General features: G+C 46.7%; 1 protein-coding gene across 1 annotated transcript; it reads right to left on the reverse strand.

Annotated features, from left to right (window-relative positions):
• Positions 1–10,381: 10,381 nt before the first annotated feature.
• Positions 10,382–47,049, reverse strand: LOC116371860 (centrosomal protein of 89 kDa-like; the record flags this gene model as incomplete). The annotated part of the gene is made up of 12 exons (XM_031820950.1): positions 46,803–47,049; positions 42,401–42,507; positions 39,276–39,431; positions 38,526–38,730; positions 36,027–36,099; positions 35,579–35,622; positions 25,467–25,530; positions 25,051–25,140; positions 23,573–23,773; positions 22,325–22,467; positions 14,899–14,949; positions 10,382–10,534 (listed from the first exon to the last, which is right to left on the reverse strand). Coding segments are annotated over exons 1-12 (1,329 nt in total), but the record flags the coding sequence as incomplete, so codon positions are not given.
• Positions 47,050–60,578: the final 13,529 nt, after the last annotated feature.

The raw sequence follows: 60,578 nt of genomic DNA on the forward strand, positions 1-60,578 counted from the left end.
GAACAGTTTAGTGGGACAAAGATGAGACCTATTTCAACCAGAGCCTGGGTAGACAAGGCATCGAACAGTTTAGTGTGACATAGTGAGCCTATTTCAACCAGAGCCTGGGTAGACCAGGCCTCAAACAATTTAATGTGACATAGCTGAGCTGATTTTAACCAGAGCCTGGGTAGACCAGGCCTCGAACAGTTTAGTGTGACAAAGCTGAGCCTATTTTCAACAAGAGCTGGGTAGACCAGGCCTCGAACAGTTTAGTGGTTATAGCTGAGCCAATTTCAACCAGAGCCTGGTAGACCAGGCCTCGAACAGTTTAGTGTGACATAGCTGAAGCCTATTTTCAACCAGAGCTGGGTAGACCATGGCCCTCGAAACAGTAGTGGGATACAGCCTGAGCCTATTTCAACCAGCGCCTGGGTAGAGCAGGCCTCGACCAGTTTTAGTGGTTATAGCTGAGCCAATTTACAACCAGAGCCTGTGGTAGGACCAGGCCTTCGAACCAGTTTAGTGTGACAAAGCTGAGTCCTCATTCAACCAGAGCCCGGGATAGACCGAGGCCTCTAATCAGTGTTAGTGGGATATAGCTGAGCCTATTTTAAACCAGAGCCTGGGTAGACCAAGGCCTCGAACCAGTTTAGTGGGACAAAGCTGAGCCTAATTTTCAACCAGAGCCCTGGGTAGACCAGGACTCTCTATCAGGTTAAGTGGGATATAGCTGAGCCTATTTAAACCAGAGCCTGGGTAGACCAGGCCTCGAACAGTTTAGTGGGATCGAAAGCTGAGCCTATTTCAACCAGAGCCTGGGTAGACCAGGCCTCGAACAGTTTAGTGTGACATAGCTGAGCCTATTTCAACCAGACCTGGGTAGACCATTCTCAAACAGTTTAGTGTGACAAGCCTGAGCCTATTTCAACCAGCGCCTGGTTAGACCAGGCTCAAACAGTTTAGTGGGACATAGCTGAGCCGATTTCAACCAGGACTGGGGAGACAGGCCTCTATCAGTTTAATGGGACAAAGCTGAGCCTATTTCAACCAGAGCTGGGTAGACCAGGCTCAAACATTTTAGTGGACAAAGCTGAGCCTATTTCAACAAGAGCCTGGGTAGACCAGGCCTCGAACAGTTTAGTGGGTTATAGCTGAGCCAATTTCAACAGAGCCTGTGTAGACCAGGCCGAACAGTAAAGTGGGACAAAACTGAGCCTATGTCAACCAGAGCCTGGGTAGACCAGGCCTCAAACAGTTTAGTGGGATATAGCTAAATTTCAACCAGAGCCTGGGTAGACCAGGCCTCGAACAGTTTAGTGGGACAAAGCTAAGCCTATTTCAACCAGAGCCTGGGTAGACCAGGCCTCGAACAGTTTAGTGGGACAAAGCTGAGCCTATTTCAACCAAAGCCTGGGTAGACCAGGCTCGAACAGTTTAGTGTGACAAAGCTGAGCCGATTTCAACCAGACCCTGGGGAGACCAGCCTCTATCAGTTTAGTGTGAAATAGCTAAGCCGATTTAAACAAGAGCCTGGGTAGACCAGGCCTCGAACAGTTTAGTGGGACAAAGCTGAGCCTATTTCACCAAAGCCTGGGTAGACCAGCCTCTATCAGTTTAGTGTGAAATAGCTAAGCCGATTTAAACCAGAGCCTGGGTAGACCAGGCCTCGAACAGTTTAGTGGGATATAGCTGAGCCTATTTCAACCAGAGCCTGGGTAGACCAGGCCTCTATCAGTTTAGTGTGAAATAGCTAAGCCGATTTAAACCAGAGCCTGGGTAGACCAGGCCTCGAACAGTTTAGTGGGATATAGCTGAGCCTATTTCAACCAGAGCCTGGGTAGACCAGGCCTCGAACAGTTTAGTGGGACAAAGCTGAGCCTATTTCAACCAAAGCCTGGGTAGACCAGGCCTCGAACAGTTTAGAGTGACAAGCTGAGCCGATTTCAACCAGACCCTGGGGAGACCAGGCCTCTATCAGTTTAGTGTGAAATAGCTAAGCCGATTTAGACCAGAGCCTGGGTAGACCAGGCCTCGAACAGTTTAGTGGGATATAGCTGAGCCTATTTCAACCAGAGCCTGGGTAGACCAGGCCTCGAACAGTTTAGTGGGTTATAGCTGAGGCCAATTTCAACCAGAGCCTGGGTAGACCAGGCCTCAAACAGTTTAGTGTGACAAAGCTGAGCCTATTTCAACAAGAGCCTGGGTAGACCAGGCCTCGAACAGTTTAGTGGGATATAGCTGAGCCTATTTCAACCAGAGCCTGGGTAGACCAGGCCTCGAACAGTTAGTGGGACAAAGCTGAGCCTATTTAAACCAGAGCCTGGGTAGACCAGGCCTCTCTCTATCAGTTAAGTGGGATATAGCTGAGCCTATTTCAACCAGAGCCTGGGTAGACCAGGCCTCGAACAGTTTTAGCGGTACAAAGCTGAGCCTAATTATACCAGAGCCTGGGTAGACCAGGCCTCGAACAGTTTAGTGGGACAAAGATGAGCCTATTTCAACCAGAGCCTGGGTAGACCAGGCCTCGAACAGTTTAGTGTGACATAGCTGAGCCTATTTCAACCAGACCCTGGGTAGACCATTCCTCAAACAGTTTAGTGTGACAAGCCTGAGCCTATTTCAACCAGCGCCTGGGTAGACCAGGCCTCGAACAGTTTAGTGGGACATAGCTGAGCCGATTTCAACCAGGACCTGGGTAGACCAGGACTCGAACAGTTTAGTGGGACAAAGCTGAGCCTATTTAAACCAGAGCCTGGGTAGACCAGGCCTCTCTCTATCAGTTTAGTGGGATATAGCTGAGCCTATTTCAACCAGAGCCTGGGTAGACCAGGCCTCGAACAGTTTAGCGGTACAAAGCTGAGCCTATTTATACCAGAGCCTGGGTAGACCAGGCCTCGAACAGTTAGTGGGACATAGCTGAGCCTATTTCAACCAGAGCCTGGGTAGACCAGGCCTCGAACAGTTTAGTGGGACAAAGCTGAGCCTATTTCAACCAGAGCCTGGGTAGACCAGGCCTCGAACAGTTTAGTGGGACAAGATAAGCCTATTTCAACCAGAGCCTGGGTAGACAAGGCATCGAACAGTTTAGTGTGACATAGCTGAGCCTATTTCAACAAGAGCCTGGGTAGACCAGGCCTCGATCAATTTAATGTGACATAGCTGAGCTGATTTTAACCAGAGCCTGGGTAGACCAGGCCTCGAACAGTTTAGTGTGACAAAGCTGAGCCTATTTCAACAAGAGCCTGGGTAGACCAGGCCTCGAACAGTTTAGTGGGTTATAGCTGAGCCAATTTCAACCAGAGCCTGTGTAGACCAGGCCTCGAACAGTTAAGTGGGACAAAACTGAGCCTATGTCAACCAGAGCCTGGGTAGACCAGGCCTCAAACAGTTTAGTGGGATATAGCTGAGCCAATTTCAACCAGAGCCTGGGTAGACCAGGCCTCGAACAGTTTAGTGTGACAAAGCTGAGCCGATTTCAACCAGACCCTGGGGAGACCAGGCCTCTATCAGTTTAGTGTGAAATAGCTAAGCCGATTTAAACCAGAGCCTGGGTAGACCACGCCTCGAACAGTTTAGTGGGATATAGCTGAGCCTATTTCAACCAGAGCCTGGGTAGACCAGGCCTCGAACAGTTTAGTGGGACAAAGCTGAGCCTATTTCAACCAAAGCCTGGGTAGACCAGGCCTCGAACAGTTTAGTGGGACAAAGCTGAGCCTATTTCAACCAGACCCTGGGTAGACCAGGCCTCTCTCTATCAGTTTAGTGGGATATAGCTGAGCCTATTTCAACCAGAGCCTGGGTAGACCAGGCCTCGAACAGTTTAGCGGTACAAAGCTGAGCCTATTTATACCAGAGCCTGGGTAGACCAGGCCTCGAACAGTTTAGTGGGACAAAGATGAGCCTATTTCAACCAGAGCCTGGGTAGACCAGGCCTCGAACAGTTTAGTGTGACATAGCTGAGCCTATTTCAACCAGACCCTGGGTAGACCATTCCTCAAACAGTTTAGTGTGACAAGCCTGAGCCTATTTCAACCAGCGCCTGGGTAGACCAGGCCTCGAACAGTTTAGTGGGACATAGCTGAGCCGATTTCAACCAGGACCTGGGTAGACCAGGCCTCGAACAGTTTAGTGGGACAAAGCTGAGCCTATTTCAACCAGAGCCTGGGTAGACAAGGCATCGAACAGTTTAGTGTGACATACCTGAGCCTATTTCAACCAGAGCCTGGGTAGACCAGGCCTCGAACAATTTAATGTGACATAGCTGAGCTGATTTTAACCAGAGCCTGGGTAGACCAGGCCTCGAACAGTTTAGTGGGACAAAGCTGAGCCTATTTCAACAAGAGCCTGGGTAGACCAGGCCTCGAACAGTTTAGTGGGTTATAGCTGAGCCAATTTCAACCAGAGCCTGTGTAGACCAGGCCTCGAACAGTTAAGTGGGACAAAACTGAGCCTATGTCAACCAGAGCCTGGGTAGACCAGGCCTCGAACAGTTTAGTGGGTTATAGCTGAGCCAATTTCAACCAGAGCCTGTGTAGACCAGGCCTCAAACAGTTTAGTGTGACAAAGCTGAGCCTATTTCAACAAGAGCCTGGGTAGACCAGGCCTCGAACAGTTTAGTGGGACAAAGCTGAGCCTATTTAAACCAGAGCCTGGGTAGACCAGGCCTCTCTCTATCAGTTTAGTGGGATATAGCTGAGCCTATTTCAACCAGACCCTGGGTAGACCAGGCCTCGAACAGTTTAGCGGTACAAAGCTGAGCCTATTTATACCAGAGCCTGGGTAGACCAGGCCTCGAACAGTTTAGTGGGACAAAGATGAGCCTATTTCAACCAGAGCCTGGGTAGACCAGGCCTCGAACAGTTTAGTGTGACATAGCTGAGCCTATTTCAACCAGACCCTGGGTAGACCATTCCTCAAACAGTTTAGTGTGACAAGCCTGAGCCTATTTCAACCAGCGCCTGGGGAGACAAGGCCTCTATCAGTTTAGTGTGACATAGCTAAGCCGATTTAAACCAGAGCCTGGGTAGACCAGGCCTCGAACAGTTTACTGGGACATAGCAGAGCCTATTTCAACCAGAGACTGGGGAGACCAGGCCTCGAACATTTTAGTGGGACAAAGCTGAGCCTATTTCAACAAGAGCCTGGGTAGACCAGGCCTCGAACAGTTTAGTGTGTTATAGCTGAGCCAATTTCAACCAGAGCCTGTGTAGACCAGGCCTCGAACAGTTAAGTGGGACAAAACTGAGCCTATGTCAACCAGAGCCTGGGTAGACCAGGCCTGGGACAATTTAATGTGACATAGCTGAGCCTATTTCAACCAGAGACTAGGGAGACCAGGCCTCGAACATTTTAGTGGGACAAAGCTGAGCCTATTTCAACAAGAGCCTGGGTAGACCAGGCCTCGAACAGTTTAGTGGGTTATAGCTGAGCCAATTTCAACCAGACCCTGGGGAGACAAGGCATCGAACAGTTTAGTGTGACATAGCTGAGCCTATTTCAACCAGAGCCTGGGTAGACCAGGCCTCAAACAGTTTAGTGGGACAAAGCTGAGCCTATTTCAACCAGAGCCTGGGTAGACCAGGCCTCGAACAGTTTAGTGTGACAAGCCTGAGCCTATTTAAACCAGAGCCTGGGTAGACCAGGCCTCTCTCTGTCAGTTTAGTGTGACATAGCTAAGCCTATTTCAACCAGAGCCTGGGTAGACCAGGCCTCGAACAGTTTAGTGTGTTATAGCTGAGCCAATTTCAACCAGAGCCTGTGTAGACCAGGCCTCGAACAGTTAAGTGGGACAAAACTGAGCCTATGTCAACCAGAGCCTGGGTAGACCAGGCCTGGGACAATTTAATGTGACATAGCTGAGCCTATTTCAACCAGAGACTGGGGAGACCAGGCCTCGAACATTTTAGTGGGACAAAGCTGAGCCTATTTCAACAAGAGCCTGGGTAGACCAGGCCTCGAACAGTTTAGTGGGTTATAGCTGAGCCAATTTCAACCAGACCCTGGGGAGACAAGGCATCGAACAGTTTAGTGTGACATAGCTGAGCCTATTTCAACCAGAGCCTGGGTAGACCAGGCCTCAAACAGTTTAGTGGGACAAAGCTGAGCCTATTTCAACCAGAGCCTGGGTAGACCAGGCCTCGAACAGTTTAGTGTGACAAGCCTGAGCCTATTTAAACCAGAGCCTGGGTAGACCAGGCCTCTCTCTGTCAGTTTAGTGTGACATAGCTGAGCCTATTTCAACCAGAGCCTGGGTAGACCAGGCCTCGAACAATTTAATGTGACATAGCTGAGCTGATTTTAACCAGAGCCTGGGTAGACCAGGCCTCAAACAGTTAAGTGGGATAAAACTGAGCCTATGTCAAACAGAGCCTGGGTAGACCAGGCCTCGAACAGTTTAGTGGGTTATAGCTGAGCCAATTTCAACCAGAGCCTGTGTAGACCAGGCCTCGAACAGTTTAGTGGGACAAAACTGAGCCTATGTCAACCAGAGCCTGGGGAGACCAGGCCTCTATCAGTTTAGTGTGAAATAGCTAAGACGATTTAAACCAGAGCCTGGGTAGACCAGGCCTCGAACAGTTAAGTGGGACAAAACTGAGCCTATGTAAACCAGAGCATGGGTAGACCATTCCTCAAACAGTTTAGTGTGACAAGCCTGAGCCTATTTAAACCAGAGCCTGGGTAGACCAGGCCTCTCTCTGTCAGTTTAGTGTGACATAGCTAAGCCGATTTGAACCAGAGCCTGGGTAGACCAGGCCTCGAACAGTTTAGTGTGACAAGCCTGAGCCTATTTAAACCAGAGCCTGGGTAGACCAGGCCTCTCTCTGTCAGTTTAGTGTGACATAGCTAAGCCGATTTAAACCAGAGCCTGGGTAGACCAGGCCTCGAACAGTTTAGTGGGACAAAGCTGAGCCTATTTCAACCAGAGCCTGGGTAGACCAGGCCTCGAACAGTTTAGTGGGACATAGCTGAGCCTATTTCAACCAGAGCCTGGGTAGACCAGGCCTCGAACAGTTTAGTGGGACAAAGCTGAGCCTATTTCAACCAAAGCCTGGGTAGACCAGGCCTCGAACAGTTTAGTGTGACAAAGCTGAGCCGATTTCAACCAGACCCTGGGGAGACCAGGCCTCGAACAGTTTAGTGTGACATAGCAGAGCCTTATTTCAACCAGAGACTGGGGAGGCCAGGCCTCGAACAGTTTAGTGGGACAAAGCTGAGCCTATTTCAACCAGAGCCTTGGTAGACCATTCCTCAAACAGTTTAGTGTGACAAAGCTGAGCCGATTTCAACCAGCGCCTGGGTAGACCAGGCCTCGAACAGTTTAGTGTGACATAGCAGAGCTTATTTCAACCAGAGACTGGGGAGGCCAGGCCTTGAACAGTTTAGTGGGACAAAGCTGAGCCTATTTCAACCAGCGCCTGGGTAGACCAGGCCTCGAACAGTTTAGTGGGACAAAGCTGAGCCTATTTCAACCAAAGTTTGGGTAGACCAGGCCTCGAACAGTTTAGTGTGACAAAGCTGAGCCGATTTCAACCAGACCATGGGGAGACCAGGCCTCTATCAGTTTAGTGTGACATAGCAGAGCCTTATTTCAACCAGAGCCTTGGTAGACCATTCCTCAAACAGTTTAGTGTGACAAAGCTGAGCCTATTTCAACCAGCGCCTGGGTAGACCAGGCCTCGAACAGTTTAGTGTGACATAGCAGAGCTTATTTCAACCAGAGACTGGGGAGGCCAGGCCTCGAACAGTTTAGTGGAACAAAGCTGAGCCTATTTCAACCAGAGCCTGGGTAAACCAGGCCTCGAACAGTTAAGTGGGACAAAACTGAGCCTATGTCAACCAGAGCATGGGTAGACCATTCCTCAAACAGTTTAGTGTGACAAGCCTGAGCCTATTTAAACCAGAGCCTGGGTAGACCAGGCCTCTCTCTATCAGTTTAGTGTGACATAGCTAAGCCGATTTAAACCAGAGCCTGGGTAGACCAGGCCTCGAACAGTTTAGTGGGACAAAGCTGAGCCTATTTCAACCAGAGCCTGGGTAGACCAGGCCTCGAACAGTTTAGTGGGACATAGCTGAGCCTATTTCAACCAGAGCCTGGGTAGACCAGGCCTCGAACAGTTTAGTGGGACAAAGCTGAGCCTATTTCAACCAAAGCCTGGGTAGACCAGGCCTCGAACAGTTTAGTGTGACAAAGCTGAGCCGATTTCAACCAGACCCTGGGGAGACCAGGCCTCTATCAGTTTAGTGTGACATAGCAGAGCCTTATTTCAACCAGAGACTGGGGAGGCCAGGCCTCGAACAGTTTAGTGGGACAAAGCTGAGCCTATTTCAACCAGAGCCTTGGTAGACCATTCCTCAAACAGTTTAGTGTGACAAAGCTGAGCCGATTTCAACCAGCGCCTGGGTAGACCAGGCCTCGAACAGTTTAGTGTGACATAGCAGAGCTTATTTCAACCAGAGACTGGGGAGGCCAGGCCTTGAACAGTTTAGTGGGACAAAGCTGAGCCTATTTCAACCAGCGCCTGGGTAGACCAGGCCTCGAACAGTTTAGTGGGACAAAGCTGAGCCTATTTCAACCAAAGTTTGGGTAGACCAGGCCTCGAACAGTTTAGTGTGACAAAGCTGAGCCGATTTCAACCAGACCATGGGGAGACCAGGCCTCTATCAGTTTAGTGTGACATAGCTAAGCCGATTTAAACCAGAGCCTGGGTAGACCAGGCCTCGAACAGTTTAGTGTGACATAGCAGAGCTTATTTCAACCAGAGACTGGGGAGGCCAGGCCTCGAACAGTTTAGTGGAACAAAGCTGAGCCTATTTCAACCAGAGCCTGGGTAAACCAGGCCTCGAACAGTTTAGTGGGATATACCTGAGCCGATTTCAACCAGAGCCTGGGTAGACCAGGCCTCGAACAGTTTAGTGGAACATAGCTGAGCTGATTTTAACCAGAGCCTGGGTAGACCAGGCCTCGAACAGTATAGTGGGATATAGCTGAGCCAATTTCAACCAGACCCTGGGGAGACCAGGCCTCTATCAGTTTAGTTTGACATAGCTAAGCCGATTTAAACCAGAGCCTGGGTAGACCAGGCCTCAAACAGTTTAGTGGGACAAAGCTGAGCCTATTTCAACCAGAGCCTGGGTAGACCAGGCCTCGAACAGTTTAGTGGGACAAAGATGAGCCTATTTCAACCAGAGCCTGGGTAGACAAGGCATCGAACAGTTTAGTGTGACATAGCTGAGCCTATTTCAACCAGAGCCTGGGTAGACCAGGCCTCAAACAGTTTAGTGGGATATAGCTGAGCTGATTTTAACCAGAGCCTGGGTAGACCAGGCCTCGAACAGTTTAGTGGGTTATAGCTGAGCCAATTTCAACCAGACCCTGGGTAGACCAGGCCTCGAACAGTTTAGCGGGACAAAGCTGAGCCTATTTCAACCAGAGCCTGGGTAGACCAGGCCTCTATCAGTTTAGTGTGACATAGCAGAGCCTTATTTCAACCAGAGACTGGGGAGGCCAGGCCTCGAACAGTTTAGTGGGACAAAGCTGAGCCTATTTCAACCAGAGCCTTGGTAGACCATTCCTCAAACAGTTTAGTGTGACAAAGCTGAGCCTATTTCAACCAGCGCCTGGGTAGACCAGGCCTCGAACAGTTTAGTGTGACATAGCAGAGCTTATTTCAACCAGAGACTGGGGAGGCCAGGCCTCTATCAGTTTAGTGGGACATAGCTAAGCCGATTTAAACCAGAGCCTGGGTAGACCAGGCCTCGAACAGTTTAGTGGGACAAAGCTGAGCCTATTTCAACCAGCGCCTGGGTAGACCAGGCCTCGAACAGTTTAGTGGAACATAGCTGAGCTGATTTTAACCAGAGCCTGGATAGACCAGGCCTCGAACAGTTTAGTGTGACAAAGCTGAGCCTATTTCAACAAGAGCCTGGGTAAACCAGGCCTCGAACAGTTTAGTGGGTTATAGCTGAGCCAATTTCAACCAGAGCCTGTGTAGACCAGGCCTCGAACAGTTAAGTGGGACAAAACTGAGCCTATGTCAACCAGAGCCTGGGTAGACCAGGCCTCAAACAGTTTAGTGGGATATAGCTGAGCTGATTTTAACCAGAGCCTGGGTAGACCAGGCCTCTCTCTATCAGTTTAGCGGGACAAAGCTGAGCTTATTTCAACCAGAGCCTGGGTAGACCAGGCGTCTCTCTATGTCCTTAACTCATTGGATGTCTTCACCCCACACTTTAATATACTGGCTGAGCATGATGCATGTTCAATGGCTCCTAATCACTTTAATATACTGGCTGAGCATGATGCATGTTAATAACTCTCGTGTTGTTCTCTTAAATAGACCATAACACATTTAAAAAGCATAAAGATATTAACAAGAGAATAACAGGGTGACACTAATACAAAACACGCAAAGAAACACGCACACACACACACACACACACACACACACACACACACACACACACTTACCTCCGAGGCCTGCAGGAGAGTATCTTTCTCAGTGAGCCGGTCTTCATAAGACAACAACAATGGAGATAAATACTTCATGTCCAGCTGGAAGACAGAAAGGATGACGTTAGAGTTTAGACACCCAGTGCTGGTTTCCAGGACACAGATTCAGCCTCTGGACTGGAAACTCAATGGAGAATCTCAATCTGTGAGAGGATCTCACAGGGAACATGAAATAGATATATAGGGGAGGAGAGAGAGAGAACACCCACTGTACTGAGTACATCAGATATCAGGGGAGGAGAGAGAGAGAACACCCACTGTACTGAGTACATCAGATATCAGGGGAGGAGAGAGAACACCCACTGTACTGAGTACATCAGATATCAGGGGAGGAGAGAGAACACCCACTGTACTGAGTACATCAGATATCAGGGGAGGAGAGAGAGAACACCCACTGTACTGAGTACATCAGATATCAGGGGAGGAGAGAGAGAGAACACCCACTGTACTGAGTACATCAGATATCAGGGGAGTAGAGAGAGAACACCCACTGTACTGAGTACATCAGATATCAGGGGAGGAGAGAGAGAGAACACCCACTGTACTGAGTACATCAGATATCAGGGGAGGAGAGAGAGAGAACACCCACTGTACTGAGTACATCAGATATCAGGGGAGGAGAGAGAGAGAACACCCACTGTACTGAGTACATCAGATATCAGGGGAGGAGAGAGAGAGAGAGAACACCCACTGTACTGAGTACATCAGATATCAGGGGAGGAGAGAGAGAGAACACCCACTGTACTGAGTACATCAGATATCAGGGGAGGAGAGAGAGAACACCCACTGTACTGAGTACATCAGATATCAGGGGAGGAGAGAGAGAGAACACCCACTGTACTGAGTACATCAGATATCAGGGGAGGAGCGAGAGAGAACACCCACTGTAGTGAGTACATCAGATATCAGGGGAGGAGAGAGAGAGAGAACACCCACTGTAGTGAGTACATCAGATATCAGGGGAGGAGAGAGAGAGAACACCCACTGTACTGAGTACATCAGATATCAGGGGAGGAGAGAGAGAACACCCACTGTACTGAGTACATCAGATATCAGGGGAGGAGAGAGAGAACACCCACTGTACTGAGTACATCAGATATCAGTGGAGGAGAGAGAGAGAACACCCACTGTACTGAGTACATCAGATATCAGGGGAGGAGAGAGAGAGAACACCCACTGTACTGAGTACATCAGATATCAGGGGAGGAGAGAGAGAGAACACCCACTGTACTGAGTACATCAGATATCAGGGGAGGAGAGAGAGAGAACACCCACTGTACTGAGTACATCAGATATCAGGGGAGGAGAGAGAGAGAACACCCACTGTACTGAGTACATCAGATATCAGGGGAGGAGAGAGAGAACACCCACTGTAGTGAGTACATCAGATATCAGGGGAGGAGAGAGAGAGAACACCCACTGTACTGAGTACATCAGATATCAGGGAGGAGAGAGACAGAGAGAACACCCACTGTACTGAGTACATCAGATATCAGGGGAGGAGAGAGAGAACACCCACTGTACTGAGTACATCAGATATCAGGGGAGGAGAGAGAGAACACCCACTGTACTGAGTACATCAGATATCAGGGGAGGAGAGAGAGAGAACACCCACTATACTGAGTACATCAGATATCAGGGGAGGAGAGAGAACACCCACTGTACTGAGTACATCAGATATCAGGGGAGGAGAGAGAGAACACCCACTGTACTGAGTAAATCAGATATCAGGGAGGAGAGAGACAGAGAGAACACCCACTGTAGTGAGTACATCAGATATCAGGGGAGGAGAGAGGAGAGACAGAGAACACCCACTGTACTGAGTACATCAGATATCAGGGGAGGAGAGAGAGAGAACACCCACTGTACTGAGTACATCAGATATCAGGGGAGGAGAGAGAGAGAGAGAGAACACCCACTGTACTGAGTACATCAGATATCAGGGAGGAGAGAGACAGAGAGAACACCCACTGTACTGAGTACATCAGATATCAGGGGAGGAGAGAGAGAACACCCACTGTACTGAGTACATCAGATATCAGGGGAGGAGAGAGAGAACACCCACTGTACTGAGTACATCAGATATCAGGGGAGGAGAGAGAGAGAACACCCACTATACTGAGTACATCAGATATCAGGGGAGGAGAGAGAACACCCACTGTACTGAGTACATCAGATATCAGGGGAGGAGAGAGAGAACACCCACTGTACTGAGTAAATCAGATATCAGGGAGGAGAGAGACAGAGAGAACACCCACTGTAGTGAGTACATCAGATATCAGGGGAGGAGAGAGGAGAGACAGAGAACACCCACTGTACTGAGTACATCAGATATCAGGGGAGGAGAGAGAGAGAGAACACCCACTATAGTGAGTACATCAGATATCACGGGAGGAGAGAGACAGAGACAACACCCACTGTACTGAGTACATCAGATATCAGGGGAGGAGAGAGGAGAGAGACAGAGAGAACACCTACTGTAGTGAGTACATCAGATATCAGGGGAGAAGAGAGAGAAGGAAGAAGAGAGGAGAAGAGGGGAGGAGAGGAGAGAGAATAAAAGGGGAGGAGAGGAGAGGGGAGAAGAGGAGAGGAGAGGAGAGAGGATAAAAGGGGAGGAGAGGAGAGGAGAGGAGAGGGGAGAAGAGGAGAGGAGAGAGGAGAAGAGAGTCCCTGGCTTTGCTAATGTGACAGTTCTGACATCAGTGAAGAACAAACAACAGTTTTAGGATATTAGAATTACTGAGGATTGCTAAGGAACACTAAGGAACGCTGAGGATCGCTAAGGGCTCAGACATATAGTCTACATATAGTATAGACCAATAGTGTTTTCTGGCCGATAGTACTCAGTACCGTTGAACGTCATTTTCGAACCAAGAGCACCGATTATACATGTAGAGTCGCGTGAAAAATGTTGGCAGTCAGTTGTCTACAGTGAGCGGTCCCTAAAACACAGCGCTCTGAAATGATCGGCAGACAAACGCTCGATCGACATTCAGGGCGAAAAGTGCGAGACTTAAAATATTATATTCTTGTTCATCTAAATGCACTGTCCGATTTTACAATAGGCTTTACAGAGAAACCATGCCATGAGATTGTTTGAGGACGGCGCCCGCATCAAAATATTTTTCCACCGACAGAGGTTTCATAAATTCACAAAAGGCGATTAAATATTCACTTAGTTTTGGAAATCTTCCTCTGGTTTGTCATCCAAAGGGTCCCAGCTACAACATGTAGTGTTATTTTGTTAGATAAAATCGTTCTTTTACATCCCAAAAAGTCTGTTTAGTTGGCGCCATCGATTTTGAGTAATCCACTCGTTCAACATGCAGAGAAAGGAATCCAAAAATCTACCGCTAAACTGTGTTAAAGCCCAGTTCAGATACGTAAGATGAGACAACACGACGGTCTGAAGGAGTTTTAGAACAAAGTTTGCTTGATCTGAACGGTCCGGTTTTAAAACGTCTCATGTCGTCAGCTGGAGTTTCCGACATTCAACAGGTCACATACCTTTATCTAAAGTCTTGAGACGAGACGGATCCCTTTAGACAATCAGAAGCCAGTGAACTAATGTTCTGCACACAGCCAAGCAGCTAGCTAGCTAACCAAACAGACATCTACCTACCTATTCTGTTGCAGATAGCTAGCCTAGCTGGCTGATATTCATCTGACAAGTCATAAAGTCTACACTGTTACACGTATTTCATGATACTCGTTAGTTACAGTAACTTGTCTACACTGTTACACGTATTTCATGATACTCGTTAGTTACAGTAACTTGCTATAACAAGTAGCAACTTTGTTTCATCACGTCGACGAAACGAGGAACCGTTATCGCGGAAATGGTCTCAACTGCACGTCTCGTCTCCTTGATCCGAATACCCCGTCTTTCGTCAGCTGTCGTACAACACAACATTCTAAAACTAGCTAGTTTTATCTAATCTCGTCTCATGTCGTCTGTTGTCTCTGAACTGGACTTTAAGGATTGCTAAGGATAGCAATCGGTTCACAAATTATGTTCAGAGGTGCTAAGTACTCTCGGCCAGCAAACGCTATTGGTGTGTCGGAGCCCTAAGGATCGCCAGGGATAGTTAAGGATCGCCAGGGATAGCTAAGGTTCGCCAGGGATAGCTAAGGATCGCCAGGGATAGCTAAGGATCGCCAGGGTTAGCTAAGGATCGCCAGGGATAGCTAAGGATCGCCAGGGATAGCTAAGGATCACCAGGGATAGCTAAGGATCGCCAGGGGTAGCTAAGGATCCCTGAGGGTTGCTAAGGATCCCTGAGGGTTGCTAAGGATCCCTGAGGGTTGCTAAGGATCGGGCTCATAATTCACTGGTATACATAGCAGAAGACAATGCCACTGTTTCTAGAGGAGGAATCCATGAGAATGTCTGAGTGACTGACCAGCCAGGGAGGAGCAGATCCTTTAAGTGGCAGGCCATGGGTCCTGGAGCTCTGAAAGACATGGAGAGAAAACATCACTACAGTACATCAATACATCCAGAACCACATTACTACAGTAACTACAGTACATCAATACATCCAGAACCACATTACTACAGTAACTACAGTACATCAATACATCCAGAACCACATTACTACAGTAACTACAGGACATCTATACATCCAGAACCACATTACAACAGTAACTACAGTACATCAATACATCCAGAACCACATTACTACAGTAACTACAGGACATCTATACATCCAGAACCACATTACTACAGTAACTACAGTACATCAATACATCCAGAACCACATTACTACAGTACATCAATACATCCAGAACCACATTACTACAGTACATCTATACATCCAGAACCACATTACTACAGTAACTACAGTGCATCAATACATCCAGAACCACATTACTACAGTACATCAATACATCCAGAACCACATTACTACAGTAACTACAGTACATCAATACATCCAGAACCACATTACTACAGTAACTACAGTACATCAATACATCCAGAACCACATTACTAAAGTACATCTATACATCCAGAACCACATTACTACAGTAACTACAGTACATCAATACATCCAGAACCACATTACTACAGTAACTACAGTACATCTATACATCCAGGACCACATTACTACAGTACATCAATACATCCAGAACCACATTACTACAGTACATCAATACATCCAGAACCACATTACTACAGTACATCAATACATTCAGAACCACATTACTACAGTAACTACAGTACATCAATACATCCAGAACCACATTACTACAGTACATCAATACATCCAGAACCACATTACTACAGTAACTACAGTACATCAATACATCCAGAACCACATTACTACAGTAACTACAGTACATCAATACATCCAGAACCACATTACTACAGTAACTACAGTACATCAATACATCCAGAACCACATTACTACAGTAACTACAGTACATCTATACATCCAGAACCACATTACTACAGTACATCAATACATCCAGAACCACATTACTACAGGACATCTATACATCCAGAACCACATTACTACAGTAACTACAGTACATCAATACATCCAGAACCACATTACTACAGTACATCAATACATCCAGAACCACATTACTACAGTACATCAATACATCCAGAACCACATGACTACAGTAACTACAGTACATCTATACATCCAGAACCACATTACTACAGTACATCAATACATCCAGAACCACATTACTACAGTAACTACAGTACATCAATACATCCAGAACCACATTACTACACTAACTACAGTACATCAATACATCCAGAACCACATTACTACAGTACATCAATACATCCAGAACCACATTACTACAGTACATCAATACATCCAGAACCACATTACTACAGTACATCAATACATCCAGAACCACATTACTACAGTAACTACAGTACATCAATACATCCAGAACCACATTACTACAGTACATCTATACATCCAGAACCACATTACTACAGTAACTACAGTACATCAATACATCCAGAACCACATTACTACAGTACATCAATACATCCAGAACCACATTACATCAATACATCCAGAACCACATTACTACAGTAACTACAGTACATCAATACATCCAGAACCACATTACTACAGTAACTACAGTACATCAATACATCCAGAACCACATTACTACAGTACATCAATACATCCAGAACCACATTACATCAATACATCCAGAACCACATTACTACAGTAACTACAGTACATCAATACATCCAGAACCACATTACTACAGTAACTACAGTACATCAATATATCCAGAACCACATTACTACAGTACATCAATACATCCAGAACCACATTACTACAGTACATCAATACATCCAGAACCACATTACTACAGTAACTACAGTACATCTATACATCCAGAACCACATTACTACAGTAACTACAGTACATCAATACATCCAGAACCACATTACTACAGTACATCAATACATCCAGAACCACATTACATCAATACATCCAGAACCACATTACTACAGTACATCAATACATCCAGAACCACATTACTACAGTAACTACAGTACATATATACATCCAGAACCACATTACTACAGTAACTACAGTACATCAATACATCCAGAACCACATTACTACAGTAACTACAGTACATCAATACATCCAGAACCACACTACTACAGTACATCAATACATCCAGAACCACATTACTACAGTAACTACAGTACATCAATACATCCAGAACCACATTACTACAGTAACTACAGTACATCAATACATCCAGAACCACATTACTACAGTACATCAATACATCCAGAACCACATTACTACAGTACATCAATACATCCAGAACCACATTACTACAGTAACTACAGTACATCAATACATCCAGAACCACATTACTACAGTAACTACAGTACATCAATACATCCAGAACCACATTACTACAGTACATCAATACATCCAGAACCACATTACTACAGTACATCAATACATCCATAACCACATTACTACAGTACATCAATACATCCATAACCACATTACTACAGTAACTACAGTACATCTATACATCCAGAACCACATTACTACAGGACATCAATACATCCAGAACCACATTACTACAGTAACTACAGTACATCCAGAACCACATTACTACAGTACATCAATACATCCAGAACCACATTACTATAGTAACTACAGTACATCTATAAATCCAGAACCACATTACTACAGTAACTACAGTACATCAATACATCCAGAACCACAGTACATCAATACATCCAGAACCACATTACTAGTAACTACAGTACATCAATACATCCAGAACCACATTACTACAGTACATCAATACATCCAGAACCACATTACTACAGTAACTACAGTACATCTATACATCCAGAACCACATTACTACAGTAACTACAGTACACCAATACATCCAGAACCACATTACTACAGTAACTACAGGACATCAATACATCCAGAACCACATTACTACAGTACATCTATACATCCAGAACCACATTACTACAGTACATCAATACATCCAGAACCACATTACTACAGTACATCAATACATCCAGAACCACATTACTACAGTACATCAATACATTCAGAACCACATTACTACAGTAACTACAGTACATCAATACATCCAGAACCACATTACTACAGTGCATCAATACATCCAGAACCACATTACTACAGTAACTACAGTACATCAATACATCCAGAACCACATTACTACAGTAACTACAGTACACCAATACATCCAGAACCACATTACTACAGTAACTACAGGACATCAATACATCCAGAACCACATTACTACAGTACATCTATACATCCAGAACCACATTACTACAGTACATCAATACATCCAGAACCACATTACTACAGTACATCAATACATCCAGAACCACATTACTACAGTACATCAATACATTCAGAACCACATTACTACAGTAACTACAGTACATCAATACATCCAGAACCACATTACTACAGTGCATCAATACATCCAGAACCACATTACTACAGTAACTACAGTACATCAATACATCCAGAACCACATTACTACAGTAACTACAGGACATCTATACATCCAGAACCACATTACTACAGTACATCAATACATCCAGAACCACATTACTACAGTAACTACAGTACATCAATACATCCAGAACCACATTACTACAGGACATCAATACATCCAGAACCACATTACTACAGTAACTACAGTACATCCAGAACCACATTACTACAGTAACTACAGGACATCTATACATCCAGAACCACATTACAACAGTAACTACAGTACATCAATACATCCAGAACCACATTACTACAGTAACTACAGGACATCTATACATCCAGAACCACATTACTACAGTACATCAATACATCCAGAACCACATTACTACAGTACATCAATACATCCAGAACCACATTACTACAGTACATCAATACATCCAGAACCACATTACTACAGTAACTACAGTACATCAATACATCCAGGACCACATTACTACAGTAACTACAGTACATCTATACATCCAGAACCACATTACTACAGTACCTACAGCACATCAATACATCCAGAACCACATTACTACAGTAACTACAGTACATCAATACATCCAGAACCACATTACTACAGTAACTACAGTACATCAATACATCCAGGACCACATTACTACAGTACATCTATACATCCAGAACCACATTACTACAGTAACTACAGTACATCAATACATCCAGAACCACATTACTACAGTAACTACAGTACATCTATACATCCAGAACCACATTACTACAGTAACTACAGTACATCAATACATCCAGAACCACATTACTACAGTAACTACAGTACATCAATACATCCAGAACCACATTACTACAGTAACTACAGTACATCAATACATCCAGAACCACATTACTACAGTAACTACAGTACATCAATACATCCAGAACCACATTACTACAGTACATCAATACATCCAGAACCACATTACTACAGTAACTACAGTACATCAATACATCCAGAACCACATTACTACAGTAACTACAGTACATCAATACATCCAGAACCACATTACTACAGTAACTACAGTACATCCAGAACCACATTACTACAGGACATCAATACATCCAGAACCACATTACTACAGTAACTACAGTACATCAATACATCCAGAACCACATTACTACAGTAACTACAGTACTATATACATCCAGAACCACATTACTACAGTACATCAATACATCCAGAACCACATTACTACAGTAACTACAGTACATATATACATCCAGAACCACATTACTACAGTAACTACAGTACATCAATACATCCAGAACCACATTACTACAGTAACTACAGTACATCAATACATCCAGAACCACATTACTACAGTACATCAATACATCCAGAACCACATTACTACAGTAACTACAGTACATCAATACATCCAGAACCACATTACTACAGTAACTACAGTACATCAATACATCCAGAACCACATTACTACAGTAACTACAGTACATCAATACATCCAGAACCACATTACTACAGTACATCTATACATCCAGAACCACATTACTACAGTAACTACAGTACATCAATACATCAATACATCCAGAACCACATTACTACAGTAACTACAGTACATCAATACATCCAGAACCACATTACTACAGTACATCTATACATCCAGAACCACATTACTACAGTACATCAATACATCCAGAACCACATTACCACAGTAACTACAGTACATCAATACATCCAGAACCACATTACTACAGTAACTACAGGACATCTATACATCCAGAACCACATTACTACAGTACATCAATACATCCAGAACCACATTACTACAGTAACTACAGTACATCAATACATCCAGAACCACATTACTACAGTAACTACAGTACATCAATACATCCAGAACCACATTACTACAGTACATCAATACATCCAGAACCACATTACTACAGTACATCAATACATCCAGAACCACATTACTACAGTAACTACAGTACTATAGTAGTTATAGTTAGGGTAGGTATAGTTAGGGTAGGTATAGTTAGGGTAGTATAGTTAGGGTAGTTATAGATACCTCTTCTTTGCCCAGGGCTGTCTGGTAGGTATAGTTATATTTAGGGTAGTTATAGTTAGGGTAGTTATAGTTAGGGTAGGTATAGTTAGGGTAGTTATAGTTACCTCTTCTTTGCCCAGGGGTCTGAAGCATGTCTGGTAGTTATAGTTAGGGTAGGTATAGTTATAGTTAGGGTAGTTATAGATACCTCTTCTTTGCCCAGGGCTGTCTGGTAGTTATAGTTATAGTTAGGGTAGTTACAGTTATAGTTAGGGTAGTTATAGTTAGGGTCGTTATAGTTACCTCTTCTTTGCCCAGGGGTCTGAAGCGTGTCTGGTAGTTATAGTTAGGGTAGGTATAGTTATAGTTAGGGTAGTTATAGATACCTCTTCTTTGCCCAGGGCTGTCTGGTAGTTATAGTTATAGTTAGGGTAGTTATAGTTAGGGTAGTTATAGTTAGGGTAGGTATAGTTAGGGTAGGTATAGTTAGGGTAGCTTTAGTTAGGGTAGTTATAGTTAGGGTAGCTATAGTTAGGGTAGGTATAGTTAGGGTAGGTATAGTTAGGGTACATATAGTTAGGGTAGTTATAGTTAGGGTAGGTATAGTTATAGTTAGGGTAGTTATAGATACCTCTTCTTTGCCCAGGGCTGTCTGGTAGTTATAGTTAGGGTAGTTAGGGTAGTTATAGTTAGGGTAGGTATAGTTATAGTTAGGGTAGGTATAGTTATCGTTAGGGTATGTATAGTTAGGGTAGTTATAGTTAGGGTAGTTATAGTTATAGTTATAGTTAGGGTAGGTATAGTTATAGTTAGGGTAGTTATAGTTAGGGTAGTTATAGTTATAGTTAGGGTAGTTATAGTTAGGTTAGGTATAGTTAGGGTAGGTATAGTTAGGGTAGGTATAGTTAGGGTAGTTATAGTTATAGTTAGGGTAGTTATAGTTATAGTTAGGGTAGTTATAGTAGGTATAGTTAGGGTAGTTATAGTTAGGGTAGTTATAGTTAGGGCAGTCATAGTTATAGTTAGGGTAGGTATAGTTAGGGTAGTTATAGTTAGGGTAGGTATAGTTATAGTTAGGGTAGGTATAGTTAGGGTAGTTATAGTTATAGTTAGGGTAGTTATAGTTAGGGTAGTTATAGTTAGGGTAGGTATAGTTAGGGTAGGTATAGTTAGGGTAGGTATAGTTAGGGTAGGTATAGTTAGGGTAGTTATAGTTAGGGCAGTTATAGTTATAGTTAGGGTAGGTATAGTTAGGGTAGTTATAGTTAGGGTAGGTATAGTTATAGTTAGGGTAGGTATAGTTATAGTTAGGGTAGTTATAGTTATAGTTAGGGTAGTTATAGTTATAGTTAGGGTAGGTATAGTTAGGGTAGGTATAGTTAGGGTAGGTATAGTTATAGTTAGGGTAGGTATAGTTAGGGTAGTTATAGTTATAGTTATAGTTAGGGTAGGTATAGTTATAGTTAGGGTAGTTATAGTTAGGGTAGTTATAGTTAGGGTAGGTATAGTTAGGGTAGGTATAGTTAGGGTAGGTATAGTTATAGTTAGGGTAGTTATAGTTATAGTTAGGGTAGGTATAGTTAGGGTAGTTATAGTTAGGGTAGTTATAGTTAGGGTAGTTATAGTTAGGGCAGTTATAGTTATAGTTAGGGTAGGTATAGTTAGGGTAGTTATAGTTAGGGTAGTTATAGTTAGGGTAGGTATAGTTAGGGTAGGTATAGTTATAGCTAGGGTAGTTATAGTTAGGGTAGTTATAGTTACCTCTTCTTTGCTCAGGGGTCTGAAGCGTGTCTGGTAGCGGCTGAGCTCCACATTGAGGCGATGGACGGTCATCTTCAGGATGTCGTTCTCGTCTACCACCTCCTGGGCTTGCTGCCTCAGACTCAGCAGCTCTGCCTGTTCACCTACAGGGGGAGCTACAGTCAGTGTCTGGTCCACACAGGAAGTACAATGCAGAACACGAGTCTCTCCCCCTACCCAGTCTCTCACGGCCCCCAGTCTCTCCCATCCTCCACCCCAGACTCTCACGGCCCCCAGTCTCTCTCGGCCCCCAGTCTCTCTCGGCCCCCAGTCTCTCCCCTCCTCCCCCCAGTCTCTCCCCTCCTCCCCTCCTGTCTCTCACGGCCCCCAGTCTCTCACGGCCCCCAGTCTCTCCCCTCCTCCCCTCCTGTCTCTCACAGCCCCCAGTCTCTCACGGCCCCCAGTCTCTCACGGCCCCCAGTCTCTCACGGCCCCCAGTCTCTCACGGACCCCATGCTCTCACGGACCCCATGCTCTCACGGACCCCAGGCTCTCACGGACCCCAGGCTCTCACGGCCCCCAGGCTCTCACGGCCCCCAGTCTCTCACGGCCCCCAGTTTCTCCCCTCCTCTCCTCCAGTCTCTCACGGCCCCCAGTCTCTCGCCTCCTCCCCTCCTGTCTCTCCTCCCCTCCTGTCTCTCAAGTCCCCCAGTCTCTCGCCTCCTCCCCTCCTGGCTCTCCTCCCCTCCTGTCTCTCACGGCCCCCAGTCTCTCGCCTCCTCCCCTCCTGTCTCTCCTCCCCTCCAGTCTCTCACGGCCCCAGTCTCTCCCCTCCTGTCTCTCCTCCCCTCCTGTCTCTCACGGCCCCCAGTCTCTTGCCTCCTCCCCCCCAGTCTATCCCCTCCTCCACCCCAGTCTCTCACGGCCCCCAGTCTCTCACGGACTCCAGTATCTCACGGACCCCAGTCTCTCACGGCCCCCAGTCTCTCACGGCCCCCAGTCTCTCCCCTCCTCCCCTCCAGTCTCTCACAGCCCCCAGTCTCTCCCCTCCTCCCTCTCACGGCCCCAGTCTCTCCCCTTCTCCCCTCCAGTCTCTCACGGCCCCCAGTCTCTCCTATCTGTCACAGCCCCCAGTCTCTCACAGCCCCCAGTCTCTCACGGACCCCCGTCTCTCACGGCCCCAGGGTTTTTCTCTCCTTGTCCCCCCCTTCCACCCCACCTTAGGTCCTCTCCCCTCTTGCCCCCCTCAGCCACCAGTATCCACCCCACCTGCTGTAGGGACAGGGGCCTTGCTGAGTTCCCGCTCCAGACTCTGGACCCTCTGGTGGCTCCTCTGCAGCTGCAGGCTCTGTTCTGTACACCTCTGCTCCAGCACCCTCCTGTCTGCCCCCAGGGCCTGGTTCTGCTCTGTTAAAGACCGAACCATCTCCTTCTGCATGTCCAGAACCTCTCTGTAGGCACTGCTGGCCTCTGAGTGTGGCAAGGTGTATGGCACAGCACAGCAAGACACAACACACACAGACAGAGAAAACACAGACAGACACACAATGACACACAGACAGAGACACACAGACAGAGACACACAGACAGAGACACACAGACAGAGACACACAGACAGAGACACACAGACAGAGACACACACAGACAGAGACACACGCAGACAAAGAGACACACAGACAGAGACACAGAGACAGAGACACAGAGACAGAGGCACACAGACAGACACACAGACAGACAGACACACAGACAGAGACACACAGACAGAGAGACAGCAAGCAAAGAGGAAAAGTGTTGATGAGAACATAAATACTGTGAGGTCCAGACAACACAGATATATAATAATACTGTGAGGTCCAGACAACACAGATCTATAATAATACTGTGAGGTCCTGACCGACTCTAAGGACGACTGTGTGCTGACTCTAAGGACGACTGTGTGCTGACTCTAAGGATGACTGTGTCCTGACCGACTCTAAGGATGACTGTGTCCTGACCGACTCGAAGGATGACTGTGTCCTGACCGACTCGAAGGATGACTGTGTCCTGACCGACTCGAAGGACGACTGTGTCCTGACCGACTCTAAGGATGACTGTGTCCTGACCGACTCGAAGGACGACTGTGTCCTGACCGACTCTAAGGACGACTGTTTCCTGACCGACTCTAAGGATGACTGTGTCCTGACTGACTAAGGATGACTGTGTCCTGACTGACTAAGGATGACTGTGTCCTGACTGACTAAGGATGACTGTGTCCTGACTGACTAAGGATGACTGTGTCCTGACTGACTAAGGATGACTGTGTCCTGACTGACTAAGGATGACTGTGTCCTGACTGACTAAGGATGACTGTGTCCTGACCGACTCGAAGGATGACTGTGTCCTGACCGACTCGAAGGATGACTGTGTCCTGACCGACTCGAAGGACGACTGTGTCCTGACCGACTCTAAGGATGACTGTGTCCTGACCGACTCTAAGGATGACTGTGTCCTGACCGACTCTAAGGATGACTGTGTCCTGACCGACTAAGGATGACTGTGTCCTGGCTGACTCTAAGGATGACTGTGTCCTGACCGACTCTAAGGATGACTGTGTCCTGACCGACTAAGGATGACTGTGTCCTGGCTGACTCTAAGGACGACTGTGTCCTGACCGACTCTAAGGATGACTGTGTCCTGACTGACTAAGGATGACTGTGTCCTGACTGACTAAGGATGACTGTGTCCTGACTCTAAGGACGACTGTCTACCTGATGGTCCATCTCTCCTGCTTCCTGAACTCTTGGTCTGCTGGGCTGAAGACCTCTTCTTAGATGCACAGAAGCTTTCTTCTGTCAGATCTGAGAGAAGAAGAAGCTTAGGTATACACACAGAGTCAGTGTAATTCCTCTCATCACCTCCCTCTGAAATATACAACTACTGGCAATTAGAAAGACAAAGAGAGGGGAGAGAAAGAGAGTGGATAGAGAGAGAGGAGAGAGATAATAGCTGCCCTCACAGTGTTAGACTGTAGGCTGATCTAGACTAGGTGATAGACTGTAGGCTGATCTAGACTAGGTGATAGAGAGCTGGTATGGAGAGGATGGGAATTATAATCCTACCATTTGGCAAATGAAATGGGAGTGTTTTCATAGGCGGTCTCACTGGACCAAAGATAAGTCCTTACCTGGGGAAGGCATGCTTCTACGAGACCAAGACGAAGGCCTCTGCTCCAGTTTGGACGGTGTGGCCTGGGGGAGAGAGAGGGATTGTAAGAGGGATCATGAGAGAAAGAAAGAGAGAGATAAAGATCGAGAGAGATATGAATGCACAGTCCAACTCCAGTCCTCCATTACCCCCAAAAGCCCAACTCCAGCACTCCCAATACGACCAGGATGGGTTGATTATATGACTAGGATGGGTTGATAACAGGACCAGGATGGGTTGATAACAGGACCAGGATGGGTTGATAATATGGGTTGATAATATAACCAGGATGGGTTGATAATATAACCAGGATGGGTTGATAATATGACCAGGGTGGGTTGATAATATAACCAGGATGGGTTGATAACAGGACCAGTATGGGTTGATAATAATATGACCAGGATGGGTTGATAATATAACCAGCATGGGTTGATAATATAACCAGGATGGGTTGTTAATATAACCAGGATGGGTTGATAATATAACCAGGACGGGTTGATAATATGACCAGGATGGGTTGATAATATGACCAGGATGGGTTGATAATATGACCAGGATGGGTTGTTAATATGACCAGGATTGGTTGTTTATATAACCAGGATTGGTTGATAATAATATGACCAGGATGGGTTGATAATATGACCAGGATGGGTTGATTATATAACCAGGATGGGTTGATAACAGGACCAGGATGGGTTGATAATATAACCAGGATGGGTTGATAATATAACCAGGATGGGTTGATAATATGACCAGGATGGGTTGATAATATGACCAGGATGGGTTGATAATATAACCAGGATGGGTTGATAATATGACCAGGATGGGTTGATAATATGACCAGGATGGGTGATAATATGACCAGGATGGGTTGTTAATATGACCAGGATGGGTTGATTATATAACCAGGATGGGTTGATAACAGGACCAGGATGGGTTGATAATATAACCAGGATGGGTTGATAATATGACCAGGATGGGTTGATAACAGGACCAGGATGGGTTGATAATATAACCAGGATGGGTTGATAACAGGACCAGGATGGGTTGATAATATAACCAGGATGGGTTGATAATATGACCAGGATGGGTTGTTAATATGACCAGGATGGGTTGATAATAATATGACCAGAATGGGTTGATAATATGACCAGGATGGGTTGATAATATGACCAGGATGGGTTGTTAATATGACCAGGATGGGTTGTTAATATGACCAGGACGGGTTGATAATAATATGACCAGAATGGGTTGATAATATGACCAGGACGGGTTGATAATAATATGACCAGAATGGGTTGATAATATAACCAGGATGGGTTGATAATATAACCAGGATGGGTTGATAATATGACCAGGATGGGTTGATAATATGACCAGGATGGGTTGTTAATATGACCAGGACGGGTTGATTATATAACCAGGATGGGTTGATAACAGGACCAGGATGGGTTGATAATATAACCAGGATGGGTTGATAACAGGACCAGAATGGGTTGATAATAATATGACCAGGATGGGTTGATAATAATATGACCAGAATGGGTTGATAATATGACCAGAATGGGTTGTTAATATGACCAGGATTGGTTGTTTATATAACCAGGATTGGTTGATAATAATATGACCAGGATGGGTTGATAATATAACCAGGATGGGTTGATAATATGACCAGAATGGGTTGTTAATATGACCAGGATGGGTTGATAATAATATGACCAGAATGGGTTGATAATAATATGACCAGAATGGGTTGATAATATGACCAGAATGGGTTGATAATATGACCAGGATGGGATGATAATAGGACCAGGATGGGTTGATAATATGACCAGGATGGGATGATAATAGGACCAGGATGGGTTGATAATATGACCAGGATGGGTTGATAATATGACCAGGATGGGTTGATAATATAACCAGGATGGGTTGATTATATGACCAGGATGGGTTGATTATATGACCAGGATGGGATGATAATAGGACCAGGATTGTGCCTTTGTCTTCTGGAGAATGAAAGAAAATTGATATGAAAACCAATAGAACACGAGAGAAATGGCATTGGGGTGGGTCTCTACAGAAAGACAGTTGATATGAAAACCAATAGAACAGGAGAGAAATGGCATTGGGGTGGGTCTCTACAGTAAGAAAGTTGATATGAAAACCAATAGAACAGGAGAGAAATGGCATTGGGGTGGGTCTCTACAGAAAGAAAGTTGATATGAAAACCAATAGAACAGGAGAGAAATGGCATTGGGGTGGGTCTCTACAGAAAGACAGTTGATATGACAACCAATAGAACAGGAGAGAAATGGCATTGGGGTGGGTCTCTACAGAAAGAATCATTCAAAAATACTTCCCTAGAAAGCATGACTTAGCCACAGTGGAATCAGGGATCAGTAAGCTTCTTTAAAAACAATACCTGTAGATTGTTTCAGATCACAAGCTCGTAGGCATATGCCTATTGGGAAGCCCGCAATTTGTGCAGGGCAGGTGGCAATAAACCTAGCTGATTACGGAGTTGAGGCTGTCAGTGAAAAGCATCTCAGATATTGAGAAGATGATGTGTCCGGAGTATAATTTATAATGTTGAGAAAAGGGGGGAGGGGTGTGTGGCGAATAAATTCCCCATTACATAGGTCACCGTTACTTCCTGTCATTTGGTTACATTCATGTCTGTTAATGCAGGTATTAATTACAATCATTTACCGTAGTCATTCTCGGAGTGGAGACGTTGTTTGCAGAGATCACAACCTGCTAAACTTGTGAGTTTTGCTTTCATTTACTAGATATGTAAAATGTTTTCAGTGTCTTCTGTTTGGAGTGCTCTATGTGAGCAATGAGCGTGTGTCTGGTTTCTCTGTCCTGATCATGTTGAGGGAGCGTGTGTCTGGTTTCTCTGTCCTGATCATGTTGAGGGAGCGTGTGTCTGGTTTCTCTGTCCTGATCATGTTGAGGGAGCGTGTGTCTGGTTTCTCTGTCCTGATCATGTTGAGGGAGCGTGTGTCTGGTTTCTCTGTCCTGATCATGTTGAGGGAGCGTGTGTCTGGTTTCTCTGTCCTGCTCATGTTGATGGAGCGTGTGTCTGGTTTCTCTGTCCTGATCATGTTGAGGGAGCGTGTGTCTGGTTTCTCTGTCCTGATCATATTGAGGGAGCGTGTGTCTGGTTTCTCTGTCCTGATCATGTTGAGGGAATGTGTGTCTGTTTTCTCTGTCCTGCTCATGTTGAGGGAACGTGTGTCTGGTTTCTCTGTCCCCTTAATGTTGAGGGAGCGCCTGAGCATAGAGGTAACTGGCAGCTCAGAAATGTACTGGCTGAGGGGCGGCGACCGGCTGAGGGGCGGCGACCGGCCGAGGGGCGCGGGCGGTGACCGGCCGAGGGGCGGCGACCGGCCGAGGGGCGGCGACCGGCCGAGGGGCGGCGACCGGCTGAGGGGCGGCGACCGGCTGAGGAGCAGCAGGAGAAATCCAGCTCAAAACAGGCCTCTGTACGCTGTGTTTCCGTGCTTCGGCAAGACAGAACAGCTGCCTCCGGGTCAGGGTTAGGCCTAACAGGCCTCTGTATGCTGTGTTTCCATCGGCAAGACAGAACAGCTGCTCCGGTAAGACAAGGGGTGGAGATCCGTGTCTATTTGTAAATAACAGCTGGTGCGCAAAATCAAATATTTAAGGAAGTCTCGAGGTTTTGCTCGCCTGAGGTAGAGTATCTCATCAATCAATCAAAGATGTACTGTGTTTCCGACGACACATTGGTGCGGCTGGCTTCCGGGTTAAGCGAGCAGTGTGTCAAGAAGCAGTGCGGCTTGGCAGGGGGTCGTGTTTCGGAGGACGCGTTGGTGCGGCTGGCTTCCCGGGTTAAGCGAGCAGTGTGTCGAGAAGCAGTGTGGCTTGGCAGGGGGTCCTGTTTCGGAGGACGCGTTGGCTGTCGACCTTCGCCTCTCCTGAGTTCGTACGGGAGTTGCAGTGATTGGACAAGACTAGCTACCAATTGGAAACCACGAAATTGTAAAAATCTCGACAGTATGTCCCTTTACAAAAAGAAGAAAGAAAAGATGAAAGGAACACCTGCTGTTCATTGACTTTTGTTATGATGCTGTAGCTCTGTTTATTACCTAGTCACTAACTCTACCTAGATATTACCTCAATTACCTCCACTAACCTGTACCCCCATCTGTAGCTCTGTTTATTACCTATACATAGTCACTAACTCTACCTACATATTACCTCAATTACCTCCACTAACCTGTACCCCCATCTGTAGCTCTGTTTATTACCTAGTCACTAACTCTACCTAGATATTACCTCAATTACCTCCACTAACCTGTACCCCCATCTGTAGCTCTGTTTATTACCTAGTCACTAACTCTACCTAGATATTACCTCAATTACCTCCACTAACCTGTACCCCCATCTGTAGCTCTGTTTATTACCTAGTCACTAACTCTACCTACATATTACCTCAATTACCTCCACTAACCTGTACCCCCATCTGTAGCTCTGTTTATTACCTAGTCACTAACTCTACCTAGATATTACCTCAATTACCTCCACTAACCTGTACCCCCATCTGTAGCTCTGTTTATTACCTAGTCACTAACTCTACCTACATATTACCTCAATTACCTCCACTAACCTGTACCCCCATCTGTAGCTCTGTTTATTACCTATACATAGTCACTAACTCTACCTAGATATTACCTCAATTACCTCCACTAACCTGTACCCCCATCTGTAGCTCTGTTTATTACCTAGTCACTAACTCTACCTAGATATTACCTCAATTACCTCCACTAACCTGTACCCCCATCTGTAGCTCTGTTTATTACCTATACATAGTCACTAACTCTACCTACATATTACCTCAATTACCTCCACTAACCTGTACCCCCATCTGTAGCTCTGTTTATTACCTAGTCACTAACTCTACCTACATATTACCTCAATTACCTCCACTAACCTGTACCCCCATCTGTAGCTCTGTTTATTACCTATACATAGTCACTAACTCTACCTAGATATTACCTCAATTACCTCCACTAACCTGTACCCCCATCTGTAGCTCTGTTTATTACCTAGTCACTAACTCTACCTAGATATTACCTCAATTACCTCCACTAACCTGTACCCCCATCTGTAGCTCTGTTTATTACCTAGTCACTAACTCTACCTAGATATTACCTCAATTACCTCCACTAACCTGTACCCCCATCTGTAGCTCTGTTTATTACCTAGTCACTAACTCTACCTACATATTACCTCAATTACCTCCACTAACCTGTACCCCCATCTGTAGCTCTGTTTATTACCTAGTCACTAACTCTACCTACATATTACCTCAATTACCTCCACTAACCTGTACCCCCATCTGTAGCTCTGTTTATTACCTAGTCACTAACTCTACCTAGATATTACCTCAATTACCTCCACTAACCTGTACCCCCATCTGTAGCTCTGTTTATTACCTAGTCACTAACTCTACCTAGATATTACCTCAATTACCTCCACTAACCTGTACCCCCATCTGTAGCTCTGTTTATTACCTAGTCACTAACTCTACCTACATATTACCTCAATTACCTCCACTAACCTGTACCCCCATCTGTAGCTCTGTTTATTACCTAGTCACTAACTCTACCTACATATTACCTCAATTACCTCCACTAACCTGTACCCCCATCTGTAGCTCTGTTTATTACCTAGTCACTAACTCTACCTAGATATTACCTCAATTACCTCCACTAACCTGTACCCCCATCTGTAGCTCTGTTTATTACCTAGTCACTAACTCTACCTAGATATTACCTCAATTACCTACACTAACCTGTACCCCCATCTGTAGCTCTGTTTATTACCTAGTCACTAACTCTACCTAGATATTACCTCAATTACCTCCACTAACCTGTACCCCCATCTGTAGCTCTGTTTATTACCTAGTCACTAACTCTACCTAGATATTACCTCAATTACCTCCACTAACCTGTACCCCCATCTGTAGCTCTGTTTATTACCTAGTCACTAACTCTACCTACATATTACCTCAATTACCTCCACTAACCTGTACCCCCATCTGTAGCTCTGTTTATTACCTAGTCACTAACTCTACCTAGATATTACCTCAATTACCTCCACTAACCTGTACCCCCATCTGTAGCTCTGTTTATTACCTAGTCACTAACTCTACCTAGATATTACCTCAATTACCTCCACTAACCTGTACCCCCATCTGTAGCTCTGTTTATTACATAGTCACTAACTCTACCTACATATTACCTCAATTACCTCCACTAACCTGTACCCCCATCTGTAGCTCTGTTTATTACCTAGTCACTAACTCTACCTAGATATTACCTCAATTACCTCCACTAACCTGTACCCCCATCTGTAGCTCTGTTTATTACCTAGTCACTAACTCTACCTACATATTACCTCAATTACCTCCACTAACCTGTACCCCCATCTGTAGCTCTGTTTATTACCTAGTCACTAACTCTACCTAGATATTACCTCAATTACCTCCACTAACCTGTACCCCCATCTGTAGCTCTGTTTATTACCTATACATAGTCACTAACTCTACCTACATATTACCTCAATTACCTCCACTAACCTGTACCCCCATCTGTAGCTCTGTTTATTACCTAGTCACTAACTCTACCTACATATTACCTCAATTACCTCCACTAACCTGTACCCCCATCTGTAGCTCTGTTTATTACCTATACATAGTCACTAACTCTACCTACATATTACCTCAATTACCTCCACTAACCTGTACCCCCATCTGTAGCTCTGTTTATTACCTAGTCACTAACTCTACCTACATATTACCTCAATTACCTCCACTAACCTGTACCCCCATCTGTAGCTCTGTTTATTACCTAGTCACTAACTCTACCTAGATATTACCTCAATTACCTCCACTAACCTGTACCCCCATCTGTAGCTCTGTTTATTACCTAGTCACTAACTCTACCTACATATTACCTCAATTACCTCCACTAACCTGTACCCCCATCTGTAGCTCTGTTTATTACCTAGTCACTAACTCTACCTAGATATTACCTCAATTACCTCCACTAACCTGTACCCCCATCTGTAGCTCTGTTTATTACCTAGTCACTAACTCTACCTAGTTATTACCTCAATTACCTACACTAACCTGTACCCCCATCTGTAGCTCTGTTTATTACCTAGTCACTAACTCTACCTACATATTACCTCAATTACCTCCACTAACCTGTACCCCCATCTGTAGCTCTGTTTATTACCTAGTCACTAACTCTACCTACATATTACCTCAATTACCTCCACTAACCTGTACCCCCATCTGTAGCTCTGTTTATTACCTAGTCACTAACTCTACCTAGATATTACCTCAATTACCTCCACTAACCTGTACCCCCATCTGTAGCTCTGTTTATTACCTATACATAGTCACTAACTCTACCTACATATTACCTCAATTACCTCCACTAACCTGTACCCCCATCTGTAGCTCTGTTTATTACCTAGTCACTAACTCTACCTACATATTACCTCAATTACCTCCACTAACCTGTACCCCCATCTGTAGCTCTGTTTATTACCTATACATAGTCACTAACTCTACCTACATATTACCTCAATTACCTCCACTAACCTGTACCCCCATCTGTAGCTCTGTTTATTACCTAGTCACTAACTCTACCTACATATTACCTCAATTACCTCCACTAACCTGTACCCCCATCTGTAGCTCTGTTTATTACCTAGTCACTAACTCTACCTAGATATTACCTCAATTACCTCCACTAACCTGTACCCGCATCTGTAGCTCTGTTTATTACCTAGTCACTAACTCTACCTAGATATTACCTCAATTACCTACACTAACCTGTACCCCCATCTGTAGCTCTGTTTATTACCTATACATAGTCACTAACTCTACCTAGATATTACCTCAATTACCTCCACTAACCTGTACCCCCATCTGTAGCTCTGTTTATTACCTAGTCACTAACTCTACCTACATATTACCTCAATTACCTCCACTAACCTGTACCCCCATCTGTAGCTCTGTTTATTACCTATACATAGTCACTAACTCTACCTACATATTACCTCAATTACCTACACTAACCTGTACCCCCATCTGTAGCTCTGTTTATTACCTATACATAGTCACTAACTCTACCTAGATATTACCTCAATTACCTCCACTAACCTGTACCCCCATCTGTAGCTCTGTTTATTACCTAGTCACTAACTCTACCTACATATTACCTCAATTACCTCCACTAACCTGTACCCCCATCTGTAGCTCTGTTTATTACCTATACATAGTCATTAACTCTACCTACATATTACCTCAATTACCTCCACTAACCTGTACCCCCATCTGTAGCTCTGTTTATTACCTAGTCACTAACTCTACCTACATATTACCTCAATTACCTCCACTAACCTGTACCCCCATCTGTAGCTCTGTTTATTACCTATACATAGTCACTAACTCTACCTAGATATTACCTCAATTACCTCCACTAACCTGTACCCCCATCTGTAGCTCTGTTTATTACCTAGTCACTAACTCTACCTACATATTACCTCAATTACCTCCACTAACCTGTACCCCCATCTGTAGCTCTGTTTATTACCTATACATAGTCATTAACTCTACCTACATATTACCTCAATTACCTCCACTAACCTGTACCCCATCTGTAGCTCTGTTTATTACCTAGTCACTAACTCTACCTACATATTACCTCAATTACCTCCACTAACCTGTACCCCCATCTGTAGCTCTGTTTATTACCTATACATAGTCACTAACTCTACCTACATATTACCTCAATTACCTCCACTAACCTGTACCCCCATCTGTAGCTCTGTTTATTACCTAGTCACTAACTCTACCTACATATTACCTCAATTACCTCCACTAACCTGTACCCCCATCTGTAGCTCTGTTTATTACCTATACATAGTCACTAACTCTACCTACATATTACCTCAATTACCTCCACTAACCTGTACCCCCATCTGTAGCTCTGTTTATTACCTAGTCACTAACTCTACCTACATATTACCTCAATTACCCCCACTAACCTGTACCCCCATCACATTTGACTCGTTAGTTTATTTAGTAAATATTTTTCTTAACTCTTATTTTTCTTAAAACTGCCTTGTTGGTTAAGGGCTTGTAAGTCACTGTAAGGTGAAACACCTGTTGTATTCGACGCAGGTGACAAATACAATGTGATAGTTGTGTTGGATAAATAAGATACATGATGACTAACCAAAATACACACAGGCCAATTTAAATCCACTATATTATGCAAATTAAGTTATAGACCAATAAGCATGACGGTCCAGGCCCATTTAAATCCACTATATTATGCTAATGAAGTTATAGACCAATAAGCATGACGGTCCAGTGTATTGTTTGTACATTGACTGGTACTTCCATCAATGGATAGAGAAACCAGACGCACGCTCCCTCAACATCATTATTTTGAGAAACCAGACGCTCCCTCAACATCATTATTTAGAGAAACCAGACGCTCCCTCAACATCATTATTTAGAGAAACCAGACGCTCCCTCAACATCATTATTTAGAGAAACCAGACACATGCTCCCTCAACATCATTATTTTGCAGTGGGATTTTTTTGCAAAAGTCGACAATTTCTTGCTAACGGAAACCCTGGTGAGTGTAGGTCAGAGAGAGAATGAGAGAAAGGGTACAGAGAGCAGTAGCCTAATTCTTCAACCCTAGCTCTGGTCTAAAGTAGTGCACTATATAGGGAATAGGGCTCTGGTCTATAGTAGTACCACTACATAGGGAATAGGGCTCTGGTCTAAAGTAGTACCACTATATAGGGAATAGGGCTCTGGTCTATAGTAGTACCACTATATAGGGAATAGGGCTCTGGTCTAAAGTAGTGCACTATATAGGGAATAGGGCTCTGGTCTAAAGTAGTGCACTATATAGGGAATAGGGCTCTGGTCTAAAGTAGTGCACTATATATAGGGAATAATTTGGGATGCAGACAATCTCAAGGGCAAAAATGACAGCAGAAAGATAAAAAATAAAGAAGAAGTGTTTTACCTTCTGAACTGGTGTTGGAAACATCTGATGAACCTCAGCTTCCTCTGGAATACAGAGCTATATTAATTATGGAAACATCTGTTGAACCTCAGCTTCCTCTGGAATACAGAGCTATATTAATTATGGAAACATCTGATGAACCTCAGCTTCCTCTGGAATACAGAGCTATATTAATTATGGAAACATCTGATGAACCTCAGCTTCCTCTGGAAAACAGAGCTATATTAATTATGGAAACATCTGTTGAACCTCAGCTTCCTCTGGAATACAGAGCTATATTAATTATGGAAACATCTGATGAACCTCAGCTTCCTCTGGAAAACAGAGCTATATTAATTATGGAAACATTTGTTGAACCTCAGCTTCCTCTGGAATACAGAGCTATATTTTATAATAATAGTCTGAATAGTGTGTGCAGACAGTGTGTTTGGTGTGTGTGGGGACCAACCTGGGGGTAGAGGGGACACTATGTCGAAGGCAGAGTCATCAGTCTCCTCTCTGCCCTCTGACAGAACATCACTCTGGAAAACATAGACAAGGATTTAACACAACACACACAGCTTGAGAGTTTAAAGAGAAGACAGTTGAATTGCCATTCAGAGTTTAAAGAGAAGACAGTTGAATTGCCATTCAGAGTTTAAAGAGAAGACAGTTGAATTGCCATTCAGAGTTTAAAGAGAAGACAGTTGAATTGCCATTCAGAGTTTAAAGAGAAGACAGTTGAATACAGGGTTTACAGAGAAGACAGTTGAATTGCCACTGTCCTGTCATGATGCCGTCACCTCCACCCCAGTCTGAAACCCTCTAAGCCCTTGGCTTGTTCCTCTCTAACAGAGTCATATCTTTTTAAAGACTATCTTTAATTCAGAGCCTGTTATGGGGTTACGGGTTGGTTGGCCCTTAAAAGTTGCAGCAGCCCTGTCAATGCCCCAAACGCCTCCAGTGGCTTACGGAAGTATTCAACCCCCCCCTGGCATTTTAACTATTTTGTTGCCTTTACAACCTGGAATTAAAATGGATTTTTTTTAGGGGGTTTGTGTCATTTGATTTACACAATATGCCTGAAGATGCAAAATATAGTTTATTGTGAAACAAACAAGACAGACAAAAAAAATGAAAACTTGAACGTGCATAAATATTAACCTACTTTCCTACCCCAGAGTTCACTTTAAAGAGGACTGAGATGGGTCCTTTTCTGCCCCAGAGTTCACTTTAAAGAGGACTGAGATGGGTCCTTTTCTGCCCCAGAGTTCACTTTAAAGAGGACTGAGATGGGTCCTTTTCTGCCCCAGAGTTCACTTTAAAGAGGACTGAGATGGGTCCTTTTCTGCCCCAGAGTTCACTTTAAAGAGGACTGAGATGGGTCCTTTTCTGCCCCAGAGTTCACTTTAAAGAGGACTGAGATGGGTCCTTTTCTGCCCCAGAGTTCACTTTAAAAGGAGGACTGAGATGGGTCCTTTTCTACCCCAGAGTTCACTTTAAAAAGAGTACTGAGATGGGTCCTTTTCTACCCCAGAGTTCACTTTAAAAAGAGGACTGAGATGGGTCCTTTTTTGCCCCAGAGTTCACTTTAAAAAGAGGACTGAGATGGGTCCTTTTCTGCCCCAGAGTTCACTTTAAAGAGGACTGAGATGTGTTCGTTTAATATGTGATAACACCCTAAGAGATTTCCACACCTGGATTGTCCAACATTTGCCCATTATTTTTTTCTAAATTCTTCAAGCTCTGTCAAATTGGTTGTTGATCATTACTAGACAAACCTTTTCAGGTCTTGACAAAGATTTCCAAGTAGATTTAAGTTAAAACTATAACTCGGCCACTCAGGAACATTAACTACCTTCTTGGTAAGCAACTCCCAGTGTAGATGTGGCCTTGTGTTTTAGGTTATTGTCCTGCTGGAAGGTGAATTCATCTCCCAGTGTAGGTGTGGCCTTGTGTTTTAGGTTAATGTCCTGCTGAAAGGTGAATTCATCTCCCAGTGTAGATGTGGCCTTGTGTTTTAGGTTATTGTCCTGCTGAAAGGTGAATTCATCTCCCAGTGTAGATTTGGCCTTGTGTTTTAGGTTAATGTCCTGCTGAAGGGTGAATTCATCTCCCAGTGTAGATGTGGCCTTGTGTTTTAGGTTAATGTCCTGCTGAAAGGTGAATTCATCTCCCAGTGTAGATTTGGCCTTGTGTTTTAGGTTAATGTCCTGCTGAAAGGTGAATTCATCTCCCAGTGTAGATGTGGCCTTGTGTTTTAGGTTAATGTCCTGCTGAAAGGTGAATTCATCTCCCAGTGTAGATTTGGCCTTGTGTTTTAGGTTATTGTCCTGCTGAAAGGTGAATTCATCTCCCAGTGTAGGTGTGGCCTTGTGTTTTAGGTTATTGTCCTGCTGAAAGGTGAATTCATCTCCCAGTGTAGATTTGGCCTTGTGTTTTAGGTTATTGTCCTGCTGAAAGGTGAATTCATCTCCCAGTGTAGGTTTGGCCTTGTGTTTTAGGTTATTGTCCTGCTGAAAGGTGAATTCATCTCCCAGTGTAGGTTTGGCCTTGTGTTTTAGGTCAATGTCCTGCTGAAAGGTGAATTCATCTCCAGTGTAGATGTGGCCTTGTGTTTTAGGTTATTGTCCTGCTGAAAGGTGAATTCATCTCCCAGTGTCTGGTGGAAAGCAGACTGAACCAGGTTTTCCTCTAGGATTTTGCCTGTGCTTAGCTCCATTCCATTTTATTTTAATCCTGAAAAACTCCCCGGTCCTTAACGATGACAAGCATACCCATAACATGATGCAGCAACCACTATGCTTGAATATATGAGGAGTGATACTCAGTAATGTGTTGTATTGGATTTGCCCCTAACATAACACTGTATTCAGGACAAACATTGTATTACCGTGCCACATGTTTTACAGTTTTACTACCTGTTTTACAGGCCAGGTGTAGAGGTCATGACCCAAACTCTTCCTACCTGTTTTACAGGCCGGGCGTAGATGTCATATCCGTCTCTGGTCTGACTTCTCCCCCGGCGATCCAGAGACTGGTAGACATGACCATCTTCATCTGATAGAACCGAACTCTCTAAGTCCTCCTCCTCCTCTTCATCATCATGGTCTTCAGAGAGCCCAGGAGAGGGCAAGCGAGGCCGGCCAGCCAAAGATTCTGGCTCTCCGTCTCTAAATAAAGACATGAGAGAGAGAGATCACAGATCTACTCCTCTGGTATCACTGATTCACAGCTTTGGTCACTGAGGGCAGACTACTGTAAGTGACCTACTACAGATATAGGATCTTCATTTGATCATCATGTTGTTGCAGGATTCAAGGTTTAAAAAGGTTTATAATTTTCCACTTAAAAAATGTCAGATGTTATTTTGCCCTAATGAGAAAATATATCAACCACCACAAAACATGTATATAATTATAATCCACATAATAATTCACATTTCCTGTTGCTGCAGGATTATTTTCCTGCTGTGAAAAACTGGGTCAAATTAAGATACGGCATCTGTAGGTGTCACTGCAGGCTCTCTCTCAATTAATCTGTCCTTGACTCCTCCTCAAAACGTATTGGAGAAGAAGGTCTGAGGGGCGGGACCTTGAGCCTTCTCCTCCAATACGTTTCAAACAAGACGCTAGGAGATAGGATGCAAGGAATCGCAGAAGAATTGACTCTGATGTTGACGGATTCTGAGTGACACCAACAAGCAAAGGCGGCCTACCTAGTGTAGAGCGCTGTGCTGGCGTAAGGCTCGAACGTGGTGTGTGTCTCTGAGCGTGAGCAGTCACTCTCGGAGAAGGATCTGGGGCGTGCAGGAGGGAGGGCGATGGTCCGGCCGGTCAACGACGACGACAAGATGGCGGCTGCCAAGGCAGACCTGTAGTACGGACAGAAAGACGAGTTAAAGAGGAAGTGGAGGATACAGACAAAAGTAGAAAACACATTGTCACTATGGATGAGGGTTCATTAAGGGTTCATTAACAGACAGATGGATGAGGGTTCATTAAGGGTTCATTAACAGACAGATGGATGAGGGTTCATTAAGCACAGATGGATGAGGGTTCATTAACACACAAATGGATGAGGGTTCATTAAGCACAGATGGATGAGGGTTCATTAAGCACAGATGGATGAGGGTTCATTAAGCACAGATGGATGAGGGTTCATTAAGCACAGATGGATGAGGGTTCATTAAGCACAGATGGATGAGGGTTCATTAACAGACAGATGGATGAGGGTTCATTAAGCACAGATGGATGAGGATTCATAAACACACAGATGGATGAGGGTTCATTAAGCACAGATGGATGAGGGTTCATTAACACACAGATGGATGAGGGTTCATTAACACACAGATGGATGAGGGTTCATTAACACACAGATGGATGAGGGTTCATTAAGCACAGATGGATGAGGGTTCATTAACAGACAGATGGATGAGGGTTCATAAATACACAGATGGATGAGGGTTCATAAATACACAGATGGATGAGGGTTCATTAAGCACAGATGGATGAGGGTTCATTAACACACAACTGGATGAGGGTTCATTAAACACAGATGGATGAGGGTTCATTAAACACAGATGGATGAGGGTTCATTAAAACAGATGGATGAGGGTTCATTAAGCACAGATGGATGAGGGTTCATTAAACACAGATGGATGAGGGTTCATTAAGCACAGATGGATGAGGGTTCATTAACACACAGATGGATGAGGGTTCATTAACACACAGATGGATGAGGGTTCATTAACACACAGATGGATGAGGGTTCATTAACACACAGATGGATGAGGGTTCATTAAGCACAGATGGATGAGGGTTCATTAACAGACAGATGGATGAGGGTTCATCACCTGTAATAACAGGTTTTAGGATAGATGGGATGAGGTCACCTGTAATAACAGGTTTTAGGATAGATGGGATGAGGTCACCTGTAATAACAGGTTTTAGGATAGATGGGATGAGGTCACCTGTAATAACAGGTTTTAGGATAGATGGGATGAGGTCACCTACAATAACAGGTTTTAGGACAGATGGGATGAGGTCACCTGTAATAACAGGTTTTAGGATAGATGGGATGAGGTCACCTGTAATAACAGGTTTTAGGATAGATGGGATGAGGTCACCTGTAATAACAGGTTTTAGGATAGATGGGATGAGGTCACCTACAATAACAGGTTTTAGGACAGATGGGATGAGGTCACCTGTAATAACAGGTTTTAGGATAGATGGGATGAGGTCACCTGTAGTAACAGGTTTTAGGATAGATGGGATGAGGTCACCTGTAGTAACAGGTTTTTAGGACAGATGGGATGAGGTCACCTGTAATAACAGGTTTTAGGACAGATGGAATGAGAACACCTGTAGTAACAGGTTTTGGCCCAGATGAGATGATGTCACCTGTAATTACAGGTTTTAGCCCAGATGGGATGAGGTCACCTGTAATTACAGGTTTTAGGACAGATGGGATGAGGTCACCTGTAATAACAGGTTTAAACCCAGATGGGATGTGGTCACCTGTAATTACAGGTTTTAGCCCAGATGGGATGAGGTCACCTGTAATTACAGGTTTTAGCCCAGATGGGATGAGGTCACCTGTAATAACAGGTTTTAGGATAGATGGGATGAGGTCACCTGTAATAACAGGTTTTAGGATAGATGGGATGAGGTCATCTGTAATAACAGGTTTTAGGATAGATGGGATGAGGTCACCTACAATAACAGGTTTTAGGACAGATGGGATGAGGTCACCTGTAATAACAGGTTTTAGGATAGATGGGATGAGGTCACCTGTAGTAACAGGTTTTAGGACAGATGGGATGAGGTCACCTGTAATAACAGGTTTTAGGATAGATGGGATGAGGTCACCTGTAGTAACAGGTTTTAGGACAGATGGGATGAGGTCACCTGTAATAACAGGTTTTAGGACAGATGGAATGAGAACACCTGTAGTAACAGGTTTTAGGATAGATGGGATGATGTCACCTGTAATAACAGGTTTTAGCCCAGGTGAGATGATGTCACCTGTAATACGAGGTTTTAGGACAGATGGGATGAGGTCACCTGTAATAACAGGTTTTAGCCCAGGTGAGATGATGTCACCTGTAATACGAGGTTTTAAGACAGATGGGATGAGGTCACCTGTAATAACAGGTTTTAGCCCAGGTGAGATGATGTCACCTGTAATAAGAGGTTTTAGGATAGATAAGTCAGAATTCACATAGTCATTCATACTTACATGTACAATAAGTCATCTGAGAGTCATGGCAATAAGGTTAGAAGGAAAAAGGATGACAGAAGAGGGTGGAAGGGTAGAGGAAAGAAGGAACGTGGAGACAAGGAACGAGAAGGGAAGAGGAGAGAAGGGAAGTGGAGACGAGGAATGAGGAGACAAGGAACGAGGAGACAAGGAACGAGAAGGGTAGAGGAGACAAGGGAAGTGGAGACAAGGAACAAGGAGACAAGGAACCAGAAGGGAAGTGGAGACAAGGAACGAGGAGACAAGTAACGAGGAGACAAGGAACCAGAAGGGAAGTGGAGACAAGGGAAGTGGAGACAAGGAACGAGGAGACAAGGAACCAGAAGGGAAGTGGAGACAAGGAACGAGGAGACAAGGAACCAGAAGGGAAGTGGAGACAAGGGAAGTGGAGACAAGGAACGAGAAGGGAAGAGGAGAGAAAGACATCAGACAGAGTTGAGAGTGCATCCCAAATGACACCCTATTCCCTACATAAACGCACTATCCTACGGGCCCTGGTGAAAAGGTGTGCATTCTATATAGGGTACAGGATACCATTTGGGATGCAGATCCGTTTGTGAGGTGTATGTTCCATATAGGTACCTGGGTCTTTCTGGAGAGGGGTACGGGCTGCGAGGGGGAGGGGTACGGGGTACAGCAGGCCGGGGGGCGATGGTGGCTGCAGGGATCAAGCCGTGAGCTATGTGCCTCTGAATCAAAACAAACGTTCACCACAACACAGTGAAGGTGAGTGAAGGTGAGGTGATGAGGTGTGAGGAGATGATGTTAACATGGAAGTTGATGGTTATGGAGTTGACGAGGAGGATCTTTGAGACAAGTAGACTGACCAAATGTTTCGAAATATGGTGAACATATCACTTCCTGTATAACACACACACACACTCCCACGGACCACAGCATCACTTCCTATATAACACACACACTCCCACGGACCACAGCATCACTTCCTGTATAACACACACACTCCCACGGACCACAGCATCACTTCCTGTATAACACACACACACACACACACACACGGACCACAGCATCACTTCCTGTATAACACACACACACTCTCCCACGGACCACAGCATCACTTCCTGTATAACACACACACACACTCCCACGGACTACAGCATCACTTCCTGTATAACACACACACACACACACACACTCCCATGGACCACAGCATCACTTCCTGTATAACACACACTCCCACGGACCACAGCATCACTTCCTGTATAACACACACACACACTCCCACGGACCACAGCATCACTTCCTGTATAACACACACACACACTCCCACGGACCACAGCATCACTTCCTGTATAACACACACACACACACTCCCACGGACCACAGCATCACTTCCTGTATAACACACACACTCCCACGGACCACAGCATCACTTCCTGTATAACACACACACACACACTCCCATGGACCACAGCATCACTTCCTGTATAACACACACACACACTCCCACGGACCACAGCATCACTTCCTGTATTACACACACACTCCCACGGACCACAGCATCACTTCCTGTATAACACACACACACACACACACTCCCACGGACCACAGCATCACTTCCTGTATAACACACACACACACTCCCACGGAAACACAGCATCACTTCCTGCATAACACACACACACACTCCCACGGACCACAGCATCACTTCCTGTATAACACACACACACACACTCCCACGGACCACAGCATCACTTCCTGTATAACACACACACACACACACACACACACACACTCCCACGGACCACAGCATCACATCCTGTATAACACACACACTCCCACGGACCACAGCATCACTTCCTGTATAACACACACACTCCCACGGACCACAGCATCACTTCCTGTATAACACACACACACTGCCACGGAACACAGCATCACTTCCTGTATAACACACACACACACTCCCACGGAAACACAGCATCACTTCCTGTATAACACACACACACACACACACTCCCACGGACCACAGCATCACTTCCTGTATAACACACACACACACTCCCACGGAAACACAGCATCACTTCCTGCATAACACACACACACACTCCCACGGAACACAGCATCACTTCCTGTATAACACACACACACACTCCCACGGAAACACAGCATCACTTCCTGTATAACACACACACACACACACTCCCACGGACCACAGCATCACTTCCTGTATAACACACACACTCCCACGGACCACAGCATCACTTCCTGTATAACACACACACACACTCCCACGGACCACAGCATCACTTCCTGTATAACACACACACACACACACACACACACACACTCCCACGGACCACAGCATCACATCCTGTATAACACACACACTCCCACGGACCACAGCATCACTTCCTGTATAACACACACACTCCCACGGACCACAGCATCACTTCCTGTATAACACACACACACTGCCACGGAACACAGCATCACTTCCTGTATAACACACACACACACTCCCACGGAAACACAGCATCACTTCCTGCATAACACACACACACACTCCCACGGAACACAGCATCACTTCCTGTATAACACACACACACACTCCCACGGAAACACAGCATCACTTCCTGTATAACACACACACACACACACTCCCACGGACCACAGCATCACTTCCTGTATAACACACACACTCCCACGGACCACAGCATCACTTCCTGTATAACACACACACACACTCCCACGGACCACAGCATCACTTCCTGTATAACACACACACACACACACACACACACACACTCCCACGGACCACAGCATCACATCCTGTATAACACACACACTCCCACGGACCACAGCATCACTTCCTGTATAACACACACACTCCCACGGACCACAGCATCACTTCCTGTATAACACACACACACTGCCACGGAACACAGCATCACTTCCTGTATAACACACACACACACTCCCACGGAAACACAGCATCACTTCCTGTATAACACACACACACACACACACTCCCACGGACCACAGCATCACTTCCTGTATAACACACACACACACTCCCACGGAAACACAGCATCACTTCCTGCATAACACACACACACACTCCCACGGAACACAGCATCACTTCCTGTATAACACACACACACACTCCCACGGAAACACAGCATCACTTCCTGTATAACACACACACACACACACTCCCACGGACCACAGCATCACTTCCTGTATAACACACACACTCCCACGGACCACAGCATCACTTCCTGTATAACACACACACACACTCCCACGGACCACAGCATCACTTCCTGTATAACACACACACACACACACTCCCACGGACCACAGCATCACTTCCTGTATAACACACACACTCCCACGGACCACAGCATCACTTCCTGTATAACACACAGAGAGGATCTGCAGAGAAGGGGAGAAACTCCCCAAATACAGGTGTTCCAAGCTTGTAGCGTCATACCCAAGAAGACTGGATGCTGTAATCGCTGCCAAAGCTGCATCAACAAAGTACTGAGTAAAAGGTCTGAATACTTATGGAAATGTGATACTTCAGCTTTTTATTTTTTATAAATTAGCAAAAACTATATAAAAACCTGTTCTTATGGAGTATTGTGTGTAGATTGATGAGGGAAAAATACACTTTAATCCATTTCAGAGTAAGTCTCTTCCCTTCTCGAAGCAGAGAGACAAGTTGGCTGGCTAACTAGTCTAGTAAGAAGCAGAGAGACAAAGTTGGCTGGCTAACTAGTCTAGTTAGAAGCAGAGAGACAAAGTTGGCTGGCTAACTAGTCTAGTTAGAAGCAGAGAGACAAAGTTGGCTGGCTAACTAGTCTAGTTAGAAGCAGAGAGACAAGTTGGCTGGCTAACTAGTCTAGTTAGAAGCAGAGAGACAAGTTGGCTGGCTAACTAGTCTAGTTAGAAGCAGAGAGACAAAGTTGGCTGGCTAACTAGTCTAGTTAGAAGCAGAGAGACAAAGTTGGCTGGCTAACTAGTCCAGTAAGAAGCAGAGAGACCAAGTTGTCTGGCTAACTAGTCTAGTTAGAAGCAGAGAGACAAAGTTGGCTGGCTAACTAGTCTAGTAAGAAGCAGAGAGACCAAGTTGTCTGGCTAACTAGTCTAGTAAGAAGCAGAGAGACCAAGTTGTCTGGCTAACTAGTCCAGTAAGAAGCAGGGAGACAAAGTTGTCTGGCTAACTAGTCCAGTAAGAAGCAGAGAGACCAAGTTGTCTGGCTAACTAGTCCAGTAAGAAGCAGAGAGACAGAGTTGGCTGGCTAATTAGTCTAGTAAGAAGCAGGGAGACAAAGTTGGCTGGCTAACTAGTCTAGTAAGAAGCAGGGAGACAAAGTTGGCTGGCTAACTAGTCTAGTAAGAAGCAGAGAGACAGAGTTGGCTGGCTAACTAGTCCAGTAAGAAGCAGGGAGACAAAGTTGTCTGGCTAACTAGTCCAGTAAGAAGCAGAGAGACCAAGTTGTCTGGCTAACTAGTCCAGTAAGAAGCAGAGAGACAGAGTTGGCTGGCTAATTAGTCTAGTAAGAAGCAGGGAGACAAAGTTGGCTGGCTAACTAGTCTAGTAAGAAGCAGAGAGACAAAGTTGGCTGGCTAACTAGTCCAGTAAGAAGCAGAGAGACAGAGTTGGCTGGCTAGCTAGTCTAGTAAGAAGCAGAAACAAAGTTGACTGGCTAACTAGTCTAGTAAGAAGCAGAGACAAAGTTGGCTGGCTAACTAGTCTAGTAAGAAGCAGAGAGACGAAGTTGGCTGGCTAACTAGTCTAGTAAGAAGCAGAGAGACGAAGTTGGCTGGCTAACTAGTCTAGTAAGAAGCAGAGAGACGAAGTTGGCTGGCTAACTAGTCTAGTAAGAAGCAGAGAGACGAAGTTGGCTGGCTAACTAGTCTAGTAAGAAGCAGAGAGACGAAGTTGGCTGGCTAACTAGTCTAGTAAGAAGCAGAGCTGTCTGAGAGTCAGAGTGAGGGAAGAGACTTGACTTACAAAGGCTTTCTTTCCACTTCTCCTGAAGCTAAATGTTGACATCCTGTCCTGATGTCGGATTGATGGTTGATTTGGTTGGAGGAAGACGCTGTTGATGTTTGTTGTTTGTCTAACCCTAACCCTATAATAAAGAGTAGCTAACTAAGTAGCTAATAAGACCATTTTTTTGTATTCAAAATTTATTGAATATTTCATATTCAATAAGAGTCAAGAAGTCTTTACAGAAGCCAACTACCCGACTCGTATCCAGACGCTTTGCACCTCAATACAACCGCTAATTTCATTGGCTTATAGTAAATGAGTAGCCACTCAGCGTTCAGCTTTAATCCTCTTAGCAACGCCACCATTTCTCATTTCACAGACACTGCACGTGTCCCAACAGCAGGTGGCGCTATCATACCACGTTGGTTTGACCATACAAGGACCTGAAATTTAGATATTCTCTCTCTCTGTATCTCTCTCTCTCAATTCAATTCAAAGGCTTTATTGGCATGGGAAACATGTGTTAACATTGCCAAAGCAAGTGAGGTAGATAATATATAAAGTGAATATATAAAGTGAAATAAACAATAAAAATTAACAGTAAACATTACACATACAGAAGTTTCAAAACAATAAAGACATTACAAATGTCATATTATATATATATACAGTGTTTTAACAATGTACAAATGGTTAAAGGACACAAGATAAAATAAATAAGCATAAATATGGGTTGTATTTACAATGGTGTTTGTTCCTCACTGGTTGCCCTTTTTTCTCTCTCTCTCTCTTTCTCTCTCTCTCTCTCTCTCTCTCTCTCTCTCTCTCTCTCTCTCTCTCTCTCTCTCTCTCTCTCTCTCTCTCTCTCTCTCTCTCTCTCTCTCTCTCTCTCTCTCTCTCTCTCTCTCTCTCTCTCTCCCTCTCTCTCTCTCTCTCTCCCTCTCTCTCCCTCTCTCTCTCTCTCTCTCTCTCTCTCTCTCTCTCTCTCTCTCTCTCTCTCTCTCTCTCTCTCTCTCTCTCTCTCTCACTTTCTCTCACACTAGTGAAAAAGTATTTAACTGGTCAAACCAAATTTGAATTTTCTACAGAATGTCTAGTCTACTTTTTCATTTCATGCTTATTTCCTGTGATTTTCCTTCTGGAAAGGTCTTATAGCTACTGTAAACGTTGGTCTCATACACTACTAATTTCCCCTCATTCCTCCCCCTCACACACCACACACACACACACACACACACACACACACACACACACACACACACACACACACACACACACACACACACACACACACACACACACACACACACACACACACACACACACACACACACACCACACCACACACCACACACAAACCACTCTGACATCAGTGCTGGCCTGCAGAAGCCTTCTCTCTTTAAAAACTCAGCCAAACCATCCAACCCACGACATCAGAAAGTGGAATCTGTGAGCACTTTAAAACCCATTAGGTCTCCGCAGGCTATGCAGTGCCTACCGTTCCCATGCTTCTAGTGTTCTACAAAGGTGAGAAGGACATGTTATAGGGCTTTAAACGTATATATAATCTGGGGTTGCGGAAGGTAAATGGGCAGTGATTCACAGTAGTGGATAGGCCTCTGTAATACTATACGGGTATACTGTAAATACACAAGCAGGAAACAGCTTGGTTTTCTCCTCTCTTCTCAAAGCTATTGAAGGTATAAAATACAGAATTAAACAGAGCTTCTTTCATAGTCTTTTATAGAGTAGCAGGATATCAGTTGGAGTTTCAGGATTTCTGTTGGGGGGGGGGGGTCAATGACAAAAAAAAAATCGGATGTTTAAGTAGACAAATGTTTCTAATAAAATACATTTACATGTAGTTTCTTTAGCAGATGCTCATGTCCACAGTGACTTACAGTGTGTTCAGCTACAGTAGAACTTTTCCCATGAAATATCAATATCCAGTCATTCAGTGGAGTAGAGTACTTTAGGGGAACATACTTTAAAGTACTACTGAAGTAGTTCTTTAGTGTAATCTGTACGTTATGTATCAGAACTCTATTTTTACTTCACCACATTCCTAAACAAATTGGGTGTCGGGGAAAACATACGGAGTCTATTTGTTTAGGAATGTAGTGAAGTAAAATAAGTAAAATAAAGTTCTGAGAAATATAAATAATGAAGGCTACCCTGCAGCCCTCCACTCTAACCACTAGGCTACCCTGCAGCCCTCCACTCTAACTACTAGTCTACCTGCCTCCCCTCCACTCTAACCACTAGTCTACCCTGCAGCCCTCCACTCTAACCACTAGTCTACCCTGCAGCCCCTCCACTCTAACCACTAGTCTACCCTGCCCCCCCTCCACTCTAACCACTAGGCTACCCTGCCCCCCTCCACTCTAACCACTAGGCTACCCTGCCCCCCTCCAGTCTAACCACTAGTCTACCTGCCTCCCCTCCACTCTAACCACTAGTCTACCCTGCAGCCCTCCACTCTAACCACTAGGCTACCCTGCAGCCCTCCACTCTAACCACTAGGCTACCCTGCAGCCCCTCCACTCTCACCACTAGGCTACCCTGCAGCCCTCCACTCTAACCACTAGTCTACCCTGCAGCCCTCCACTCTCACCACTAGGCTACCCTGCAGCCCTCCACTCTAACCACTAGGCTACCCTGCAGCCCTCCACTCTCACCACTAGGCTACCCTGCAGCCCTCCACTCTAACCACTAGTCTACCCTGCAGCCCCTCACTCTAACCACTAGGCTACCCTGCAGCCCTCCACTCTAACCACTAGTCTACCCTGCCCCCCCTCCACTCTAACCACTAGGCTACCCTGCCCCCCTCCACTCTCACCACTAGGCTACCCTGCAGCCCTCCACTCTAACCACTAGTCTACCCTGCCCCCCCTCCACTCTAACCACTAGTCTACCCTGCCCCCCCTCCACTCTAACCACTAGTCTACCCTGCAGCCCCTCCACTCTAACCACTAGGCTACCCTGCAGCCCCTCCACTCTAACCACCAGGCTACCCTGCAGCCCCTCCACTCTAACCACTAGTCTACCCTGCAGCCCCCTCCACTCTAACCACTAGTCTACCCTGCAGCCCTCCACTCTAACCACTAGTCTACCCTGCAGCCCTCCACTCTAACCACTAGTCTACCCTGCCCCCCCCTCCACTCTAACCACTAGTCTACCCTGCAGCCCCTCCACTCTAACCACTAGTCTACCCTGCCCCCCTCCACTCTAACCACTAGTCTACCCTGCCCCCCTCCACTCTAACCACTAGACTACCCTGCCCCCCTCCACTCTAACCACTAGGCTACCCTGCAGCCCTCCACTCTAACCACTAGGCTACCCTGCCCCCTCCACTCTAACCACTAGGCTACCCTGCAGCCCTCCACTCTAACCACTAGTCTACCCTGCCACCACTCCACTCTAACCACTAGGCTACCCTGCAGCCCTCCACTCTAACCACTAGGCTACCCTGCCACCCCTCCACTCTAACCACTAGTCTACCCTGCCTCCCCTCCACTCTAACCACTAGGCTACCCTGCCCCCTCCACCTAACCACTAGGCTACCCTGCCTCCCCTCCACTCTCACCACTAGTCTACCTGCCGCCCCCTCCACTCTAACACTAGGCTACCCTGCCCCCCTCCACTCTAACCACTAGGCTACCCTGGCAGCCCCTCCACTCTAACCACTAGGCTACCCTGCCTCCCTCCACTCTAACCACTAGGCTACCCTGCAGCCCCTCCACTCTAACCACTAGTCTACCTACCTCCCCTCCACTCTAACCACTAGGCTACCCTGCAGCCCCCTCCACTCTAACCACTAGGCTACCCTGAAGCCCCCTCCCTCATAACATCTAGGCTACCCTGCCCCCCCTCCACCTCAACTAACCACTAGTGCTACCCTGCCTCCTCCCTCTACCAACTAGGCTAACCTGCTCAATCCCTATACCAATACGTCTACCCTCCCCCTCCACTCTCACCACTCGTCTACCCCTGCCCCCCCGTCCACTCTCACCACTAGGCTACCTGGCGCCCCCTTCCCACTCTAACCACTAGGCTTACCCTGCAGCACCTGCAGCCCCTCCACTATACCACTAGGCTAACTTGCCCCTCCTACCACTCTTAAACCAATAGTCTACCTGCCCACCCCTCCACTCTAATACCACTAGGTCTACCCTGCCCCCCCTCTCCATCTCTAACCACAGGCTACCTTGGCCGGCACCTCACACTCTCCCCACTAGTCCTACCTGCCTCCCCCTCCACTCTAACCACTAGGCTTACCCTGCCTCCCTTCCACTCTCACCACTAGGCTACCCTGCCTCCCTCCACTCTAACCACTAGGCTACCCTGCCCCCCCTCCACTCTAACCACTAGTCTACCTGCCTCCCCTCCACTCTAACCACTAGCTACCTGCCGTCCCTCCACTCTCACCACTAGTCTACCCTGCCTCCCCTCCACTCTAACACACTAGGCTACCCTGCCACCCCTCACTCTAACCACTAGGCTACCCTGCCACCCTCCACTCTAACCACTAGGCTACCCTGCAGCCCCTCCACTCTAACCACTAGGCTACCCTGCCTCCCCTCCACTCTAACCACTAGGCTACCCTGCAGCCCCTCCACTCTAACCACTAGGCTACCCTGCCTCCCCTCCACTCTAACCACTAGGCTACCCTGCAGCCCCCTCCACTCTAACCACTAGGCTACCCTGCCTCCCCTCCACTCTCACCACTAGTCTACCCTGCCCCCCCTCCACTCTAACCACTAGTCTACCTGCCTCCCCTCCACTCTCACCACTAGTCTACCCTGCCCCCCCCTCCACTCTAACCACTAGTCTACCTGCCTCCCCTCCACTCTCACCACTAGTCTACCCTGCCCCCCCTCCACTCTAACCACTAGGCTACCCTGCCGCCCCTCCACTCTAACCACTAGGCTATCCTGCAGCCCCTCCACTCTCACCACTAGGCTACCCTGCCCCCCCTCCACTCTAACCACTAGTCTACCCTGCCCCCCCTCCACTCTAACCACTAGGCTACCCTGCCTCCCCTCCACTCTAACCACTAGGCTACCCATGCCTCCCCTCCACTCTAACCACTAGGCTACCCTGCCCCCCTCCACTCTCACCACTAGTCTACCCTGCCCCCCCTCCACTCTAACCACTAGGCTACCCTGCCTCCCCTCCACTCTAACCACTAGGCTACCTGCCTCCCCTCCACTCTAACCACTAGGCTACCCTGCCCCCCCCTCCACTCTCACCACTAGTCTACCCTGCCCCCCCTCCACTCTAACCACTAGGCTACCTGCAGCCCTCCACTCTAACCACTAGGCTACCCTGCCTCCCCTCCACTCTCACCACTAGTCTACCCTGCCCCCCCTCCACTCTAAACCACTAGGCTACCCTGCCCCCCTCCACTCTAACCACTAGGCTACCCTGCCACCCCTCCACTCTAACCACTAGGCTACCCTGCCGCCCCTCCACTCTAACCACTAGGCCTACCCTGCCTCCCCTCCACTCTAACCACTAGGCTACCCTGCAGCCCCTCCACTCTAACCACTAGGCTACCCTGCCTCCCCTCCACTCTAACCACCAGGCTACCCTGCCGCCCCTCCACTCTAACCCACTAGGCTACCCTGCCTCCCCTCCACTCTAACCACTAGGCTACCCTGCCCCCCTCCACTCTAACCACTAGGCTATCCTGCAGCCCTTCCACTCTAACCACCAGGCTACCCTGCCACCCCTCCACTCTCACCACTAGGCTACCCTGCCACCCCTCCACTCTAACCACTAGGCTACCCTGCTACCCTGCCCCCCTCCACTCTCACCACTAGGCTACCCTGCCTCCCCTCCACTCTAACCACTAGGCTACCCTGCCTCCCCTCCACTCTCACCACTAGGCTACCCTGCCTCCCCTCCACTCTAACCACTAGGCTACCCTGCCATCCCTCCACTCTAACCACTAGGCTACCCTGCCTCCCCTCCCACTCTAACCACTAGGCTACCCTGCCTCCCCCTCCACTCTAACCACTAGGCTATCCTGCAGCCCCTCCACTCTAACCACTAGGCTATCCTGCAGCCCTTCCACTCTAACCACTAGGCTATCCTGCAGCCCCTCCACTCTAACCACTAGGCTATCCTGCAGCCCTTCCACTCTAACCACTAGGCTATCCTGCAGCCCCTCCACTCTAACCACTAGGCTACCCTGCAGCCCTTCCACTCTAACCACTAGGTTACCCTGCAGCCCTTCCACTCTAACCACTAGGCTACCCTGCCACCCCTCCACTCTAACCACTAGGCTACCCTGCCTCCCCTCCACTCTAACCACTAGGCTACCCTGCAGCCCTTCCACTCTAACCACTAGGCTACCCTGCAGCCCCTCCACTCTAACCACTAGGCTACCCTGCCTCCCCTCCACTCTAACCACTAGGCTACCCTGCAGCCCTTCCACTCTAACCACTAGGCTACCCTGCAGCCCTTCCACTCTAACCACTAGGCTACCCTGCCTCCCCTCCACTCTAACCACTAGGCTATCCTGCAGCCCCTCCACTCTAACCACTAGGCTACCCTGCAGCCCTTCCACTCTAACCACTAGGCTACCCTGCAGCCCCTCCACTCTAACCACTAGGCTACCCTGCCACCCCCTCCACTCTAACCACTAGGCTACCCTGCCACCCCTCCACTCTAACCACTAGACTACCTGCCACCCCTCCACTCTAACCACTAGGCTACCTGCCACCCCTCCACTCTAACCACTAGGCTACCCTGCCATCCCTCCACTCTAACCACTAGGCTACCCTGCCGCCCCTCCACTCTAACCACTAGGCTACCTGCCGCCCCTCCCACTCTAACCACTAGGCTACCCTGCCACCCCTCCACTCTAACCACTAGACTACCTGCCACCCCTCCACTCTAACCACTAGGCTACCTGCCACCCCTCCACTCTAACCACTAGGCTACCCTGCCATCCCTCCACTCTAACCACTAGACTACCCTGCCGCCCCTTCACTCTAACCACTAGGCTACCCTGCCACCCCTCCACTCTAACCACTAGACTACCTGCCACCCCTCCACTCTAACCACTAGACTACCTGCCACCCCTCCCCTCTAACCACTAGGCTACCTGCCACCCCTCCACTCTAACCACTAGGCTACCCTGCCATCCCTCCACTCTAACCACTAGACTACCCTGCCACCCTCCACTCTAACCACTAGGCTACCCTGCCTCCCCTCCACTCTAACCACTAGGCTACCCTGCAGCCCCTCCACTCTAACCACTAGTCTACCCTGCCTCCCATCCACTCTAACCACTAGGCTACCCTGCAGCCCCTCCACTCTAACCACTAGTCTACCCTGCCACCCCTCCACTCTAACCACTAGGCTACCCTGCCTCCCCTCCACTCTAACCACTAGGCTTACCCTGCAGCCCCTCCACTCTAACCACTAGTCTACCCTGCCTCCCATCCACTCTAACCACTAGTCTACCCTGCCACCCCTCCACTCTAACCACTAGGCTACCCTGCCTCCCCTCCCACTCTAACCACTAGGCTACCCTGCAGCCCCTCCACTCTAACCACTAGTCTACCCTGCCTCCCATCCACTCTAACCACTAGTCTACCCTGCCACCCCTCCACTCTAACCACTAGGCTACCCCTCCGCCCCTCCACTCTAACCACTAGTCTACCCTGCCACCCCTCCACTCTAACCACTAGTCTACCCTGCCACCCCTCCACTCTAACCACTAGTCTACCCCTCCGCCCCTCCACTCTAACCACTAGTCTACCCTGCAGCCCCTCCACTCTAACCACTAGGCTACCCTGCAGCCCCTCCCACTCTAACCACTAGTCTACCCTGCAGCCCCACCCCTCCACTCTAACCACTAGTCTACCCTGCAGCCCTCCACTCTAACCACTAGTTCTACCCTGCCGCCCCTCCACTCTAACCACTAGTCTACCCTGCAGCCCTCCCCTCTAACCACTAGTCTACCCTGCCACCCCTCCACTCTAACCACTAGTCTACCCTGCCACCCCTCCACTCTAACCACTAGTCTACCCTGCAGCCCCTCCACTCTAACCACTAGTCTACCTGCCGCCCCGCCCCTCACTCTAACCACTAGTCTACCCTGCAGCCCCTCCACTCTAACCACTAGTCTACCCTGCCGCCCCTCCACTCTAACCACTAGTCTACCCTGCCACCCCTCCACTCTAACCACTAGTCTACCTGCCGCCCCGCCCCTCCACTCTAACCACTAGTCTACCCTGCAGCCCCTCCACTCTAACCACTAGTCTACCCTGCAGCCCTCCCACTCTCACCACTAGGCTACCCTGCCTCCCCTCCACTCTAACCACTAGGCTACCCTGCAGCCCCTCCACTCTAACCACTAGTCTACCCTGCCTCCCATCCACTCTAACCACTAGTCTACCCTGCCACCCCTCCACTCTAACCACTAGGCTACCCTGCCTCCCCTCCACTCTAACCACTAGACTACCTGCCACCCCTCCACTCTAACCACTAGGCTACCTGCCACCCCTCCACTCTAACCACTAGGCTACCCTGCCATCCCTCCACTCTAACCACTAGACTACCCTGCCGCCCCCTTCACTCTAACCACTAGGCTACCCTGCCACCCCTCCACTCTAACCACTAGACTACCTGCCACCCCTCCACTCTAACCACTAGACTACCTGCCACCCCCTCCCCTCTAACCACTAGGCTACCTGCCACCCCTCCACTCTAACCACTAGGCTACCCTGCCATCCCTCCACTCTAACCACTAGACTACCCTGCCACCCCTCCACTCTAACCACTAGGCTACCCTGCCTCCCCTCCACTCTAACCACTAGGCTACCCTGCAGCCCCTCCACTCTAACCACTAGTCTACCCTGCCTCCCATCCACTCTAACCACTAGGCTACCCCTGCAGCCCCTACACTCTAACCACTAGTCTACCCTGCCACCCCTCCACTCTAACCACTAGGCTACCCTGCCTCCCCTCCACTCTAACCACTAGGCTACCCTGCAGCCCCTCCACTCTAACCACTAGTCTACCCTGCCTCCCATCCACTCTAACCACTAGTCTACCCTGCCACCCCTCCACTCTAACCACTAGGCTACCCTGCCTCCCCTCCACTCTAACCACTAGGCTACCCTGCAGCCCCCTCCACTCTAACCACTAGTCTACCCTGCCTCCCATCCACTCTAACCACTAGTCTACCCTGCCACCCCTCCACTCTAACCACTAGGCTACCCCTCCGCCCCTCCACTCTAACCACTAGTCTACCCTGCCACCCCTCCACTCTAACCACTAGTCTACCCTGCCACCCCTCCACTCTAACCACTAGTCTACCCCTCCGCCCCTCCACTCTAACCACTAGTCTACCCTGCAGCCCCTCCACTCTAACCACTAGGCTACCCTGCAGCCCCTCCACTCTAACCACTAGTCTACCCTGCAGCCCCACCCCTCCACTCTAACCACTAGTCTACCCTGCAGCCCTCCACTCTAACCACTAGTCTACCCTGCCGCCCCCTCCACTCTAACCACTAGTCTACCCTGCAGCCCTCCCCTCTAACCACTAGTCTACCCTGCCACCCCTCCACTCTAACCACTAGTCTACCCTGCCACCCCTCCACTCTAACCACTAGTCTACCCTGCAGCCCCTCCACTCTAACCACTAGTCTACCTGCCGCCCCGCCCCTCCACTCTAACCACTAGTCTACCCTGCAGCCCCTCCACTCTAACCACTAGTCTACCCTGCCGCCCCCTCCACTCTAACCACTAGTCTACCCTGCCACCCCTCCACTTTAACCACTAGTCTACCTGCCGCCCCGCCCCTCCACTCTAACCACTAGTCTACCCTGCAGCCCCTCCACTCTAACCACTAGTCTACCCTGCAGCCCTCCACTCTCACCACTAGGCTACCCTGCCTCCCCTCACTCTAACCACTAGGCTACCTGCAGCCCCTCCACTCTAACCACTAGTCTACCTGCCTCCCATCCACTCTAACCACTAGTCTACCCTGCCACCCCTCCACTCTAACCACTAGGCTACCCTGCCTCCCCTCCACTCTAACCACTAGGCTACCTGCAGCTCCTCCACTCTAACCACTAGTCTACCCTGCCTCCCATCCACTCTAACCACTAGTCTACCCTGCCACCCTCCACTCTAACCACTAGGCTTACCCCTCCGCCCCTCCACTCTAACCACTAGTCTACCCTGCCACCCCTCCACTCTAACCACTAGTCTACCCTGCCACCCCTCCACTCTAACCACTAGTCTACCCCTCCGCCCCTCCACTCTAACCACTAGTCTACCCTGCAGCCCCTCCACTCTAACCACTAGGCTACCCTGCAGCCCCTCCACTCTAACACTAGTCTACCTGCAGCCCCACCCCTCCACTCTAACCCACTAGTCTACCCTGCAGCCCTCCACTCTAACCACTAGTCTACCCTGCCGCCCCTCCACTCTAACCACTAGTCTACCCTGCAGCCCTCCCTCTAACCACTAGTCTACCCTGCCACCCCTCCACCTCTAACCACTAGTCTACCCTGCCACCCCTCCACTCTAACCACTAGTCTACCCTGCAGCCCCTCCACTCTAACCACTAGTCTACCTGCCGCCCCGCCCCTCCACTCTAACCATTAGTCTACCCTGCAGCCCCTCCACTCTAACCACTAGTCTACCCTGCCGCCCCTCCACTCTAACACTAGTCTACCCTGCCACCCCTCCACTCTAACCAACTAGTCTACCTGCCGCCCCGCCCCTCCACTCTAACCACTAGTCTACCCTGCAGCCCCTCCACTCTAACCACTAGTCTACCCTGCAGCCCTCCACTCTCACCACTAGGCTACCCCTGCAGCCCCTCCACTCTAACCACTAGGCTACCCTGCAGCCCTCCACTCTAACCACTAGTCTACCCTGCCGCCCCCTCCCCTCCACTCTAACCACTAGTCTACCCTGCAGCCCTCCACTCTCACCCACTAGGCTACCCTGCAGCCCCTCCACTCTAACCACTAGGCTACCCTGCAGCCCTCCACTCTAACCACTAGTCTACCTGCCGCCCGCCCCTCCACTCTAACCACTAGTCTACCCTGCAGCCCCTTTTTCAGCCTTAAGTCTATTTTAAACCAAATACTTATAGACGTTTACCCAAGTAGTTTTACTTCAAGTAGGATTTTACTTTTACTTGAGTCATTTTTCTATTAATAATTAATCAATACTTTTATTCAAGTATGGTAATTCAGTACTTTTCCCACCACTGCAATAGACATGGAATGTATGTTAATTAGGCAATACGGCAATAAACATGTAATGTATGTTAATTAGGCAATAAGGCAATAAACATGTAATGAAGGTTAATTAGGCAATAAGGCAATAAACATGTAATGTATGTTAATTAGGCAATTAAGGCAATAAACATGTAATGTATGTTAATTAGGCAATAAGGCACAAGAGGCAGTGTGGTATCATGAACCGGGGATACAATTCACCTTTTGTTTCAGCAGCCCCTAATTGTTTCAGCAGGTAGTTTTAAAAATCGAAAAAATATTTTGTTGCTGCTAAAATGACACCAACAAATCAGAAAAAAAAATGGAATGCACATGCTTTGTAATGTTTCTAAAACAATACATACCAGTAAAAAGTAACTCATGTGGTATATGTTTCATTCAATTGTTGTGAGCCGAGTCTGACAACCAGAATACTGTATAACAGATGAGACCAAAATGTTCACCTGCCCCTTTAAGAGCAGTAGGGCACGTGGTAGTGCGACTAGGGTCATGTCTTGGGCTTTGGGTTTGAGTCTGACTAGTAGAAGAGATGTTTTCTCTATCCTAGTGGTGTTGAACTCAATCATAGAAAATCAACATGGCTTGTGATCAAACAATTTAAATAGCCAAGAACCACAAGGACAAAAGGTTTATATTAACCCCCCCCATGTACCAAACTAGATGCTAGGTTTATATTTACCCCCCCCCCTGTACCAAACTAGATGCTAGGTTTATATTACCCCCCCCCTGTACCAAACTAGATGCTAGGTTTATATAACCCCCCCCTGTACCAAACTAGATGCTAGGTTATATATTACCCCCCCCCTGTACCAAACTAGATGCTAGGTTTATATTAACCCCCCCAAACTAGATACTAGGTTTATATTAACCCCCCCTGTACCAAACTAAGTGCTAGGTTTATATTAACCCCCCCAAACTAGATGCTAGGTTTATATTAACCCCCCCTGTACCAAACTAGATGCTAGGTTTATATTAACCCCCCCTGTACCAAACTAGATGCTAGGTTTATATTAACCCCCCTGTACCAAACTAGATGCTAGGTTTATATTAACCCCCCCTGTACCAAACTAGATGCTAGGTTTATATTAACCCCCCTGTACCAAACTAGATGCTAGGTTTATATTAACCCCCCCAAACTAGATGCTAGGTTTATATTAACCCCCCCTGTACCAAACTAGATGCTAGGTTTATATTAACCCCCCTGTACCAAATAGATGCTAGGTTTATATTAACCCCCCCTGTACCAAACTAGATGCTAGGTTTATATTAACCCCCCTGTACCAAACTAGATGCTAGGTTTATATTAACCCCCCTGTACCAAACTAGATGCTAGGTTTATATTAACCCCCCCCTGTACCAAACTAGATGCTAGGTTTATATTAACCCCCAAAACTAGATGCTAGGTTTATATTAACCCCCCCTGTGTACCAAACTAGATGCTAGGTTTATATTAACCCCCCTTGTACCAAACTAGATGCTAGGTTATATATAACCCCCCCTGTACCAAACTAGATGCTAGGTTTATATTAACCCCCCTGTACCAAACTAGATGCTAGGTTTATATTAACCCCCCCTTGTACCAAACTAGATGCTAGGTTTATATTAACCCCCCCTGTACCAAACTAGATGCTAGGTTTATATTAACCCCCCTGTACCAAACTAGATGCTAGGTTTATATTAACCCCCCCTGTGTACCAAACTAGATGCTAGGTTTATATTAACCCCCCCTGTACCAAACTAGATGCTAGGTTTATATTAACCCCCCCTGTACCAAACTAGATGCTAGGTTATATTAACCCCCCCTTGTACCAAACTAGATGCTAGGTTTATATTAACCCCCCCCAAACTAATGCTAGGTTTATATTAACCCCCCAAACTAGATGCTAGGTTATATTAACCCCCCCTGTACCAAACTAGATGCTAGGTTTATATTAACCCCCCCTGTACCAAACTAGATGCTAGGTTTATATTAACCCCCCCCTGTACCAAACTAGATGCTAGGTTTATATTAACCCCCCCTGTACCAAACTAGATGCTAGGTTTATATTAACCCCCCAAACTAGATGCTAGGTTTATATTAACCCCCCCCAAACTAGATGCTAGGTTATATTAACCCCCCCTGTACCAAAACTAGATGCTAGGTTTATATTAACCCCCCCCTGTACCAAACTCTAGATGCTAGGTTTATATTAACCCCCCCTGTACCAAACTAGATGCTAGGTTTATATTAACCCCCCCAAACTAGATGCTAGGTTTATATTAACCCCCCTGTACCAAACTAGATGCTAGGTTTATATAAACCCCCCCAAACTAGATGCTAGGTTTATATTAACCCCCCCTGTACCAAAATAGATGCTAGGTTTATATTAACCCCCCTGTACCAAACTAGATGCTAGGTTATATTAACCCCCCCAAACTAGATGCTAGGTTTATATTAACCCCCCCAAACTAGATGCTAGGTTTATATTAACCCCCTGTGTACCAAACTAGATGCTAGGTTTATATTAACCCCCCCAAA

This window comes from Oncorhynchus kisutch, unplaced genomic scaffold, assembly GCF_002021735.2.
Source record: "Oncorhynchus kisutch isolate 150728-3 unplaced genomic scaffold, Okis_V2 scaffold3785, whole genome shotgun sequence".
NCBI classification, from domain to species: Eukaryota; Metazoa; Chordata; class Actinopteri; order Salmoniformes; family Salmonidae; genus Oncorhynchus; species Oncorhynchus kisutch.